This window comes from Talpa europaea (genome assembly GCF_964194135.1).
Source record: "Talpa europaea genome assembly, chromosome: 8".
Lineage (NCBI taxonomy): Eukaryota > Metazoa > Chordata > Mammalia > Eulipotyphla > Talpidae > Talpa > Talpa europaea.
This window is the reverse complement of record NC_140075.1, coordinates 99,355,349-99,427,286: the sequence shown is the minus strand read 5'-3', so window position 1 is coordinate 99,427,286 and position 71,938 is coordinate 99,355,349. Positions and strand designations below refer to the sequence as shown.

At 42.5% G+C, this 71,938-nt stretch overlaps 4 protein-coding genes and 1 pseudogene across 5 annotated transcripts in view; 1 reads left to right on the top strand and 4 right to left on the bottom strand.

Moving 5' to 3' along the window:
* The window catches only part of ACOT4 (acyl-CoA thioesterase 4), a gene marked incomplete at both ends in the record, with an annotated part of 2,636 nt that extends 1,588 nt beyond the window's left edge, over positions 1–1,048 (bottom strand). Inside the window, one exon of the mRNA XM_084240814.1 lies at positions 592–1,048. Within this exon, the coding sequence (XP_084096940.1) occupies positions 592–1,048 (457 nt within the window). The remainder of the gene's footprint in view (positions 1–591) is intronic.
* Positions 1,049–10,174: 9,126 nt separating this feature from the next.
* LOC311175427 (acyl-coenzyme A thioesterase 1-like) lies at positions 10,175–16,799 on the bottom strand (the record flags this gene model as incomplete). Its single annotated transcript, XM_084240299.1, is given in 4 exon segments — positions 10,175–10,203; positions 10,206–10,779; positions 13,426–13,628; positions 16,223–16,799. Coding segments are annotated over 4 exon segments (1,383 nt in total).
* A 2,833-nt stretch (positions 16,800–19,632) lies between these two features.
* Positions 19,633–20,230, bottom strand: LOC311175735 (nascent polypeptide-associated complex subunit alpha-like; annotated as a pseudogene). The gene has a single exon. The product of its transcript is annotated as a nascent polypeptide-associated complex subunit alpha-like (transcript).
* Positions 20,231–29,793: 9,563 nt separating this feature from the next.
* On the top strand, positions 29,794–62,612 carry HEATR4 (HEAT repeat containing 4; the record flags this gene model as incomplete). The annotated part of the gene is made up of 16 exons (XM_084240298.1): positions 29,794–30,674; positions 31,873–32,063; positions 33,209–33,349; positions 36,542–36,739; positions 38,693–38,836; positions 42,747–42,908; positions 44,197–44,357; positions 45,116–45,220; positions 47,518–47,636; positions 48,594–48,774; positions 49,295–49,364; positions 50,015–50,204; positions 51,575–51,653; positions 52,465–52,624; positions 53,994–54,049; positions 62,454–62,612. 16 exons carry the CDS (start codon positions 29,794–29,796, stop codon positions 62,610–62,612), a joined length of 2,997 nt encoding a protein of 998 aa, XP_084096424.1.
* RIOX1 (ribosomal oxygenase 1) lies at positions 54,167–56,095 on the bottom strand (the record flags this gene model as incomplete). Its single annotated transcript, XM_084241434.1, has 1 exon — positions 54,167–56,095. One exon carries the CDS (start codon positions 56,093–56,095, stop codon positions 54,167–54,169), a length of 1,929 nt encoding a protein of 642 aa, XP_084097560.1.
* Positions 62,613–71,938: the final 9,326 nt, after the last annotated feature.

Sequence of the window (71,938 nt, the reverse complement as noted above, 5' to 3'; positions counted from 1 at the left end):
AAAGGAAGATATAATACAACCTAAAGAATTTGTTTTCCTTTCAGAGATTCTTCTAAGTTATTTAATGGGTTTCTATGATTAAAAGAAAGAAAACAGCTCCTTGAGTCACTACTGAAAAGGGATACAAGTTCCTTGAGGACAGAAAGTCTCCAAGGTACTCCTGAACTGATTAGTTTACTCTCTATATGATTCTAGGAAAATTGCAGGATTCTAAGAATCTTTAGCTGTGAGGAAGAGTAATAAAGTCATTAATAACTACATCTTGAACGGAGAAAGTGCATGTGTTCCTTTAGAGACACAGAATTAAGGATCTTGAAACAAAGCTTTATATAGTGTTGCATTAACCCCTGGCTTTTTTTGTGCACTGATGGCTTAGATGTCTAGATATTAGAGATTAAGCGAGCTAATGCAAACAAAACGCATAGCACAGAACCGAACATACCAAAATCCTCTAGTTCAGTAATGTGGCCGCTGATTCAGTCCGTGTCAGCTTCTCTAGACCGTACTCCCGAGGCAAACCCCGCTTAAAGCAGTTCTGAAAGCACCGGTGGCCCAGAGCGCAAGCTCGGAAGCCCCAAGACCCCGGCTCACCTGGCGGCAGGAAGAGCGTGCCGCGCACCCGGCCCGCGCGCACGGGCTCCCGCCGCACCCCAGGCGCCAAGAAGTGGCGCTCGTGCACCGTCCGGCCCAGGAGCCGCTCAGTCCCTGGGTCGTGGCCGTCCAGCACCTCCAGCTCCACGGCGAAGGGCGTCTCCACGTCCCGCTTCAGAAACCGCCAAAAAGGCTTCTCGGGCTCCAGGGCCCAGAGGAGCCCCATGGGCTCGAGCCCCGCGAAGCTGCCCCCCAGCGCGGGCGCGCGCGCCAGGTCCAGCAGGCCGCGGGCGTCGGCGCAGTAGCGCGCGTGGGCCCGGAAGCGCGCGCCCTTCTCGTCGCGCAGGGACGCGCGCAGCGTGACGGGCTGCCCCGGGGCCAGGCCGCTCACGGCGATGCGCACCGGCTGGTCCCAGCAGCAGCGGCCCGCGGGCTCCACCGTCACCGTCGCCGCCATCCTGGCCTTGCACTGCCGCTGTGCGGACTCTGAGCTGGAGGCTGCAGGCCAGGCCACAGTCGCGTCCCAGGTCGTGAGAGGTCGGGCACTGAGCCGCCTGAGGAGGCGTGTGAGCGCTTCAGACCCGCGGACCCCGCGCTCTGAACTTGTCTGAAGTAAAAACACCAGGTTGTCCTCTAGAGAGGCTCTCAGAGGCCGCCTGAAATCTGGGTGTGGCCCTGAGCTCTGCCCGCTGGAAGCTTCTTTGCCTCAAACCACTCTCACTCGTTGGAGTGCAAGTTATTGAGTAATCGGACCGGAGGTAAACCAGAGATGAAGGAGTTAATGCAGAATTCCAAAAATTCCAGCCTCTTCATGGTAAGGGCAACTTAAAAAACTATTAACTAAAATATACGTCGAAAAAGTGCACAAGTTTCAAGTGCACAACAGAGTGAATTTTCACAACGCGTACAACCCAGCTCAGGGATCCAGAAGCGTCATTACTAGTGCTCATTTCCACTCTGGGCATGTTCCCCTTCCCAAAAGCAACTCTATCCTGATTCGAACAAAATGGGCTGGGTTTTCCTGACTGCATTTAATGGCAATGAATCCTTCAAGGGGCCCTCTTCAGTGTCTTTTTGCTTTCCCTCAAAATGCTTGTGTTTGTGAGGCTTATTAATATTTTGGGGTATAGTTATAGATTGTTCATTATCACTGCTAAATAGTATTCCTTTCTGTGATGATAAAATGATTTGTCAATTTGGCTGCCAATGGGCATTTGGTGGTTCCCAGTTTGGGATTATTATGAACATCCAAGAAGCTCTCTTTTGATAGAGATATATGTGTCTTTCAGTGGGGTATATACCTGAGAGTGGAATTGCTGTATCATAAGGAACAAGAATGTTCAGCCTTAGAGGATACTAAAAGTCAGCCTTTTGAATGTGACCCTAGAAGCAATATAAATAGAGTGTTCAGGGATTTTATATTTGTCATTATAATAGCTACACTGTCAATGTCTGTCTGTTTGACATAAAAAATTTAACATGTTCACAAAACACTGGGACTGTTTTCCAAATGTTGCAGAAGAGGAACCTGAGGCTTGGAGAATGTTAAGCTACTAAGGATTGCCCTCTAGTGTCAGAGCCTTGACTAACTTCAAAAATGAAACTCAAAGTTAAGCAGTAGTGTGGTGGTGAAATGTAATCAGCACTGACTAGTTCTGTAGCCTTAAGCAAATTTATTGTCTCTCTGGGTCTCAAGAATTCTGTGCAAGGCGATAAATGCCTCCCATGTGAGAATCAAAGGTGATAGTGGTAGGATGGCCATTTTGATAATGCTAATTCTTCCAATCTGTGAGCAGGTAATGTCTTTTTTTGCATGTCTTGTTTTGTAATTTTCTTTGTATAGGTTTTTCACCTCCTTTGTTAGGTTTATTCCCAGGTATTTAATTTTTGGGGGTACAACTGTAAATGGGATGGATTTCTTAATTTCTTATTCACAGTGATTGTTTGCATATAGGAAGGCTACTAATTTTTGTGTGTTGATTTTGTAACCTGCTACCTTACTAAAATGGTTTATTGCTTTAATTAGTTTTCTGTGGAGTTTTTACATTTCTCTCTATATATTATCATATCACCTACAATAGTGATGGTTTTACTTCTTTCCCTATTTGGATTCCTGTATGTCTTTCTCTTGCCTAATTGCTCTAGCTAGTACTTCTAGTATTATATTGAAAAGCGGTGGTGAGAGTGGACATCCTTGTCTTGTTTCAGATCTTAAAGGGAGGGCTTTCAGTATTTTACCACTAAGAATGACGTTAGCTGTGGGTTTGTTGTGTACGGCATTTATTATGTTGTTATGCTCCTTTTGTCCCAAGATTTTTGAGGATCTTCATCGTAAATAGATTTATTAAATATTTTCTCAGCATCTGTTGATATGATCATACAGTTTTTGCTTTTCTTTCTTTTTGTTGATGTATTGAATTACATTAATTGATTTTGGATGTTGAACTGTCCTTGTGACGCTGGAATAAATTCTACTTGTTCATTATTATCTTTTTGATGCATTGTTGTTGTATATTATCTTTTTGATGCATTGTTGGATGATTTGGTTTGCTAGGAATTTATTGAAGACTTTTGCTTCTGTGTTCATTAGGGAATTGGCCTGTAATTTTCCTTTTTTATGTTGTCTTTGTTTGGTTTTGATATCAGTGTAATGTTGGCTTTGTAAAATGTGTTTAAGTAGTATTCCTTCTTTCTCAATTTTTGGAGAGTTTTTGTAGGATAGGCACCTTTGTGCCAGTTCATCTTTGAACGTTTGGTAGAGCTCTGTGAAACCATCTGGTCCTGGGCTTTTGTTTCTGGAGAGGGTTTTGATTATGGTTTCAATTTTTTTTGCTTGTAATTAGTTTGTTTAGGTTTTCTATTTCTTCTTTATTCAGCTTTGGATGACTGTATAGTCCTAAGAATTTGTCCCTCTCATCTAAATTGTTGAACTTGTTTGCATATAAATGTTCATAGTAATCTCTGATTATCTTCTGGATTTCTGCTGTGTCTGTTGTAATTTCTTCTTTTCCATTTATGATCTTATTTGAGTTTTCTCCCTTTTTTTCTTTGTAAGTTTGGCTAGAAGTTTGTCTATTTTGTTGTGTTTTTTTTTTTTCCCCAAAGATCCAGCTCTTGGTTTTATTGATATTTTGGATTGTCTTTTTTAATTTCCATTTCATTTATTTCTGCTTGAATTTTTATTATTTCCATTCTTCTACTGGCTTGTTGTTCTTTTTTCAAGTTCCTCAAGATGGGAGAATAGGTTGTTTCTTTGAGTTCTTTCTTATTTCTTGATGTGGGTCTGTATTGCTATACACTCTTATTACTGCTTTTGCTGTGTCCCATACATTCTGGAAAATTCCTTACTGTCATTCATCTCAGGGTACTTTTTAATTTCTTCTTTGATTTCCTCATTAACCCAATGGTCTTTCAGTACTGTGTTGTTCAATCTCCACATAATGGGGAGGGGGTGCTTGCTTTCTTTTCATAGTTGATTTCTAGTTTGATGCTTTTATGTTAATAGTTGGTATGATTTCAGTTTTCATGTATTTGTTGATATTTGTCTTGTGGCCCAGTATATGTTTGATCCTGGAGAATGATCCACATATGCTTGAGAAAAATGTATATTTAGTTATTTTTGGATGCAGTGTCCTATCTGTTAGTCCCATGTGGGCTATGTTGTTTTTTTTTTTTTTTTTTGGACTCATTGATCAGGGTCTGCTTTTGAGGAAACCTAAGCAGACACTCTCAAATTAGCATAGTAATTCACCATATTTTCTTCAACTACTTCTATCATTTATATTTTGAAGTGATCTTATTTAGTGCAACAATTTTTGTGTTGCTATATCTTGGTAAGATGAACTTTTTTAAAAAAACAATTTTCTTTTTCTATAGTAATGTGCTTTCCCCCACTTGAACTCATTGTTGATATTAGTAAAGTTATACCACTTTTCTTTTTGTTAGTATTTGCTAGGTATATTTCTCTTTCTCTTTTTTTACTTTCTTATATATTTTTTTTAAGTATTTGGTATATCTGCTAGAGATGGCTTTAATTAATGTTTAAAAAAACTCCATCTGATCAAGTCTGTTAACAGGCAAGTTTGATCCATCAGTGATTATTGTGTTTACTGATATGTTCAGATATTTCTACCACTTTATTGTGTACTTTCTCTGTGCTTCTTCTATGCTTATTTCTTGCCCTACTTTGTTATCTTTTGTTATCTTCTGTTCATATGGAAATTAATGTTATTAAATTTTCTGAAAGAGAAATTAATGTCTGTTTTGTTTAAGAGAAGTTTGGGGGATTTGCTATCACTAACAAGCATCCCTAGCCCTAATGTTCTTTCTAACTTCTGTTATGATAGGTTGGCTCTGTATCCCAACAAGTTTCATAAGGCTATTACTAAATTCTGCTCATTTAAAAAGGAGGTTCAGATGCTAGACAGCCAAAGAAATGATAAATTATCCTCTACATTATTTTTGATGCAAAGAGTTTGGGGCAAACAACAAAGTTAGAAGGAATAGTTTTTAGAGACTTTAATCCTGACCCCAAATGCAAGTTTAGGGTGGTCCCCAAATTACTTTGATAGTTTCAATACTTTGCTAGAAGGACTCATTGAACTCACTGGAAGCTATTATATTTGTGGTTATGGTGAGTTACAGGATAAGATAAGGATTAAAATCATGCAAGGGAAGAGGTGCATAAGGTAGAGTCCAGGGAAGTTCCTAATATGAAGCATGTGTTACTCTCTTCATGGGGTCAAGATGTGATAATCTCCTAGCACAGATTTCTGATAATAACACAACCAGGAAAGGTCACCCAAGCCTTGTTTTTCAGAATTTTATTGGGGCTTCATTATGTAGGCATAATTGATTGATTGTCCACATGGTTGATCTTAGTCTGCAGGTGGACTGATGATACCCAAAGGCTTCACCCTAAATCACATTGTTGATCTTTCTGGTGTGACCAGTCCTTATCCTAAAGTGTGGACAGTCCACACCCTAAATAACATTGTTCATTTTTCTGGTCTGGCTAGTCCTTATCCTAAGTGTGTGACCCACCCAAATCATTCAGTGTGCCCCAAGGCCCCTCAGTAAAGAGACTGCTTCTGGCATCACATCCCAAGGACATAGGGATCACCTTCCAGTAACCAAAAGTAAAGGCCAAACCTCTCTTGCTAGAGTTAATTTTTTAATACACATTGGGGAACTTTTTCTGACTTCCTGTTCACCTCTCTGTGGAGCCTTTTAAATTGAAACCCAAAGTATCCCCAGGTTCTCAGACTTCTCTCTCTTGACCACAAACCACCTGAGTGTGGAAGGACTTGGTATCTGTTGTTGGGTGACCTCATTGATACTGCAGCTATGCTTTCTCTTGTCCTGATTTCTTTTGTTATATTTGTGGGTTTTTTCTTATTTTTGTTTTATTTTTTTATTGTTGTATTCTGAATTCTTAAAGCTAAGTAAACTTGGTGCTGAGCCTGTTCTATTTCACAAATTTGTTGGTCACTATCAAAGACTATTGCTGCTAGTAAAACAGTATGTATTGCTATGTTCCATGCCTTAATTTTTTTTCATAAATTTCCTGCCCCTGGGGTCTCTCTAGATCCATCCCAATGTCCACACAGAATGGGCTCCCACTTACTACTCAGAAGGAAAGGCAACAGTCCTTCCTTCCTCCCTCCATCTTTTGGGTCTAACTAGAAAGTACCAAGAAATTATGAGATCCTATAAAATGTGTAAGATACAAACGGTCCATACTTCCTATAAGCCATTACACTAGAGCTCTTTAATATTACAGTGGTATCCATGTGGGTACTTGCTGCAGGAGGTCTTGTTGCCCCAGCCAGATAGGATACTGACAAGCAGCTAAGAGAAAGGGCCTCACACCGTGGGGCTGAAGATCTGACATCCCTTTGCTTTTTGTTCATGGACATAGAGAAAAATTTATCAGAAAGTATATTAGGCAATAAATTATATGTATCAGCATACTGTAAGTAAATAGCACGGAAAATTGTTTGTTTAGAAATTAGTTGTTGGGCTGTTTGGCTCACTTGACAATGGGAGACAAGTTATTGAACATGCCTGACAAGCATTACAATACAATAATCATAGTAGGTCCTTCTATTTTGTTTTCTCTTGAAGTTTCTTGGGAAAGTTTTTAATATGAAGCTATTTGAGTTAAGGAATTTCTAGGTAGAAAAAGTTCTGATAGCTGAGCAGCAGCTGGTCTCCGGCTGAAGGTCATGTGAATAGAATAGTCCTTTGATGCTTAGGCTTTAGCTGATAGGGATGCACTGGCGGCTATTCACTGTTTTAAATAATTGTCTAAATGAAAAAATAAGTAGCTTTAATGTTAGGTTTGGTTTATTATCTGTTAACCTTGAAAGCTGCCGTCTAGCTGAGACCTGTAGGGGCCAGTAGTCTATGGAAACATAATATACTAATTGTTTTTGCTTTACACATGATAATGTATTTCCTTATTATTATTACTAATAATGAATAAATAAAGACCTGCTGAGTCTCTCGGCAGAAGATACTAACACCTCACCAAGTGTCGGTGTCTCCTCATTTCCCTCCCTTTCAGCCCTTAAGTTTCAGTTCTTTCGTTTTCGCCGACGCCGTCTCATCCTTTCAGGAACTCCTGACACGACATTTTGCCGGAGGCTGGTCCCCGGCAGGTACTCAACACCATATTATTTTTCTGAAGTGTATTGTCAGTTATATCCTCCTCTTCTTACAAATCTTTAAGGTCTCCCTTTGCCTGTTTAATTATATACATTTGAGGCTACTGACCCCATAGCATTCTCTTAGCTCTGTAGTTTTACCACACTCCTGTTTTATATGTTCCTTATACTCTAGCACTGAGTCTCTTATTTTCTTTTTTTTAATAAATTCTTTTTTAAAAAAAGATTTATTTATTTATTTATTTATACAAGCACTGGGTACAGTCAGAAGCGCAGAAGGGTGAGAGAATTCACCAAAGCCAGAGCGGGGAGCAGAGCAGGCAGAAGGACCGAAGTACACTGCTGAGGGGAGCAGCGGGCGGCAGGAGAGGTCTGCGCGCCACGTGGGACCCTCCTCTGGTGGCCGGGGAGCAGCTGGGGAGCAGCCGGGGATCAAACCAGCACTGCAGAGGCTGCGGGCAGTTTTGCAACCCAGCGCTCAACCTCTGCGCCACCAGGGAGGCCCTGAGTCTCTTATTTTCATTTCTTAAAATGATTTCTATCAACTCCATCTTGCAGAACCTAACACTCATATATTCACACATGTACATACCATTTAATTGGCAAGTAACAAGGTGGTGTAACTGGCAAGTAACAAGTGGTGGTGTAATTGGCAAGTAACAAGTAATGTGGCAAATGTATGTAGAATTACTAGCATGCAGACTGAGGGGCAAACTCTTAGTGTGATAGAACTTTAATAGAAAAGAACTTTAGGGTCTCCCCTGGTGGCGCAGGCTGGTGAGCGCTGCCCTATTAAGCTGTCACAGCCTCTGCAGCACCCATTTGATCCTGGCTGGCCGGCCGGCGGGCAAGGGTCACACATGGTGCAGCAGACCCCTCCTGCCTCCCCTGCTGCTCCTCTCAGCAGTGTATTTCGTTGGTGTGCCTGTTCTCTTCCCCATTCTGTCTCTGGTGAATCCTCTCACCCTCCCGCGCATCTGGCCTGTACCCCGGTTCTTATATAAATAAATATCTTTAAAAAAAAAAAAGAACTTTAATAGTATTAATGTGTGTAGAGAGAGAAGAGAATAGTTTCCCAATGAAACACCCAAAGTTACCCATCTCCTTGTGGGTAAATGCCCACACAAATAGGCTTGGCCCACAGCTAGGCCGCTGAGAACTGAAAACTTGCCACAAGTCTAAGGCACCTTCTAGCAGGGGACCATAGGAAAGACACAGAAGGGCCAAGCAAGTCCAAGATGAAAGGATCAAAATCAGAGTCCTTGGACTGTCTTGGACAATCCTGTAAACAGGCAGTAGTGGGAAGAGAAAAATTTAAAAAGAGGAAAAAGGTAGGAACAAAAGGCAAATCACTTACACATTGTTAACAATCAAGGGCTCATAGTTGACTGTCAGCTACTCTAGATCTATTTTTAATGTATTTTTAACATCCAGTACTCTGAAACAATCCCCTGCCTCATCTGCACTGCAAATCTAGGAATTCATTGAAATTTTATGTTAGAGAAAGGAGAACTACTTCCTTTCCCCTGACTGGAGCTGTTACCCTGCAGAGAATATGGACAGGTATAACAAAGAAAGAAGAAACTGGACTGAGAGATACTAAGTCCAGCTCTACATTTACTATGATTTGAATTTCTCTGAGACTGAATTTCCTCATCTGCAAAATGAGGTGACACCTGCCTCACAGATTGGTGGCATTAAATGATGAGCACACAGCAGTATAGAAGGAAAAGCTGACAAAAAGAGCACTGTACTGTTTTTGAATTTCAAAGGAAAAAAATGGACAGGAATTGCTTTATAATATGAAATTTGAGGAAACAATACCATAATCATAAGTTAAGGTATTTTTTACTTTAAATACATTAAGCTTTAAGAAAAGGTTAGTAAGTTTATTGGGCTTCGCTGGTGGTGCAGTGGTTGAGCACTGGGTTGCGAAGCTGCCTGCAGCCTCTGCAGCGCCAGTTCGATCCCCGGCCACCGGGCAAGGGTCCCACATGGTGCACAGGCCTCTCCTGCCACCCACTTCTCCCCTCAGCAGTGTACTTCGTCAGTCTGCCTGCTTTGCTCTCCCCTTTGGCTCTGGTGAATTCTCTCACCCTCCCGCTCTTCTGACTGTACCCAGTGCTTGTATAAATAAATAAATAAATAAATAAATAAATCTTAAAAAAAAGAAAAGGTTAGTGAGTTTATTGTGGGATTACTTATGTGATTCAAATATTAAATCAACATTTATCTTCACATTAATCATTATTACAGTCATTTTGTAATTAATCTAAATGTTTTATTATATTTCAAAGAAACATACTCATAAAGGCCCACATGTGTAAATAAGGTCAGAACTTAAAATTATTTGCACTAGGAAACTTGTATTTACCCAAGTAGAAGATAACAAACTAAGAATGTATTTGCATTGAAAATTTTTAGTAGTTTTACATCTCTCACAGTTTATAGCTAAGATGTTATTAATTTCCGTTCTTAAAGGAGAAATGCAAAACTAATACAATTTTTAACATTACATGTTTTTCTTCCACAGTAATTATTTATTAATCAAATTAAATGTAAACAAATGCAACACACAATAGTAACAATGAATTATTACTGAGCACCAGTTGTATATATTCAATACAAGACACTGTTAATCGGTTTTAATCTTCGTTTCAGAGCTAGAGCCTTGTCAGTTGTGTTGTGATACAGGTTTTCCCTCTCTCGTGTTTTCTGCAGAATCACTCCCACCAAACGACTAAAAAGGTATGTAGTTTCTAAAAATCTTGAGGAGTTCAAATCTTGGTAAGTTCATTTTAACAAGGGGAGGGACTCTAAGGAGTTATTTAAAAGAATAAAACCACATGCACACTAATTGTGGCAGCTGTTCTCAGGAAAGATCAGCATCAGTGATACCACACTGGAATAAAAGATTACAGTTTTACTGGAATTGTCTCCTTTTCCCACCCAAGTGTTTGTGAAAGAAAGTCTGGAGCTTCTTCCAAGCATCCTCCTGGGCCATGGCATGAGCCCTGGGCTCTCCTCCCCAGATGACAGGACGGTCCACTAAGGTGTGCAGGGAAGCTGGGCACAGGGGAAAGTAAGGGGGCTCAATATAGTGTCCTGTCCCTGGGTAAAGGATGACCTGGGGCTTCTCTTTACCAGAGACCTGTAAGCACTTAGAAGCTTCACTGGCATAGTATTCACTGTGCCAGTTGTGGTCATCCTGCCCTACGAGGAACAGGAAGGCACTTTCAGCCCTTTCCACAGGAATCAAACTCTTCTGGTCAGCTTCTTCCAAAGGTTTATTAAAGATATCCAAGATGTCTGAAAAGCCATCTTTAGTCATCTTGATTCGATTTCGGTTGACAGGTGCAGGTGTCAGGATTTCACCCTTGTAGTGTAAGGCTCCTGCAACATTGATCACAGAGCCATTGATAATGACACAAGCAGTGATGCCCTTCAGGAATGAGGCCATGGAGAGGCAGAGTTCGCCCCCTTTGGAAATTCCAAGCAGCCCGACTCCTGGACCCTTTACCTGCGAAAAATAGAGGAAAAAGGAGAATAAGCCCATGAACATGCAGTGTGGTGGATGGTGCCAGAACTTGGTACTCAGGTGGAACTGAGGCTGAATCCAGGTTCTTGCATTTATCAAGGTTTGCATCCTTGGGATTTTTACTTCTTGTTCCTTTCTTCATCTTATTTCCTTAATTCTTGGTGACTTCAACAACCATGTGGATGAACCATCGAATACTTTGGCCTCTCTGTCCCTCACTGATACCTCCAACAATCTTTTACTCTATCTGTCCTCAACAACCCACTTCCATTGTCAGAACCTAAACCTAACCCTCTCTTTTTTTCTTTTTTTTTTAAGATTTATTTATTTATTCATACAAGCACTGGGTACAGTCAGAAGCGTGGGAGGGCGAGAGAATTCACCAGAGCCAGAGCGGAGAGTAGAACAGGCAGAGTGAGGAAGTACACTGCTGAGGGGAGCAGCGGGCGGCAGGAGAGGTCTGCATGCCGCCATGTGGGACCCTCACCCGGTGAGCGGGGATCCAACCGGTGCTGCAGAGGCTGCGGGCAGCTTCGCAACCCAGCGCTCAACCGCTGCGCCACCAGGGAGGCCCTAAGCCTAACCTTCTTAAGTACATCATCTCTAAAACCTCAGTTTCAAACACTACTCTCTGATCATCGTCTTTATTTTTTTTATTTTTTTTAATAGAGGCATGTTTTTTATTTATTTGTTTGTTTGTTTTGTTTATACATGCACTGGGTACAGTCAGAAGCGCGGGAGGGTGAGAGAATTCACCAGAGCCAGAGCGGGGAGCAGAGCAGGCAGAAGGACCGAAGTACACTGCTGAGGGGCGCAGCGGGCGGCAGGAGAGGTCTGCGCACCATGCGGGACCCTCCTCCAGTGGCCGGGGAGCAGCCGGGGATCGAACCGGCGCCGCAGAGGCCGCGGGCAGCTTCGCAACCCAGCGCTCAACCGCTGCGCCACCGGGGAGGCCCTGATCATCGTCTTTAAATACTTATAGTTTAGCCATCTAGTACCGCACATTTCTATTTCATTGAGACCTTGACTACTACCATATCTTTCACTATTACTACCTATCTCATGATCTCACTTCCCATCTATCCAGCTTCACTTTCAGCTCTTCATACTTCATGAAGAAAATTGAAGTTATAAGACAGGCACTCTTCTCATTTCTCATTAAGTTTTGTCAAATCTGCTTAAAATTCAAGCTTTCTGCCTTCCCTCCTGTTTCCAAAGAAGTATTAAAGGTCACCCCTCTGTGCTAGCATTCTCTTTCTTTCTCTCTCTCTCAACTTTATCCTCTACTGGCTTATTCCCATCAATGTAGTTAAAGCTTTCATAACTCCCAAATTTTAATAACAATCTCTCAAAGTCACATCCATCTTGCCCTAGTTTTCTACTCTTTCATAGCACAATCTGTGAAAAGTTGTCTGTAGTTGTTTTATTTCTTTTTTCTATTCTCTATTTTATCCTTTCAGGCAATTTGGATTTGTATTCTTTTTTTTTTAAAGATTTATTTATTTTTATACAAGATCTAGGGTACAGGCTAGAGGCACGGGAGGGTGAGAGGAGTCACCAGAGACAGAGTGGGGAGCAGAACAGAAAGAGGGACCAAAGTACACGGCTGAGGGGAGCAGCTGGCGAGACAGCAGAGGTCTGCCCCCCCCAATCTCCCTAGCCAGCCTGTAATCAAACAGGCATTGCAGAGGCTGCAGACAGCTTCACAGCGCTGTGCTCAACCCGCTGTGCCACCAGGGAGGGCCTGGATTTGTATTCTTTATAAGGACTGCTTTTGTCAGTTACTAAAATCTTGTATTACAAAATCTTGTATTATAAATGGCCATTTGATTGACTTCTCAACAGCAGTCTTTTCTTTTTTTTTCCTCTCCTGGCTTCTGCAATAATACCTTTGACTTGTTTCAACAGTTTATTCCTCATACAAGTACAAGGAATTAGATGATAATGTTATTATCTCAATTTTTCAAAGGAGGACACAGAGGTTCCAATATCATGGAACTAAAATTTGGCAAAATCAAAACTTAAATTTAACTTTTCTCTATCTCCATCTTATGCTGGTCCCACTACACCCCTTTCCAAAAGCCCCAAAGCTTAAATCCACTGTGAGCACTGATTAAATTGTAAAATAGATTTAAAGAAACTAAAATGAGCAAGGTTTATCTTCTGATACCCTGTCTAAAACTGTCAAAATATTTCCAAGGGGGTGGGGAGGTTCTCTAGTACCTAGTTCTCTGGCTTCCAGATTCTCCTTTAAAATTTAATGCTGTGTTCTCAGAGGGAGTATGAGGAAGAAGGGGCTGTTAAACAGAAACATTAAATTGGGGCCTTCTGTAGATAGTGATCCTGTCACCTTCCTCTTTCCTTACTGGTCAAATTCAGGGTTCTCAAATGTGTTTGGGTTCACTATTAAATACTATAACATACTAGAATTTTAAATTCCATAATATCAACTAAGAACATCTTTACTAGCAGGAAACATAGTAATATATAACTACATAGAAACTGTCTATGAGAAGATAGTGTGTTGGTGGCTGTCCTGAATTTGTCAAGTTCTGTGAAAACCAGGAGCATTTATGAAGACCATAGTAGACCTGATATGTAGACCACAAAAATTAGAGAAGTTCCAACCTGAGGGTGATTAAGCAGGTAGTTCACAGCTTCGTCAAAGTACTCCAGGTGAAGGTTGTTTAAGTCTTTGGGGAGGTCTTCATACTTATAATAAGCCAAAGCCATTACAGCAAAACCCTTCCCAGCCAGCAGACTAGCTCGATATTCTGGAAGGCCACCTCCAGCTCCAAAAATATCCACAATTCCAGGGAAGGGTCCGGGTTCTTTGGAAGAAACAAAACACAAAACTGAAACTCTGTAGTGCTGTTAAAAGCCATTTGTTGCCCACCCGTGATGTCAACATCCTCTGTGACAATAAGAAATGCTACAAGACCTCTGGTCTTCAAAAACCCAGACAGTGATAAGATAAATAAAATAAATCCACATTCCCCTCTACATCGAGAGCCTCCACAGGTTTTTACAAATAGTTGTATTACTTTTGTGATTAAAAATAATTTACAAGCAATGAAAATAGCAACATCACTGCACAATCTTCCCCCACCCCTTCAACTGACAATCCCAAATACTAATGTAGCAGAGTGACTGGAACCCTCATACATTCCTGGTGGAAATGCAAAAATGATACAGCCACTTTGGAAAACAGTTGGGCAATTTCTTATATACTTACCATATGACCCAGCAAACTCACTCCTACATATTTACCTAAGAAAAGTGAAAACTGAGTTCATATAAATACTAGTATGTGTTTACAGTGACTTTATTCATAATCTCCAAATACTTAAAACCAAATTCAACTGGTAAATAAGTAAACTGTACTATAGCAATATATTGGGGTACCATTAAGAAACAAGCAGGAACTAGTGATATATGGAGCAACATGAATGTATCTCGAAAGCATTATGCTAGATAAGGCAATTATTTTATATCCAATACTTAAATAACTTAGAGTATACTAACCATCAAAGCTCCATGAGTACCTGTCCCCCTTCCCTCCCTTTCTACTATCCTGGAATTTTATCATTCTCTTGAATTCATTACAGACTTACTATTTAAATGTGTACCTTAACTAGTATTTTGTTTATTTTGCTTTAAATAAAATGATGTTGAGATGTTCTGGTACTTGACTGTTTCACTCAACATTATTTTTCAGATTCTTCTGTTAATTCTTGTAGCTGCAGTTCAGTCACTTTTGCTGTTGTACATATACCTGTTCACTCATCAGTTCTATTGCTGATGGATATCTGACCTGTTTCCAGTTGCTTTTGACCCTACAATACATATAATGGTGCACATGTACCAGGAGAATGACACTGTCAACTTTCTAAGTAAAAACAAATTGGAATAACTAAACAAAGGAATAACTATATTCCTTTTAGCAGTGTATGCATTCCTCTTCTCTGTATACTTGTCAATTATTGGTAATGTTAAACTTGAATTTTGGCAAATTTTGAGGGTGTGAAATGATTGTGTAGCTTCATTTTGTGTGTGTTTTCCTGATTCCCAGTGAGGATAAGCACCTTTCTTCCCCCTCCCCACCCCCAGGCTAGTTGCTTTTTATATGCTCGTAAAATTACCAAAAAATGTCAAATTTCGGGTTGGTAGCCAGAGGCCATCTACCTTCATGTTAATTTTCTTAAACCATAATATATTGTGGGTGTTGAATACAAAGTTGCAAAATTAAGGAACTTAAAAAAAATAAAAATTGAAACTACTTATAAAGCTACTTATGGGCCTCCTCGGTGGCGCAGCGGTTGAGCGCTGGGTTGCGAATTTGCCCGCGGCCTCTGCGGCACCAGTTCAATCGCCGGCTGCTCCCAGGCCACCGGAGGAGGGTCCCACATGGCGCGCAGACCTCTCCTGCCGCCCGCTGCTCCCCTCAGCAGTGTACTTCGCTCCTTCTGCCTGCTCTGCTCCCCGCTCTGGCTCTGGTGAATTCTCTCACCCTCCCGTACTTCTGACTGTACCCAGTGCTTGTATAAACCAACCAACCAAATAAATAAATAAATAAAACATGCCTCTATAAAAAAAAAAATAAATGTAGTTTGACTTTAAAAAAAAAAAAAAAAGCTACTTATAAAAAGGTATCTTTAAAAAAAAAAAAAAAACTACAACAGTCAATAAAGGATGATGGTGGGAAACAAGTCACTGTTCTACTTGTCTGCCAGACCAAATTGGAGGAAAGGGTGTTTCAAAGTTGCAGAAGGGTAGGAGGAATGTAGAGAATCCAAATAAGGGATCAGGGAGGAAAAATAATTATAATAAAGTGAAAATCAAAATCAACAAGCAACTATAAACCAGAGACATTCTGCAGGGGCGCAGAAGGGAGCAGGATCAAAACAGGGGTGGGAAGAGCACAAGAGACTATTGTGATGGAAGAGGGGTGGATTGGTGGTGGGAATTTCACGGGGACTATAACCAAGATGAGAAGGCATACATTGTACAAAAATGAAGAACGATATAAAAAATATAATAAAAAAGTTGCAGAAGAGAATTAAAACCAACGAATAAACACAACTAATGATGACCCTGACTCAGAAGAGAAGAGAATTACTAACAAGGAGATTGACATGTGCGCCCCTGGATTTTCAAAAAAAAAGTGGGGAAATTACAAGGTCAATTTCCTTTCCTTGTTATTGATGGCCACTTGATTTTTATTGAGGTAATACTGGTTTACAACACTGGATATGATTCAGCGGTACAGGTTCATACCTCTTCCGATGTATGTTACCCTATGTGTTGTCTTTTAACTGGCCTTTCCGTTTTGGAGCGGCAGAGCCACCTCCCCTGCCAGGCTGACATTCCGCAGAAGGCTAAGGACTTGAACTTGGACTGACCTTCAGCAAAGCGGGTTGCTCACCTGGCGGCAGGAAGAGCGTGCCGCGCACCCGGCCCGCGCGCACCGGCTCCCGCCGCACCCCAGACGGCAAGAAGTGGCGCTCGTGCACCGTCCGGCCCAGCAGCCGCTCAGTCTCTGGGTCGTGGCCGTCCAGCACCTCCAGCTCCACGGCGAAGGGCGTCTCCACGTCCCGCTTCACCAGCCGCAAGGGCTTCTCGGGCTCCAGGGCCCAGAGGAGCCCCATGGGCTCGAGCCCCGCGAAGCTGCCCCCCAGCGCGGGCGCGCGCGCCAGGTCCAGCAGGCCGCGGGCGTCGGCGCAGTAGCGCGCGTGGGCCCGGAAGCGCGCGCCCTTCTCGTCGCGCAGGGACGCGCGCAGCGTGACGGGCTGCCCCGGGGCCAGGCCGCTCACGGCGATGCGCACCGGCTGGTCCCAGCAGCAGCGGCCCGCGGGCTCCACCGTCACCGTCGCCACCGTCCGGGCAAAGTTTGCGGAGACTGGGTCGCCCCGCGTCAACTTTGAGGCCCCTGGCAACTCCACCCACTTCTTTGGACCGCGTCGGTAGAGCACGGAAGCTCTCAGGACAGCGGGGCATGACATCTTTTTGTACTTCACACTCTAGTCCACTAACAGGCGCTGGCTAGCGCGCCTCTGGCGGCAGGCTGCCCCTCTGCGGACTAAGCGCCCAGATATGACGGAGCAGCATGCTAAGTTGAGTTGGGAGGGCTACAGTCCCGCCTTTAAAAGCAAGAGCAAAAACCGACGCGTATGAACTGGCTTAAAGCCTCCTGTTTGACAGACCTTCACTTCACCTCAGGAAAGAATTTCCAAGCTCTTTGGCTTGTGCAGTCCCCACTTGCTGGTTATCTCCTGTACCTTTCACCCAGTGCTGGCTCTGGAAGAATCTGGCGTCTTGGCAAAATTCTAGTAGCCGAACTCTTAAAGGCAAACAGGAGGGCAGGACTGGGATTAAGTTTTATCACTTTGTTGGGTAGTTCACACCTTCATTAATTATAGGCCTGAAACAGAGCAAACCCAAGGGACCCGAGTTACCCCAATTGGTGGGTCCTTACCTGCATACTTAAGAACACAGGACACAACCCAAAAGCAGACACAGGGGGAAAAACAATAATAGGATTTATTTACACATGGAGTGAGAAAAGAGAGAGAATGGACAAGCTGACACTGACCAGATAGATGCTGTCTGTCCTACCACAGATACCTCTGCTGAACAGAAACCAAAGACAAAGCCCGAAGTGGCTAGATGGTGGCTTCTCCACAGACACCACACCACATCAGCAGTTTAACTGCCAAAAGCCCCAGCTCCAGCCCTATTTCCCATCAGCCCCTATTGGAGTGGAGTGTGGACCGTTCTACATTCTACCATCCAGTTGGGTGTGCGCCCCACCCACTGACTTAGAGGTTGGTCTTTATTCCTTTTACACATCTTTTCTTTAAAAATGTGTACTATTTTGTGTACCTGCTTTTACCCATTGTAAGTCTGCTAAACTTAGGCGGCCTGTTCGGCCACCATTATTGTTATCTGCAGTTCTGCATTCCTGTACAAGATCAGAACTGCCCTTCAGAACCGGTCAACCAGTCATAGGAACCAAACCTTACAAAGTGCCTTTCAAATAAATCATGAGCAGGGCCTCCCCGGTGGCGCAGCGGTTGAGCGCTGGGTTGTGAAGCTGCCCGCGGCCTCTGCGGCGCCGGTTCGATCCCCGGCTGCTCCCCGGCCACCGGAGGAGGGTCCCACATGGCGCGCAGACCTCTCCTGCCGCCCGCTGCTCCCCTCAGCAGTGTACTTCGGGCCTTCTGCCTGCTCTGCTCCCCGCTCTGGCTCTGGTGAATTCTCTCACCCTCCCGCGCTTCTGACTGTACCCAGTGCATGTATAAACAAACAAACAAATAAATAAATAAAAACATGCCTCTATAAAACAAAACAAAACAAATAAATCATGAGCAGAAAGCTTGATCAGCCAGGGTAGGGTAGGCATCAAAAGGTATGACCAGGAACACCTGGGGGCTGATGATGGATACATAAATTTCTGGGTCATACATCATGAGGTATGACGGGGAATACCTGAGGGGCAGAGGACCCATGTGTAACAAGGGACCTCAGAAGCTGATCAGTGGAATGCCTTGTTGATAAGATAAGGACCATGGCCGGGGTCTGGGGTATGGTTTCAATTACAACACTTGATCATCAAGCAGATAAAAATTATCTAGTCAGCAGACTTATATCTCCCTGAAGCCCTGGATGACATTCTTTAGTTTCACCCATCCTTTTCTCCTTGTCCTCCTAACCCAGGTAACTGATGCTGTATGATTACTCTATCAATACAAACGGCCAGGATCTTGCTCTTCAGCAGCATCCTGCATTATGTAGCCTGCTCCACGACACCCATTTCTTTATCAGGTGGTGTTGCCCGATGCAACAACACACACAGCCCATGTCTATGGGCCCTGGTGTTGTACCTCAGCTTCATTCCTTACAGGTGTGAAAATGGCCAAATGAATACTCGTTTGTTATACTAGACTCACTTTGCTCCATTTAGGTAAAGCTTACTTTACTCCCATTCTGCATTTCTCACCTTTTCCAGTTTTTCATAAGCTATGAGTTCTGCCCAGTGGTGGATTTTTCATCAAATTTAACTTTGGGTCCCTTCCAAGGACTTGAACTAAATTTTTGAATTTATGGTTTATATCCTTTTCACTAGAAAACCTTTTTATTTTTGTTGTTTAAGCTTCAAGTCCACAAAAACCCTTGTTTGCCTCTGCTCCCAATAAGGCTGCCTTCAAGAGTTTTCCTAGTCAGCACTTTTTACCAAATTTCTAATGCCCTCATGCCCTGCAGCTCATTAATTATGCAACTCCCTATAGCTCTACTTACAGTAATCCCCCCATTAACCACTTTCCAAGATTCCTGTTACCTGTGACCTGAAAATATTATGTACAATATTTTGAGAGTGAGAGACCACATTCACGTAACTTTTATTAGTTTGTCATAATTGCTGTATTTTATTATTATTGTTAATCTCTTACTGTGCCTAATTTATAAATTAAACTTTATTGGAGATATGTATGTATAGAAAAGAACATAGTATATATAAGGCTTTGGTACTCGCTGCAATTTCAGTACTTATTCAATACAATTTCAATACTTATTCAATACTTCGGGTGTTGGAACATATTCCCTGGGGATAAGGGAGGGCTACTGTGTGCTTTTGGACTGGTTCTGTGGGATATTTTACAGTATGTTTTGTGTACAAGAGTTTCAGAACCAAAGGTAAATAGTAAGAGTTAACTCTTTTACCCAACAAGAAGTCATAACTTTCTTAATGATAGAAACAGAACAAATTTCAAACCAAGCTGCAGTCATTCTTTTGAAACACCAAAATTTTTTTTCAAAGTCCTCTTTTTCCCATGGTTACATTGTTAATTCCATAATAGCATTTACAATATCATTACTGTTGTTCTTCAGGACCCATATTGCCTTTGCTCTCCACGCATTTGCTTGTCACATGACAAATTCTATGTCCTTAACTTCCAAACCTGTTTTACCAACCTCTTCCTCTTCACCTTCCTCTTGTGCAGCTGGAGTCTGTGTTTTGTTGAATGTTTGAGACAGCTTCACCTAGAACTTTGAATTTCTTCGTAGCTGCCAGCAGGGCTTATTGAGATAATTATGTCGCTATCTGAAGCTGGGTGCTTATAGACATCTGGTATTGTAAGGACAAAGAGGATATTCTTAGATTTCCAGATAATGACTCTAGTAACCCCTACAACTTGTTTTGTAGGGGTATGGACATAGCCTTCCATGCCTTCTTTTCACTTGCAGCTCTGTTTTGCTTTACTGACTTTGTCAATTTCAGCTGCTGCTGCCAGCTGGACTGGTTATCTGAAAACCTGTTCCTCAAGCTCTGGTACTGATTCATTCCTGTCAAATTTTGTTCCAGATCCTGTCTCAGCCTGGGGCTGTGGCAACCATCTGTAGCAAAGACGGTTTCTGTGACTTCACTGGGCATTTGTCAAGGGAACATGGGATCATGGTGGTGGTAGAAAGAATTATTAACTCTTAATCCTTACAATAACCTTATGAGAAAATGAAGGCCCATAGAGGTGAAATGATTTGAAGATCACATGGCTAGAAAGTGGAAATGGTGAGATTTATACCTTAGCAATCCTATTCCAGCACTTTGTGCTCTGATTATGCTTAGTCTTTTACATAATGATGTGCTATATTGAAGATTTGGAGAACAGACATTCATATATCATTGGTGAATGCGTAAACTAGTATGACCTTTTCAGAATAATCTAGTTAAAAATATTTAAAAGATGGGGCCTCCCAGGTGGCGCAGCAGTTGAGTGCTGGGTTGCAAAGCTGCCCACAGCTTCTGCAGCGCCGGTTTGATCCCCGGCTGCTCCCCTGCCACTGGAGGAGGGTCCCGCATGGAGGGTCCCGCATGGAGGGTCCCGCATGGCGCGCAGACCTCTCCTGCCGCCCGCTGCTCCCCTCAGCAGTGTACTTGGGTCCTTCTGCCTGCTCTGCTCCCTGCTCTGGCTCTGGTGAATTCTCTCACCCTCCCGCGCTTCTGACTGTACCCAGTGCTTGTATAAATAAATAAATAAATCTTTTTTTAAAAAAAATATGTAAAAGATGTATTCCCTTTGACTCACAATTCCATTTCTAGGAGTTTCTCCTAAGTAAATAAACATGAATGTAAATATTTAGATACAAAGATGCTTCTATCATAGTTTTAATAGAGGAAAAGTTAGAAACAAGCTAATAATACGAATTTCATTTAATCAGCTTAATTGTGATGCGCTCATAGAAAAGATGTAGCCATTAAAAATGATATAGAAGAATATAAAGGGAAAATTTTCACAACATTGAAAGCAAGTAGAGAATACTATGTATAACTTTAAAAAATATTAGTACATTTTTTAAAAAGACTAGTAAAAAACTACCCCAAACTGTTGTTTTTAGGTCTTGGTTTATTTAAGATAGCTTTAATTTTCTTCTATGTAATTAAACAGGGTTTTTTAAAAATTGTGGTAATATACATAAAATTTAATATTTTAACCATTTTTTTGGCCAGGTTTATTATTTTTTAAAATTTATTTTCATTTATTTACACATTTGAGAGCTGGGGTGTAGGCCAGAGGTGTGGGGGGGTGAGAGGATTCACCAGAGACAGAACAGAGAGAGCAGAACTGGCAAATTGATTGAAATACACTGCTGAGGGGAGCAGGGGGCAAGACAGGAGAGGTCTGCTGCGCCATGTGGGTTAATTCTCCAGCCAGCAATCAAACTCTGCTGCAGTGGCTGCGGATAGCTTCACAGTGCTGAGCCTTAACTTCTTGGGCCACCAGGAAGGCCCCTAATATATTAACCATTTTTAAGGGAGAGTAAATTATGCATATTCACATTGTTGTGTAACCAGCACCCACTACATCTCCATAATTTTCTCATTATCCAAACTCTGTACCCATGGAATAACTCTTCACTCATTCTTCTCCCCTAGTCCCTAGATATCACTTTTGGCATTTCCTGTCTCAATTAATTTGACTAATCTAGGGATTAGTGAAACCATATGGGATTTGTCCTTTGTATCTGGCCCATTTCACTTAGCATAATGTCTTCCAGTTTCTTCGACATAAGTAGAATTTATCAGAACTTTAATTTTTAAGGTTGAATAATATTTTTTGTATGCATATACCATTTTATTTATCCATTCACCCATTTGGGTTGTTTCTACCTTGACTATTTTATTTTTAAAGATTTATTTTAGGGCCTCCCCTGGTGGCGCAGGCGGTTGAGCGCAGCACTGCGAAGCTGTCCGCAGCCTCTGCAGCCCCAGTTCAATCCCAGCCGGCTGGGGAGGGTCCCACATGGCGTGGCAGACCTCTCCTGTCATGCCCGCTGCTCCCCTCAGCAGTGTATTTTGTCAGTCTGCCTGCTCTGTTCCCTGCTCTGACTCTGGTGAGTCCTCTCACCCTCCCGCACATCTGGTCTATACCCCGATTCCTGTATGAATAAATAAATCTTTTAAAAATAAATAAATAAATAATGATTTACTTTATTTATTTGTGCATATGAGAACTGTGGTCTAGGCCAGAGGTGTGGAGGGAGATTCAGTAGAGACAGAGTGGAGAGCTGAACAGGTGAATCTACTGAAATACACTGCTGAGGGGAGCAGCGGGTGAGACAGGTGAGGTCTGCTGTGACATGTGGGTCAGCTACCTGACCGGAGACAGAACTCATGCCTATAGCTTGATAACATTGAGACTTTAACCCCTGGGCCACCAGGGAGGCCCCTCTACCTCCACTGTTTTAAATATGTTGCTATTGACAAGGGTTCACAAATATCTGTATGAGCCCCTGTTTTCAATTCTTTTGACCATTTACTAGAAGTGAAATTGCTGGATAATTGTTTAATTTCTTGAGGAAATTTAACCAGGTTTTTAATTAATGCTTAATCTCTTCAGTTTAGAGAGTATGCCCCTTTATGAGGGCCCCAGGATCTGAGCAGAGCTTGAGTTTAGGAACAAAAGTTAGTGCTTAGGTTGGATAGCAAGAGATGGTGATAACCGGACTAGCATGATCCTAGGTCAACTAGATGGACATAAGCTTATGCCCAGAAATCTTTCCTGCTGTCAAGTTCTTTCCACAAGGGGAATCCTAAATACCAATATTCTGGAATTTATCATTAGAAATATAGAAAATGAAGAGTTCCCTTATAGAGTTATTTACTTGTAATCATGCCAGAATTTGGGGAACAGGGGAAATGGAATTGAACAGTTTGAAAATTAAGTAGGGGAGGTGATAAAAGAGGAATGAAAAAGGCCCCAGACTCAGTCCACTTTGCCATTAGTTCTATCAGTGTAGTAATCTGAAGCACACCAAGGTGTAAGAGGAAAAGTGAAGAGTAACCCCCAGCCAGTGAGTGGTACTAATAGCCAACTGGATGGTAGGTGGCTTTGCAGACTCCGGTCCCTGAGTGGGGGCTGATGGGAAGTAGGGTTGGAGCTGGGGCTTTGGTAGTTTAAAAAGCTGCTGGACTTTGGTAGTTAAATTGCTGGTAAGAAAGTTTGTCTATGGTAAAGTCACCAATTGGACCTCTGTCTGTTCAGTAGATGCTATCTGGTGTAGGCCAGACAACATCTGGACACATGCCAGCCTATAAATACTTTCTCAGCTCTCCCTTTGTAGGGAGTAACCCTGTGTAAATAAATCCTTTTATTGTTCCTCCCCAAGTGTCTGCTTTTGGGTATGTCCTATGTCCTTAAGGACCCAGTAACGAGGTCAACCCCTTTCTCCCAGTTTTGGTGTTTTTTTTTTTTTTTTTAATGCTTTATTTTTTTTTTTAATAGAGGCATGGGTTTTTTTTATTTTTTATTTATTTGTTTGTTTGTTTGTTTTGTTTATACATGCACTGGGTACAGTCAGAAGTGCGGGAGGGTGAGAGAATTCACCAGAGCCAGAGCGGGGAGCAGAGCAGGCAGAAGGACCGAAGTACACTGCTGAGGGGAGCAGCGGGCGGCAGGAGAGGTCTGCGCGCCATGTGGGACCCTCCTCCGGTGGCCAGGGAGCAGCCGGGGGTCGAACCGGCGCCGCAGAGGCTGCGGGCAGCTTCGCAACCCAGCGCTCAACCGCTGCGCCACCGGGGAGGCCCTGTTTTTTTTTTAAGATTTATTTATTTTTATACAAGAACCGGGATACAGGTCAGATGTGCGGGAGGGTGAGAGGATTCACCAGAGACAGAGCGGGGAACAGAACAGGCAGACTGACGAAATACACTGCTGAGGGGAGCAGCGGACGGGCGCAATGAGAGGTCTGCTGCGCCATGTGGGATTCTCGCCTGTCAGCCTGGATGGAACTGGCGCTGAAGAGGCTGCAGACAGCTTCACAGTGCTGCGCTCAACCATCTGCGGCACTGGGGAGGCCCAGTTTTGGTGTTTTAAGAGCTGAATGTTCATGTGTTCCCTGCTTTTCCCCTTTCTTTGTGGGTGAAAAATACTGAGCTGCATAGACCTATAGATTTATTTTTCAAAGAATGACAATACTCCATAAAGCCATTAATCAACAAGTACAATGCAATTTCCCAAAGCTCAGTTTACAAATGAAAATTTAATAGCTAGGGCCTCCCCGGTGGCGCGGTGGTTGAGCGCTGGGTTGCAAAGCTGCCCGCAGCCTCTGCAGCGCCAGTTCGATCCCTGGCCGCCAGGCGAGGGCCCCACATGGTGCGCAGACCTCTCCTGCCACCCACTGCTCCCCTCTGCGGTGTACTTCGGTCCTTCTGCCTGTTCTGCTCTCCGCTCTGGCTCTGGTGGATTCTCTCACCCTCCTGCGCTTCTGACTGTACCCAGTGCTTGTATAAAGAATAAATCTTTAAAAAAAAAAAAAAAGCTAAAAAAAAGAAAAAGAAAAAAAAAGAAGGAAAAAAAAGAAAAAAAGAAAAGAATTTAATAGTTAGAGATGCCCCTGATTGAACCTGTAGGTTTTGTGAGTAGACTCACTGAATTCTTAAGAGGTGGTTGCTTGGTAACCAATGTAAACAGCTTTGGCGCCTAAGCAACTAAGGAAAGTTAAGATGCAGAACCTCGCTTCTCCTTGCACTATTTTGTGGGAGGCCATTTGGAAGGCAGTTTCAAAACACTTCTGCTTTACCAGTATCTGAAAGAAGTTTATTAGCATTAGCTGAATGATGACAGGTACCCTGAAGTAGTGGAAAAAATTGGATTGTCAAAACGGTCAGTATTGCCTCAGGTACTAACCAGTACTGTAACCTTTAACATGTTTCTTCTCTCTGGGCCACAGTTGTGAAATATGTAATGTAAAAAAGTGTTGGAACCAATCATCTTTATAGCAGTTTCCAGAATAATTGCAGGAGACAGCACTGTATCTTTGTGAGTGCATGGCAAGGAATGGGAATTATAAAGCAGATGGGAAAATGAAACAAACTTTCTGATGAGAAACTGGCAGCAGAGAAGGGATTTGAAACAAGCCAGTGTAAAAAGCTGTGTTTCCTGATCCCGTTCTCTCTACTGACCAAGCTTCTTCTTTTTTTTTTTTTTTAAATCTATTTATTTATTATTTATACATGCACTGGGTACAGTCAGAAGCGCGGGAGGGTGAGAGAATTCACCAGAGCCAGAGCGGGGAGCAGAGCAGGCAGAAGGACCGAAGTACACTGCTGAGGGGAGCAGGGGGCGGCAGGAGAGGTCTGCACACCATGTGGGACCCTCCTCCCGTGGCCGCGGAGCAGCCTGGGATCGAACCAGCGCTGCAGAGGCTGCGGGCATTCTCGCAACCCAGCGCTCAACCGCTGCGCCACCGGGGAGGCCCTGACCAAGCTTCTTTTAAACAGTCTACAGATGCCTCTTAGGACTATGGCTTCTCTAAATTTAATTTATATAAAAACCTCTGCAAACTTTTTAAAGTACAAATTTCTAGGTCTTACTTGCAGTCTACTCTATCAATATTCTGGGGTGCGGGACACAACAATCTACATTTTATTGTATTATTTTAGTTTTCCTTTTTTTTTTTTTAGTTTTTCTTTGCTTTTATTATTTTTTTTTCCTTTAGGTGAATTTTTGTTTTTACTGGGATATAGGAGATGGGTTGGGATATTTCACCATGGGGTATGTTCCATGAGTGAAATTCTACCCTAATCTTTCTGGAATAGCTTTTCTCCTTGGAATTGCTGCTCTTGCTATCAGCAGCCTCTTCCAGTCTACTGCTGAGTGGCTTTTCTTTTTATTGGAGACAACCTTGTTTCCTGCCTCTTCCTAGTTACTGACTGGTCACTTTGGGGGAAGATTTCATCCTCTTGTGAAGAAGTTTTCTTTCCCCTTGGGTTTGGAGGGGACATTCTCTTGAGGTTTTGTCTTTTCTTTCTTGGGAGTCCTTTACTTGTCTCATCTACTTCTGGAGTACTACTGCTAATTTCTGAAGATGCACGGGCAACTGGGTGAGCCACTTCTTTCCTCCTTGAGTGTTTCTTCTGTTTCTCCAGCTTCCTAGTAATCTCAGTAGATACTTCCTCTGCCTGAATCATTGCCTCCTTTGTGACATACAGATTCCATGGAAGAATTCCAGATTCTTCCATGGAATCTGTCCAGTCTCATAGAAGAACGGCTACTGCTCAACTTGTTTTCAAAGCTGCTCCCCAAATACTCTTGTTGGCAGAAACAATTTGTAAGGCAATACTGCTTTTATTGGTCAGGTATTGGGAGATACAGCCTTTGTTCTTGGCAGTTGCTTGACTAATGAAGGTGGCATGGAAATTGAGTCTGTATTTTTGGATTGCTGCCCCCTAGCTTTAATGCACTGGAAACTTGGTCCCTTTGCTCTGCCCTGGGAATCACTCAGATACCAGGACTGGGTAAAGGAATCTACATTTCAGCAAGCTCCTCCAGTGATCTTAATCTTGACCATATCTAATCAACATTGTTCCAGAAGTTGACTCTCCCCTCTTGGACCCTACCTCAGAATTCAGAATCCCGGGTGGAGATGAGACTGCTTTTAGTTTTGAAAAGCTCTTATAGATTCTCTGCTGAGGTTTTTATTACTTCTTAACCTTTTCTTCTGCGTTGGTTACTACTGTTTTTTTTTTTAAGATTTATTTATTTATGCATATAAGAGCCGGGGTACAGGCCAGAGATATGGGGGTGAGAGGATTCACCAGAGACAGAGTAGGGAACGTAACAGGCAGACTGACTGAAATACACTGCTGAGGGGAGCAGTGTGACAGACAGGAGAGGTCTGCTGTGCCATATGGATTGCTCCCTGGCTGGCTGGGGATTGAACCTGTGCTGCAGAGGCTTCAGATTGCTTCATAGTGTGGTGCTTAACCCCTGGCGCCACCAGGGAGGCCCCAGTTAGTACTGTTTTAATAACAGAAGGAAAAAAGCAAGTTATCACCCCTTTTAGCATATACATTCAACTCAAATATTTCTGCAGAATGGAAGTTCCAGGCTAGGGGGTGAAGGTAGAGGAATGGGAATGTGAATAGAAGAGTGGAACTATATTTGGAATCTTTGAGATATCACCCATTTTGTGTCTTGATTCTTATGTCAGGGTTTAACTGCAGGCATGTGGCCTAACCTTTCCAACTCCATTCCTGCCTGTCCAGCCAAGTTCTAGATGTACAGAGATAGCGCTTGTGGTGTTGCTTCCCAGATTGAAGAGCCTGGCCTCCAGTGATGTTAGGTTTGAATAATTGTAGGATGCCACTTATGCAATTCCTTTTGCTGTCAGAGCACAAAAGCACCTAACACCTACTACTCTGCTTTCGGTTCTTAAGGGCTGTTTGTTGGGAGAGGACCCTGCCTCAGTGTTGGTAACATTTAAAATCAAATAATGTGGAGCCTCTAAACTCCATTCATGAGTCTTTTCTTCCTTTCTATGGACCCTTTTTTTATAAATTGCCTAGAGCCCCAATATTCCTAAATAATTCCATACATGCCCAGGGAATGTCCCAGTGCTTGGGACTCCAGATACCTGCCTTCAAGGGACTGTTGTCCATGCACTAAATCAACAATAAGAATTCCTCCCAGTTATATAATACTTACTTTGTAAGCTTTCAAAAATTTTTCATGCATGTTCCCTAATTTTGAGTTTCATATCAATAATACATTAGAATAGGTATTTTTTAAAAGATTTATTTTATGCATATAAGAACTGGAGTACAGGCCAGAGGTGTGGAGGGTAAGAGGATTCACCAGAGACAGAGTGGGGAACAGAACAGGCAGACTAACTGAGGGGAACAGCAGGAGAGTGAGGAGTGGTCTGCTTTGCTATGTGGGTAGCTTCCTGGGCGGGGATAGAACTCCCACTGCAGTGGCTGCAGATAGCTTCATAGGTTGCGTCTTAACCCCTTGCGCCAGCAGGGTGGCCCCAAATTAGAATAGTATTAGACTTTATTTTGGATTGGCAAACTGAGACAAACTAGGGCTATTAAATCATATGCCCAAGGTAACATGGTTGGAAGTACAGAATCTGGCCTTACATTTGTCTTCTGACTCTAAGTTCATCTATGACAAACCTCTTCGGATTAAACCTCACTACCTTTTGTCCTGTCCCCTATTTCTTTTCAAAAGATCTATTTGGGCTTAGTGAATTTTATATAAAAGCTAGCCCTTAATACACCAAGAGGTCAGATTTAATACATGGAAAGATAGTGGAATAAATTAAGCTCAAAGGAGAGAAGTTACTGTGCTGTGAGTTATGAAGGAAAGAGAAACAAGCCAGGTAGGAAAGGCAGGTGTGAGCACTAAGTGCAGCAGGACACAGAACAATGATCTTGCCTTCATGCTTGCACATGAAGAGGCCCAATCTGTCCCTGGGAATGGCAAGGCCAACATAGCGATCGGTAGGGGTGAAACTTGAGCTAAAACTGATGTGGCACAGAGGTTAAGTGCTCCCAAGACAGAATCTGGTAGTTCGATTTGAAGCCTGACTCCTCTACTTAAGGCCTATGTGATCTGAAGCAATTTACTAACCTCTAGGAGCCTCAGCTTCTCCCACAGGCAATAAAGACCAAAATATCTTCCCTATGTAAATACCTTAGCAAAGTGCTCCATAGCTGCCATTTATTATTACTAGGCAAAGGAAGTGCTTCAAAAGGAATTTTTTTCTTAAATCACTAAATCTAGGCATTTGTTCTCTACAGTGTTTTCTATACTAGCTGAAACCTAGAAATAGCTTGCCCAGTAATTAAGGAAGAACCAACTGATTTCCCTACTTGATAAAATATTTTGTATCTATTAACAATGAAGGCCATGTAGCAATATGGAACAATGAACGCCCTGTAGCAATATGGAAAAGTATTGCAGATTCTGAAAGACAGCAGAGCCAGAAAGATATGGTCTTTGGGCAATGCAGCTAAAGCCAAATATTTAGGATTCTCTGAGGTATCATAAGATCAAAAGGTAAGATAACTGGTATGGTAACAGATACTAAATAACTAGGAGTGATTTATAAATTCCTGTAAGAGATGGAGGCCTAGACAGGTCAAAAAAGAATTATGGTGCAAGAAGAAACTGAGGTAGGCCTGGGAGAATGGATAGAATTTATGTTAGAGGGGAAAAGGCTATTTCATATAAAGGGCACAGAAGTAGTTCCACTATGTAGAGGACGGAATACTCAGAGATGGGCCAGGAGGCCTGAGAGCTGACCTGTCAGGACAGTCGTAGCTGGGGTCACATTCATGGAGAACCCTACATGCCAGGCTAAGTTGTCTGAACTATATGCTAAAAGCTTGTTGAACACAGAAAAAGCAATGTTTGAGGAAAAATATGGAAGCATGGGATATTGTTGAAAAGCAGTACTCCCTCATGCAGGGCCAAGCTTTGGGGGCAAGTTTGTGAATTGTAAGGGTCTAATACAAGGAATATTTAGAATGCTGTGCCCTTCTTTCATCTTTCTAATTCACATGGTGTCCCCCACCCACTTCTGTCTCTTTCTTTACTGCCATAGGCTTCCAGTGTCTACTGACCACGGCTCTTCTCAGCTCCTCCCATTCCCTAGATAGGTCCAGCATCTGGACCAACCAGTGTAGAAGGAAGCATTCGCTAGGAAACAATGACCAGGAACAAACAGGGAAAGACCTTTTTATCCTACCCTTTCCATCAATCACACCCCCCAAGGCTGGGATGGGGCATGGTTTTCTCATCCTTCAAAACAAGAAACAAGGAGGAGTGTACCTCTGTCTCCAGTGTGCCTCCAGTCTTCCACTTCAGCCCACAGCACTGTGCACAGCTCAAGAACCAATATTTGAAAAAGGCTGCTACAAACCTTACCTTCTCTCAGGAGGTAGTATGGCAACGAGGACTGCCCAGCATTCCTTATAGCCAGTACAGCTTTGACCATCTCTACAATACAGACAACATTATCCAGCCTCCCCAGATCAGGAGGACCCAACCTAAGAAACTGGTCAGCTTCAAGCTCTTGGAGTTTGCAGGTACCTCAGCAAGGGTTACTTCCCAGGCTGTGAAGACAGAAACCACTGCCAAACTTACAGTGAAACTGAAGAAATCAAAGCCAGCAAGCCCAATCCAAGAAATGCCTTACCCTCTCACCCTTCATCCTTCCAGGGATCCAGACATGCTGGACACAGCTTCCCCAGATGTAAACCTGGAGGAAAGGGAAACCTGGCTTCCACCTTCTGAGAAGGCAGCCAGAGCTTGGGAGGCCCTTGTGCTGGAAAAGCTGAACAAGCGCACTGCCCGATGGATTCAAAACAAACGTCCCCCAAGGCCTGGGGTACCTTCCAACAAGTGGCAGAACTTCTTGCGCCAACAGTATGACTGGAGCCACATCCGGGATGAGCTCACTTCTGCTAGTGACTTGGAACTCCTGAAACAGCTGGAGGCCGAAGAGACAGCAGAATTTGAGGGAAAAAGTGTTATTCCACACATCCCGAAAAAAGAAAAGCCAGAGATGCTGCTTCCTGTTTATTACAGGTAGACTGGCTGGGGCCTTAGGCACCTTTAAAAATCCTCGTTTCCCTTCGAGGACTCCCAGGTGGGCCCATGTTCCTTATTTCTGAACTCTCCCGTCAACCTTTGTGTTCTCTATCACCAACCTGCTCTTTAAGATCTCCTTATAGTGAGGTTCCTCAACCTTGGCACTACTGACATCCTGAGATGGGTAATTCTTTGTTTGTGGGGTGTGGGGGGTCTGCCCTGTGTAGAGTAGAATGTGTAACAGCATCCCACTGGATGCCAGTAGCATTCTTCAGTTGTCACAACCAGAGATGTTTTAAAATTCACATATGTCCTCTGGAGGGACAAAATTGCTTCCATTTGAGAACCTTGAAAGGGACTGGTTCTCAGTCTTTCCCAGCAGATGGAGCTATTATCTAGCTGCTCCCAGAAATGTATCCATGGTGAGGGTGAGGAAGGCAGACACTTAAAAAAGGCGGTGAGGCTTCATCTTGTATCACTTTGATAAGGAGCTAGTGTGTTGCTGACTCAAAAGCTGACCTGCAGCAGGACACAGACCAACCTGAGAGAAGAGATTACTGCATTTCTCAGATTGCTTCCTTTTCATTTTTTGTTAGAGGGAAGACCAGAGTTATTACAATGTCCCTGATTCCCAAAAGTGAAGAAAAAGTGGAAAACCATTTGTGTATTCATTTATTGGACAAATATAAATTACATTTTCACTATTTTCCAGGCTCTCTACGAAGTGCTAGGAATACAACATAAATAAGACAGACGTGGACCTATCACTTAAGGAGCTTAAGTCCACTGGGGTGGACTTATATTAAATAAACATACACACACACACACACAAGTAAGGTAATTAATGGAGGTGGTGGGTTCCTTACCCCAAGTTCCTTCCCCCATGTACCTCTAAGGGCCCCAAATTAAACAGGTCAATGCTGGGAGTGTGACTGCTCTATTATGCTGTCCTGAGACTGCAGAAGGATTGGTTCCATTAGGGGAGGAGGTAAGTAGCTAAAGATGGGTCTTTTTGGTAGCTCCATATTCATTTGACATCTTGGAGCCAAGGCCAATAGTTAAAACATAGGTGTTCTTTAGATGTTCATGTGTGTAGGAGCTAAGCTTAAGGAGAGGAAAGGGAGCTGTGGATCTGATGGAAGAGGATAGTCCATCTCTTACCTTTCCTTTATCTGCCTCTTTCACTCCTGCTAAGGTTACCCAATTACTTGCCAGAAGTATATTCAGTGGAATCCACGCCTTGCAACAATGAGACAACTGAGGATGTCAATGGAAAGATGAGAAGCTTCTGGCCACCAAACCAGAGCTACTTCCGACAGGTGAATCCCCGAGCTGGAAAGTATGCTTACTCCACAGACAACACCTTTGAACAGGAGATATACTTTGGTAATAAGCTGGGGTGCTGTGGTGAGGGCTGAGGTGGATGTGGAACAGGGAGGGGGAAGGCAGCTAAGAGAGGGAATAGTCATAAGTGTGGATGACAGGTCTTAGATGTCTCAGGTGTTCATGCAACATCTCCTAGCATTGTTTTTAGGGGAATAGGGAGTAGAGGACAGGTATCTGGTAGGGAGGAAATGGTTCTCCTCTTCCCCCTTTCTCTATTCCTCTATCTTACTAAGGGTTCAGTGGAAGTGGGGTTGTAAAGAAGGCAACCTACCTTTTTATATAACCTACTTCTCTGCCCACCTTTCTCACTTTGAGATATTCTCCCAATGCAGTGCCATGATGCAAAAAAAATCAAAGGTATTGGAGTCTGTACCTTTATACTTTATTTGTAAAATGATAGTAACAAAAATACAACCTTCCTCTTCCATTTTGCCATTCCTTAGATGCCTAGACTCCAGGATGCATGATTTAGATCTGCATGTTCCAACTTGTTTATTCTTCCCTACTCCCATCTTGTTTCTAAATTGCTACCAACTGAAACTTTTTTTTTTTATTTATTTTATTTATACATAGAAGAGGAGTGTAGACCAGAGGTGCGGGGGGGCCAGGAGAGTGTATGAGAGGATTCACCAGGGACAGAATTGGGAGCAAAACAGGCAGATCCACAGAAATACATGCTGAGGGAAGAAGCTGGCAAGACAGGAGAGGTCTGCTGTGCCTTGTGGGTCACCTCCCTGGCCGGGGATTGAACTCGTGCTGCAGTGGCTGTGGACAGCTTCAAAGTGCTGACACTTAAATCCTTGTGCCAGCAGGGAGGCCCCCAACTGAAAGTCTTTTAAAAGTGTCTAACAAAATTATTCATATGACTGATAAGCAATGAATTAGATAGCCCTTTATTAGAATCTAGCTTTTTAAAGGGGACAATGCCTCTAAGTTAGACAGGTTCTGCTTTGGCTTCCAGGTCTCTAAGCTACCAGTTCATATTTCCAAGCACCAGTCACCTGCAAGAGATGCCCCACACCCTGGTAGTCACAATGCCTGGGGGCTTAGAGTAGGTCAAAAGAATCCGAGTCTGATCTGGGTGATCAAAAACCCAGGAAGAGAAGGAGAGAGATGCTGGGGACTCATTATTTATCTGTTCACAGACAAAGTCCAGATCATTCACCAGTTAGGCAGAAAGAGAGACGAAATATTACTGGCAAACCTTAATCGGTACAAGAAGCATCTCTCTAAGATCTTCCCTGAAGTTCCAGAAAGGTGGACCTCCCAGCCGGTTCCTGAAGCAGGTAAGCAGACATTACCTGATGATAGAAATTAGCTATTTATTTAAGGTCCCTGTTTTATAGATTGGGGCACCATCAGTATCTATGGGAGTCTTTTCTTACCAACTAAAATTCATCTTAAAATTTATAAAATTATAAAACACCACCTGTAACTAAGAAAAGTCTAAACATCCATTCAGTTGAAATTAGATAAAACTTAGATGTAAACAAGTGATTTGGGGCCAGTAATTGCCATTAAGGTTGATCCTGTCCCAATGCTTCCAGAGGAAGTAATGTAAACCCTTGCTCTTTTCCCTTGGGCTGGTTCTACCCTCCCCCTCCATTTTTAGGCCCATATCTGCTTCCAGGTTGAGGGTTGTAGGTTTCTCTTTCACAAGTACACCATTCTTCACTCTGCAAGACAGGCAGTGAAATGGAGATGGTCAAAAATGAGCTTATGAAACAAAAAGTGACCACCCTCTGAGAGACTACATTGTGATACTGATTTTTGTGATATTTATTGATAGGTGATTTTGTGACTATGATTTTTAAACCATTAAGCGCTATGTAAACTCAAGGCATTATTATTATAATACTACCTTCCCCATAAGCCAACTCTATTCTCCATATCCTCTCCTCTGAGAACAGGCAAGTTCAAAAATAAAAAGTTAATCAGTGGTTCCTGGGGTGGGTGGGGGTAGAAATAAGAATAGGATGATAAAAGTATTCTAAAATTGGACAGTGTCAAGGTAGTTGCACAACTATATAACGATACTAAAAATGAGTCATATGCACTTTTTTTTAAAAAGATTTATTTATTTATTTATACAAGTACTGGGTACAGTCAGAATTGTGGGAGGGTGAGAGAATTCACCAGAGCCAGAGCGGGGAGCAGAACAGGCAGACTGACGAAATACACTGCTGAGGGGAGCAGTGGGCACAGCAGGAGAGGTCTGCGCGCCATGGGGGACCCTTGCCGGCTGGCCGGGGATCGAACAGGCACTGCAAAGGCTGCAGGCAGCTTTGCAGCCCAGTGCTCAACCGCTGCGCCACCGGGGAGGCCCTAATATGCACTTTAAAAAGATTAATTTTACAGCATGTGAATTCTACCTTGATAAGGCTATTTAAGAAAAAAAAAGTCCTCTGAGCATCCTACTACATGCATGGCAACTTCACCACCTATCTCATTTGCTTCATAGGCACTTCTTCCCCCGTGGCACTGGAATCCTGCCCTCTTTTCCCCCAGAAAAAAGAACATTTAATGAATTGATGCTGTGGGATTTTTCATATCCAACTTCTTTTTAAAATAGTATTTGAAATTGATCTGGGGGAAGTCAAGTCAGAATAGTAATACATACACTCTTTCTCGTAACCACTTTGCTCATCATCTCATCTCAGGAAATATTAGATATGAAAGAACCTGGGGGAAAAAAGGGAAAATTCCTGGGGTGAGTGTGGTAGATTTTTTCCCCCCTTTCTACTTGATTGTATTGAAAAATGTAGATGATAACTTAAATAATGAAAATTCTCATGAGATAAAGTATATTTATTACTAAATAATCTCCAGTTTCCCCTGAAACATGATATAAAACTCTTTAGTGTGCCCAGATCACTAAAGTTCCAAGCACAGGTTTTATGCTACAAGTCACAAAGGCACTTTTTCTTCCTGATAACAAAGTGTACTGTGCCTTTGTCCCACACCCAAAAAAAAAAAATCAAAAGGTTTTATGCTTCCTTTAAAAGATGACTTTTGATGCACAATGGCAAGTAGATGTGTTTCTTTCTGCCTGTCAACTCAAAATACTGCAAGTAAAATTAGTACTGACAGTTGTGTTTTTTCCCCACAGAGGTCATGTGAGAGATTTTAAAAATCCATTTTAACTCCCTGAGCAGAGGGGTTAATTTACCAATTTTTCACTTCCTTGGGAGGGATTTCAAGCATTCTGAGGAGTGTGGGAGTTTCATGTGGCAAAGTATCTACTCACTGAGAGCTGACCTGCTGGAGGTGGTTCTATAGCTTCTGGCTGCACACATCCCATACTAGAAAGGAATGAAGCCCTCAGGAGAGCAACTGAGTTTCCCTGGCATGACCAAACTGAGTGAGGGACATTTAGAAGGTATTTTCTGTGTGGGCATCTGAGCTAAACTTCCCTGGAGTCTCAAAAGACTTTCTTTGTACATTAGAAGAAAGAGATGGAACTGCCCTCCTAACTCAAAGGAAAGAACTGATACAGAGAATTCTAAAATTGTAGGACGTTAGAATTAAATCTTAGAAGAAATAGATGGTTGACAGTGATAGATTACAACAAAAGCCTGACAAGCAAGGTGGCATATAGTAAATTCAGTAACCTGGAAATGTTCTTTTTTATATCTGTCTGGCCTTCTCCACACAACTACTGAGGCTCTCTGAATCTGTCTGACCCCAGGGAGAATAATAAGTATTTTTATATAACAGTTTATATAACTTTTTTCCTATTATCAAATTTCCAAGTGCTACTTGTCATAATTAGGAAAAACTCAGAAATACTAAAATCTTTAAAATTTAGCAACTTTGCTTTTTTTAAAGATTTATTTATTTATACAAGAACTGGGGTACAGTCAGAGGCACAGAAGGGTGAGAGAATTCACCAGAGACAGAGTGGGGAGCAGAACAGGCAGATGGACCAAGGACACTGCTGAGGGGAACAGTGGAGGAGGCAGGAGAGGTCTGCCATGCCATATGGGAATCTCCCTGGCCGGCCAGGAATCAAACCCGTAATGTGGAGGCTGTGGACAACTTCACAAAGTGGTGCTCAACCAGCTGCACCACTGGGGAGGCCCAAAATTTAGCAACTTTGTAGCACCATTTCTCCTTCCCAATTAAAAACAGAAAGAAAACTTAATAAATTAGGAATGGCCAATTACATTCTACTTTAAATTGCAGTATATAAAATGTTGAGTTTTATGAGCAAGCACTATTAACATATAAACATGTTTATGTGCCTACATCTTTATTAAACTTATGACAGCTTTTTCATGTATCAGTTTTTCTCCTCCCTCATCATGGATACGTGTAGTCACACATGGGACTTACATTCAGTTTCCTATGTAATCAGAGGAAAGTTCACTCTTGTGAGTTTTGTTTAGCTTTAGTGTTAGGCAGGAATGAGAATGTGACACTAGCTGGCAATGCAGGCCCAGGGCAGTGCGCTGAGACCTCATGCTGCCATGCTATAGTTTATAGGCCTGTGAAAGGAGCCCAGCGCTGGACTGCTTTGCCCACTCCGGTCAAGGATCTGCTGCTGCAAGTGGGTGAGAAGGATGTGCCCAGTAAGACCAGGAGGAAGCAGGGAGATTCTCTAAAGGAGAATGTGACTTGGGAACTGGTGGTTCTGCGGAAGATGCTGCAGGAATGGAAGACTGGCTGGGCGCTAAGTGAGTGATGGGGTGGAGTGGTGAGTATGATCTCTGTGGGTATTTGTGTTGGGGGAGGCTCTCATCTTGGACTAGTGTTTCTCCATCTTTAAGTATCCATCCCTCCTTCGTGAAACATAAAAATCCGGTTGCCTCACAAAAGAGGGGAGCAGCGGGGTAGGCAGGAGAGTCTTTCACAAAATGTTAGATGAATGTTAGTTGAAATGTGTCTGGCTGCTTTTTGCTCAGGTGGATTTTACTTAAATTAGTGGAAACTCACTACACTGAGACTCTTCATAGAAAGGAGCCCTCATCTTACCAGCTGCTGAAACCTTATGCTAATTAAATGAAATGACAAAATACACTGCCCAAGCAATGGAAATTGTATTTGGCTGAACAGCTACATTTGTAGTGGCATAAATAACCCCTTCCCAAAATTCCCTGATCAGGCTGGGATTGTCATGTAGCTGTGCTATCATACAGCTATATTTTTTAAAAAGATTTATTTATTTATACAAGAGCTGGGGTACAGGCCAGAGGCGCGGGAGAGTGAGAGGATTCACCAGAAACAGAGCAGGGAACAGAACAGGCAGACGGACCGAAATACACTGCCGAGGGGAGCAGCGGGCGAGACAGGAGAGGTCTGCTGCGCCATGTGGGCATCTCCCCAGCTGGCTGGGAATCGAACCAGTGCTGCAGAGGCTGCGGACAGCTTCACGGCGCTGCGCTCAACCCTCTGCGCCACTGGGGAGTCCCCATATAGCTATATTTTTGCCTTCAGATATATGGGAGTAGATCACTGAGTGTCTGGGGCAGAGTAAAAGTATATCCAGGACTGTCGAAAGCTCCAATATTTGAGGACTCTAGGGTTGCTGGCTTTTAGAACAAGAGAGATTAATTTAGTACAGAAATAGAGGTGATCCATTTTACATAAACCAGATAATATAAAGGAAAAAAGACTGAAAAAGATACTCTGAGTAAAAGCTACTACAAGGGAGCACTTACAGATGGTAGAAATAAATACTGAAATAAAAACTTGATACCTGCAAAGCGAAAAGTTGGCAATGAAATGAAGATGGAAAACAAAGAGCCATCAAAGGTACAGAAACCTAGTGATAATTACAATCATTTAATATTTAAACCGTTATCTTGCTAGACATTCTGCTAAAAAGTGTGTCTTGTTAACTCATTACTCAAAGGAACTCAAAATGATAGGTTCTAGTATTTTTCCCATCTTACAAAATAGAAATCTAAAACTCAGAGATTAGGTAACTTATCCAAGGTCACAGAGCTAACAACTATGATTCCAAACCAGGTATGCCTGACAACAAAGTACCTTTAACCACTATGTTTTATTGCTCTTTTCATTTTCCAGAGTAACAATGAAAAGTTATTTAAGCAAGGAAAGACTAATAGGAATGAGGGCCTCCCCGGTGGCGCAACGGTTGAGCGCTGGGTTGCGAAGCTGCCCGCGGCCTCTGCGGCGCCGGTTCGATCCCCGGCTGCTCCCCGGCCACCAGAGGAGGGTCCCACATGGCGTGCAGACCTCTCCTGCCGCCCGCTGCTCCCCTCAGCAGTGTACTTCGGTCCTTCTGCCTGCTCTGCTCCCCGCTCTGGCTCTGGTGAATTCTCTCATCCTCCCGCGCTTCTGACTGTACCCAGTGCATGTATAAACAAAAACAAACAAACAAACCAGCAAACAAATAAATAAAGCATGCCTCTATAAAAAAAAAAAAAAAAAAAAGACTAATAGGAATGGACTTGGAGAATTTTTGTTTGAGAACTGCTCAAGAGGGTACATGGGTCATCAGAGAAATAACTTCCCAAAAGACCCCACCTCGGGGCCCTTTAATGTTGTGAGCCAAAGTTTTGCTTGAATTGCCAGAGGGAAGTAGGAAGAAGGGGACTTCTTGTTCTCTGCCTACACACGATATTTAAGGTAGTTCTCTTCTCATTTATCTCCCTGTGGCACAGTTACTGAGTGGCACCATAGGACAATAGAGGGCCTGCTGCAGAACTTGAGGGACATGCATGATGACATTCGGATCCAAGCCATCATCACGTGTGCCACAGCTGCTTTAGAACGGCCCCGGATTGCCATCAGTCAGAGTGACTCAGGTGAGAGTCAGAAGAAGACTGCTTGAGAATGTAAACAATATAAGCAAATAGAACATTTGTAGTGCTGGGGACCCTGGATCTTATCTGAGGTCATTTTACAAATCCAGAAACCAAGACCCAGAGACCGGCCTAAATATACAGTTTAATGCTGAGATTAAAATTCTTGATTTCTAGATCAGTTCTTTTTGAACTACATTTCATCTTTCTTTGTTCAGTAGATTTCAGGGAAGTTCATATTATCCCACATTGAGAGATTTCCTTCACTATAGCCAAAAATTATACACCCCCCCCCACATATTTTAATATTTACTTATTTTTGCGTGGAAGGACTGGGGTATAAGCCAGAGGTGTGGGGGGTGAGAGGATTCATCAGAGACAGTGGAGAGCAGAAGAGGCAGATGGACTGAAATACACTGCTAAGAGGAGCAGCAGGCAAGACAGGAGAGGTCTGCTGTGCCATATGTAGGTTAACTTCCTGGCTGAGGATCAAACAGGCCATCGCAGTGATAGTGCTGAGACTTAACCTCTAGGCCACCAGAGAGGCCCCCCAAATTATATTTAAACAAACACACACACACTCTTCTCCCAACTCTACTTTACCCTTTCTTTGATAGCATATCTCAAATTCAACAAGTTCAAAACTGAACTCCTCATCCTTACCACAGACTCCACCCCACATTCCAAATGTCAGTCAGCAGCCCCACAATCTATCATTCTGATTCAGTCATTCTGGACAAATCATTTTTCTCCTTACAACCAATTAAATTCTACTAATTCTGGATCTCCCTGGTGCCCTATTGCCTAAGTTCAGCCTGAGGCCTGAGTTCAGTCCTGGCCAGGGAACTAACCCACCTATGGCACAGCAGACCTCTCCTCTCTTTCCAGCTGCTCCCCTCAGCAGTGTATTTCAGCAAATCTGCCTGTTCTGCTCTCCTTCTATTTCTGGTGAATCCTCTAACCCCCTGCACCTCTGACCTACACCCCAATTCTGTGCAAAAATAAAAATTTTTTAAAATATTTAAATAAAAATAAACTCTACTAAATCTGCCTCATAAATATCTCACCTTTTTTAAATTACAAAAGAAAAACAAAATGTCATTATTAGTCAACACAAAAGAATACATAGAGGTAACTACCTCTACCCACCTCATTTCCCAGGTCCAACCCCACCCGTTGCTACCTTCCTTGGGTAATCAATGTTTACAATTTGGCATTTCACATCTCTCTCTGAGTTTACAAACAAGTGCCAACATATAGGTGGGTTTTCTATTTATTACAAAGATGAGTGTTGAATTAAATCATACTTTCTAGTTTTTCCTGTGATTTGTGTATATGATGAATTTTGTTGTTAAATTCTTACAGTAAATCTTAATGGATTGCCAGATATTATCCTTTTGTTACTCTGAATGTGTTACCTGTTAATATTTTGTTTTATGCATTCATAAGTGAAATCAGAAGTTTTGTTTTTATTGACACTAATTTTGTTCAGTTTTAGTTTTCCCTAGCTTTGTGAATGTGAAGAGTTGGCCATTTTTTCCAATAGTCTGCAATCTTTTGAAAAAGAAATGTCAATAATCTTTTTCTTCCCTAGAAAGCAGTTCCCAATACAAGAGCCAGAACTGTAATCTATTAAAGAATTGGTTTAATAAGACAACAGAACCCAGATAATGAAAACTATAAAATGCTATTGAAAGGACATAAAACCAACTGATTCTATTTATCCCTCAAGCAGCTCCTCGGACATCGCCTTTAATGTGAAGCCTAGGCTGGCACATGTTCCTTCTCTGCTGCTGATAGCATCCTAAATATTCTGTCCTAGCATTTATTATTCTATGATAATTGTCTATTTACTTTTGTTATCTCTATCAGGCAAGGAACTCCTAAGAGCACTCATTTTACCTCTACAAAGCTGTCATGTTCTTAAAATTTTCCTTTACTTACTTCCTGTTTATTGAGTTCCAGATACATGTGTGTTTCTCCTCCAGGTTTTCAAATTGCTGCTCCCTCTGCTGGAAGATTCTTTCTCTCTCTTCACGAGATTAACTGCTGCACTCGCCCTTCAATTTTCAGCTCAGGTGTCCCTTCCTCTGAGGCATTTTCCCTACCCCACCACTCTGACTTGGTTCAGTGTCCCTGCTATACACTCCCACTCATAGTTTTATTATAACAATTACCTTGGGTTTTAAATGGGATGATGTATTTTTAATGCCTGACATATAGAGAAAAACTTCAACAGGCAGGAAAAGATATTATAATGTTATCTTCAAATTTCCTCATACATTTGAAGACTTTTGTCTTCCCTCAGAAGGATTGTACCTTGCATATGATCCCTTTCATATGTTCTGGGTGTCTAGATTTTGATTTGTCTTTTTTTTTTTTTTTTTTTTATATAGAGGCATGTTTTCTTTCCTTCCTTTCTCTCTCTCTCTCTTTCTTTCTTTCTTTTTGTTTATACATGCACTGGGTACAGTCAGAAGCGCGGGAGGGTGAGAGAATTCACCAGAGTCAGAGTGGGGAGCAGAGCAGGCAGAAGGACCGAAGTACACTGCTGAGGGGAGCAGCGGGCGGCAGGAGAGGTCTGCGCGCCATGTGGGACCCTCCTCCGGTGGCCGGGGAGCAGCCGGGTATCGAACCGGCGCCGCAGAGGCTGTGGGCAGCTTCGCAACCCAGCGCTCAACCGCTGCGCCACCGGGGAGGCCCATAGATTTTGATTTGTCTTGTTACTTCCACAGAGAAAATTGTTTTACTCATTTCTTGAAATATTCAGTTGACTTTTATTTACTCCTCTGAAATATACATATTCCTAACAAGCCCATTCTTAACAGATACCTTAGTAGTTCATGATGGTGACAAAAAGGACAGATCATTAGAAATCCTAAAATCTTAGTCAAAGGCACAGCTCTACTGCTTTTTGGGAAGTCAATCTCTCAGAGCAGCAAATACCTTATCTATAAAATAAGGAGAGCTGTGGACAAAGGGCAATCAATGCCTTTTCCCCTGCCACTTGAGAATTTTAGTTTCAGATAAATGCCTAACTATTCCTCTGATAACAATAAGGATAGGAACTATCTTTATAGGCAACATTATGATAAAAAATGAAGACTGAATAATGAATTATATTTGGGCTGGGAATAACTGAAATAAAAATAGCTGATAGAGATATCACACTTCGGTCTCCTTGAATGTTGTGATTTAGAATAGGTATGCCCTTTATTGACCTTGAAATTATTTCTATTGGCGGTGTTAAAACATGTTTCTATGAAATGTAAGACTTGTGCTTAGAGTGGATTCCATGCTCCTGAACTTTCCCCAGAAGGCTCCATGGATGCTGTACAAACTACGTCAAGAACTCTGGCCAAAAGTAACGCCTAATGTTGCCCTTTCGGCAAACTGTGCCCCATCCTGTGCTCTCTGAAAACTGGTGCCATGTGTGGCCTATGATAATCTTATGAGTCTGAAAATTGGTTAAACCTAAAGACACTCTGGTGAGCTCTGCAGTAATTCCTGTTTTGCCTACTTCAATAGTTAGAAAATTGAATGATAATGAATATGAAAACACTATATAAACGACAAAATAGTATCTAAATATAATTGTTAGTAATTAAAAATACAAAGATAAGTAGGTTGACTTTCATCACTAAAATTAATGTGAAGGTTGCTATGACCTAGCTGGAAACATTTGTCTTTGGTTTGACTATAGCTTTTTAAAGGCCAGATGATAAAGGGTAGGAACTTGCATACCCAGCACAGAAGTGAACCATAAAATCCCCATTACAGGGCTCAGTTAAATTCTATTTAGAGCCTGAGGTTGGACATCATGGGGAAGAAAGCTGCATTTCAGAGAAAAGCAAAGTGGCTAGTCCCCTCTTACCTAGCTCTCTCTTAATTATAGACAAGGAGATTGTGAAAGCCCCACCTATCCAGGACTTACCAGAGGCTCTACATCCTGCCCTGGAGGCTGCTCTTTGTGACAAGAATGCCAATGTACGGATGGCAGCAGCGCTATGCCAGTATGCCATACAGTCACATAATCCTCTTGCCCAGGAGATCATGCAGACTGCCCTTTTGAAGGGTGAGTAACTCCCTGATAATTCTAATCTGGAAATAGGGGGTAAAGAGAGGGCATCTCACCATCAGCTTTTCCTAATCCTTCCCTCTCATGCCCTGTGATAGCTCCTGTGCTGAGTTTTGGTTTATTAGAACAGCTTTCTTCTGAGGTACTGTTACAAATTAGGTACATGTCACCAAATGGTACCTGTGCATTTGACCCTCTTTCACACAACTTTCAATAAATTGAAAAGATAATGTAACAATATTAAAGAGTACTTTTTGAAATGAAAGAATCACCTCTGAACACACATTTTTGCACATTTACTTCTAGGCATTATTCACATGTATTGCTGGAATAATGCAATCAAAAATGTTCTGTCAGGTGATAAGCCCAATGTGCCTAACTGTTCCCCTCTAGGAGGGGAGAAACAACAAAAGCCTCTATTCCAGTCTTCCATGTATCTAGAGGGAAGAACAGCTTTATCTCTCAGCCAGACCAGAAGAGCCTTACTGCTCTAACACCCAGCATGAGTCTTTTAGGATTTGACTTCTCATGTTAAGATTTTTCAGTTTCTATTTTAAAGCCTTGATATAATCTGTTTAAATACAGGATTGGATTTCTAGACTGAGAGGGGTACAAGAAAGTGAGATATCAAGCAGGTAGCAGTCTTGTGTACTAACCCAAAGACTGTTTTCTGGGAACAACAGATTACCACTTTTTTTTTTAAGATTTATTTTTTTTTTATACAAGCACTGAGGTACAGGCCAGAGGCGTGGGAGGGTGAGAGAATTCACCAGAGACAGAGCAGGAAGCAAAACAGGCAGAAGGACAAAAGTACACTGCTGAGGGGAGCAGCAGGTGAGACAGGAGAGGTCTGCCTCGCCATGTGGGAATCTCCCTGCCTGGCTGGGAATTGAAGCAGCACTGCAGAGGCTGCGGACAGCTTCACAGCACTGTGCTCAACCCGCTGCGCCACCAGGGAGGCCCTGTTTTTGTTTTTTTTTTTTTAGATTTATTTATTTATACAAGAACCAGGGTACAGGCCAGAGGCGTGGGAGGGTGAGTGGATTCACCAGAGATTGAGCAGGGAACAGAACAGGCAGAAAGACTGAAATACACTGCTGAGGGGAGCAGCAGGCGAGACAGGAGAGGCCTGCCTCGCCATGTGGACATATCCACAGCCAGCGGGGATCAAACCAGCACTGTAGAGGCTGCTGACAGCTTCACAGCGCTGTGCTCAACCACCTGCGCCACTAGGGAGGCCCCAGATTACCACTTTGGACTTTTTTTTTTTCACCCATCATGGCAGGTAATAGTGTGGACAGCTGGGCTGCAGCTCAGTGCTTGGCTGTGGAAGGTGCTGCCACCTATCCTGTGATTAAGAGGATCCTCCATCAGCTGTTTAACAAGAAGAACGAGGCCACTGCACAGCAGTCTTGTATGCTCCTGCGCCACCTCAGTGAGAAGACAGTATGTGTTCATTACAGAGTCAGAGAAAAAAAACCCAGTTTGGAGAAACCAGTGGGCCACTGAAGTCAGTGCATGTAGGAATCAAAAATGCAAGTAGTTGGGTGGGATGGTGTCAAGCATAGATAAGTGGACTCAGTGTAAGTGAAATGGTATAGAGGTATATATAGGAAGAAAGTGACAACAGCTAGCTGAGAGAAAGGTGCACAGAATAGGTCACAATTTTTTTTTTTTTTTTGTGGGACCCTCGCCGGTGGCCGGGGAATGAACGGGCGCTGTAGAGGCTGTGGGCAGCCTCGCAGCCCAGCGCTCAACCGCTGCACCACCAGGGGAGGCCCGGTTACAAAAGTTTTTTAACTGTGTATGCAAGAAAAGTTATGACATGTAAAATTTACTTTTGCTAGATGTTTATTATTGAAAACTGCAGGGACCTACAATGGTGTTTATTTTCAGTAGAAACATGAAACTCACAGATCTGAGGCATATACAAATCTTTTGGGAGTAAAAATAAAGTCAAGAAGAGAAGGCCCCGAAAGTTTTGTTTTGATTACTAAATCTGTATTTTGGTCCTTGATTTATAATCCCAGAAGTCAGATGGAAGAGTAATCCATATCTGATAAACCGACTCTTTCCTAGGGTAAGCATCTCATGTATTTATGACATTAATTATGCTGGATGCCATGCTAGGATGTAATTTCTTCAATGTTCCAATATCTCTAAAAATGATCATGAATATCTAAACAAATCTTCTGTTTCCTCAGACTCTGGTAAACACCATGCTGGCGGTGGAGCTAAATAGCCATCAGTGGAAGGACCGGATTATCGCCTGCCAGGCTCTCTCCTGGATTAATGGAAATGTCAGTTTGGTAAGCCTTCTCTTTGTGTTTCCAGAATACAAAATCTAATCATCACCGGGCTGGGAAACACTTTCACTGTCTGCTGCAATCTAGAATCCCATTCTAACCAAAAAGACCTCTGTCCCCACATTGTTACCTCTTACCCCTAACCCAGAATTATTTTCAAATGCCAACATGTGTTTCTAACTTAAGGTGCTGTTTCTCAATGTGGTAGCAGTCCACAAACTGTTTACAACCCACCCACAATGAAATAAGCAAAAAAAAGCATTTAGACACTATTATAGTGATTTGACATGGCCTCAGCATCAATGTACTTCAGTTAGTCCTGAACTCAGGAAAACTCCAGGCAAACTGGGATGAATTGGTCACCCTATTAATCTACCACCTTGCAGTTTTATAAAAGTATCAGTAACACTCCCCCCGGCCACCTTCAAATTGGTCTTTCATCACAGATAGTTTGAGAAGCCCTAACAACCAACAACCCAACTTCACTGGAGTCTATGCTGGCTCTCCCTAAGTGTTCAGCACACACGGGGAGAAAGCATAAAACACAGACCCTACTTTCAAAAAACCTTCACAGAGTAACAAGACCAACATACACAAATAATTCAAAAACAAGCAATAATTTAAGGTAATCTCTCAAAACTTTTCAGAGATTAGAGTAAACCGTAAACCAAATTTATCAGTTAAAATTTTGCAAAGGAGTATGAACTGCGCAAGACTTGGATAGTACTGAAGGGCTTCCAAGCAAGAGGAACCTGACCATTATTTAGACTTTTGTCTGACTTCTTTTTTGCCATTATTTTTATATCACCTTCAGCTATCCAAATGGGATTTTCCCTTTTTATGTGCCACCATATCCTTTCCTTATAACACTTCCTCCAGGATGGTTTAGAACACTGCCAGTAGTGAACACCCCCCATTTTTGAGCCTTACATTCAAATGTGGGAAGCACATAATCTAGCTATTAAGTATCCTCATCTGCAGGTTTTTTGAGTTGGCTTAATTTGGCAACTGCAATAGGAAGTTCCCCGCTGCTGAAGTCTGGGATCAGCAGCACAAGCATCACTGGGGAGCTTGTAAAGTACAAAATCTCACCTCAAGTCACCTCAACCAGAATCTGCATTTTAACCATATCCAATTCATTCGCACATTTATCTTCTTAGTACTTGTCACTCAAGACTGTCAGTTGAAAGTAAAATGATATTTAGAGGAAGGAGATAGGGTGAAGATGAGAACTTCACGTCAGACTGCTGGAATTAGGAAAGGCAGTGTATCTTCCACTTATAAGATGAATTAAGTGCCAGGGTAATATACAACACAGTGATTATAATTAACACTACTACATGATAAATATGAAAATTGGTAAGAGAATAGTTCCTAAGAGTTCTTATCATGGAGAAAACCATTGTTTTCTTTTTTTTTTTTAATAATATCTATGACATGATGGATGTTAAACTTACTGCAGTAACCATTTCATGATATATGTAGGTTAAATCCTGCTGTATCCCTTATCTATTGATCTTCGTCAGTTACATCACAATGTAACTGGGGGTGGGGGATGAAAGGCAGTATGTCTATCAGTTCTTTCATTTAGTAAGCAAGCAGTTTCTCACCACGTCCTAGATGCTAGGCACTGTGCTACCATTGCCTTCTCATTGTAAATGGTATAAATAGCTATATCAGAAGCAGCAGTGAGGTTTTATGGGGATTTCCTATGTTTACAGATGGCAGAGGAGAGTTCACTGAGGAGATGCTTTTTGAGCCAAAGTCTAAAAAATAAGTCGGAAAACATCAGGTACTCAAGTAGGGAAAGAAGGAGATTTTTCTGGTAGGGAGAATAGCTTGGCCATAATTATACAATCATCAACTACAGTGATAATAATCTTTGTTCCTTCCCCTCTGACAGAAGTACTAATATATAGAGGGGTGAACTGTCCTATTTGCCCAGGACATGGACAAACTGTTAACTCAGGAAAATTCCAGGCAAACTGGGATGAATTGGTCATTCTATTAATCTATACCTTAAAATTTTAAGTCTCTCAAGTACAGATTACATTAGCCCCAACATAGTATCATACTTTAAAGTATGAGCTTAGAAAGCAGGTCTGCCTCTGAGTCCTGGCTCCAACTCAACAAGAGAACATTGTTCTTAAGCCTTCATTTTGTCATTTGTAAAAGGTAATACTGACCAGTGCCTCACTGGATTATTTGGGAGGATTAAGTGATGAGTAAAAACATTTAGCACAGTGCCAAGTACAAAACTGATATTCAATAAATTATAGATAATTATTACACACTTACAGGATATGAAACATAAGTTGATCCAGCTGATGTGGAGTGACTGGAATAAGAAAGTGAGAAAAGCAGCTGCCCAAACTCTGGGACAAATGAGTCTTGGGAAAGAGGTGCATGACACAATAAGGTAAGACCTAATTAACAAAGGGAAACTTTTCTGTCGTTAAATATGTTCAGGGGGCCTGGGATCCAGCCAGCCAGTGAGTTTTTGTTAACTTGTGTTGTATGCTCAGTATTGTACTAAATCCCACTGCAGGATTTTTAAAAAAAATAAAAGCTAACAGTCACTATAGACATTAACAGTATGGTTAAGGAAAGAATTGTTTATTTAGTTCCACTATTTTGGACATTTGAGGGAGTTCAAAAGTATGACATCATTTTGACTGTACAAATAAGTAACACAGGGCCTCCCCAGTGGCGCAGCGGTTGAGCGCTGGGTTGCGAAGCTGCCCACAGCCTCTGCAGCACCAGTTCGATCCCTGGCTGCTCCCCGGCCACTGGAGGAGGGTCCCACATGGCGCGCAGACCTCTCCTGCCGCCCACTGCTCCCCTCAGCAGTGTACTTCGGTCCTTCTGCCTGCTCTGCTCCCGGCTGTGGCTCTGGTGAATTCTCTCACCTTCCCACGCTTCTGACTGTACCCAGTGCTTGTATAAATAAATAAATAAATCTTTAAAAAAAAAAAAGTAACACAAACACCTATTGAGGTCAAGTTTCATGAGGATGTAAGACCATACAGGGACAGAGAAGAAGAGATTCCAGGCTGGGAGCCAAATGCACAAATAAGCATGGTACAAGTGAGGACAGTGGAGAACTTGACTATGGCACGAGGAACATGTTGAAAGTTCCGTTTATTTAGTCATTCAACTTAGTGCCTAACATATACTAGGTAATAGGGATTCAAGTAAGTAAGATATCTGAGGACTCTACCCAGTGAAACCTAATCTAATGAGCATAAGACTAACTAGGAAAGGATGGGAACAGATGGAAAGCCTGTAGAGCCTGGATTTTATCCTGAGGGCATTAGTGGGGAGCAAGGACACCAAAAGTTAAAGAAGGGAAAATAAAAATACCTGTGCCTTACAGAGTCAAGCTGGGTCAAGGAAATTCCCAAGAGCGTGTGGAAGCCCTCACCCTGATTGGTGGACTCAAACTCATGACCGCCAAGCTCCTCCCAAATTTCCTGAACTGCTTCTCTGATGACTTTATGGCAGTTCGGCGGGCAGCCTGTCAGGCAGCCGGTGCCCTGCAGATCCGGGATAAGATGGTGAGTCTAGGAATCACATTCCCATCTTACATGATTAAGGTATAGAGGGCAATATTATTGTGTATCATACTCTCACTATCCTAAGGGGACACAGAGCTATCAGGACCAGGAAGGAGAGGGATATAAGCCAGACATATCAGTTAGGACCACATTAAATTCCCAGCCAGCTCAGGCTTCACTGTAGACTACACTTCTGAATCCTTTCTCACCTCAGCCAACTAGCTGAGTGGAACTCCATAAATTGAGTTATAACCCCCAGTTATTAGAAGAAAACTTGATGGAGGTATTCAAAATAAGCCTGTAAGGCAGAGATCTGTGAGTTGAGAATGTCAATCTACAGATATAATTCAGCTAATATACTACATGTGCATGCTAGTATTCCAGGTTCCAGCTCACTTGTTACTAGAATTGATAGGTTATTTTTCAGTTAGAGCACATTTTAGAGACAGGAGGGGTCACTATCTCTAGTTCATTCTTGCTCTGGTTCTCTCCCGTCAACACTGCCTTTTATCCATCCCAGGTCCTTGAATGCCTTCAGAATCTGATACAGACAGATCCTTACTGGAAAATCAAGGCTGTTGCCATTCGAGGTATTACAGAAGTAGTTCCAGCCCTTCAACCTAAAATCCCTTCCCACATATCAGTATAGATGATCTCCTGAATCTCTCTAGGAATGGGTTAGAGTGTAGGCAAGGGGATGATCACAGCTTCTCAGAAGTTCCTTGCCTGGGAAATTAAAGATTATTTTCCTCTTTTTAATTTTTAGTTAAGGATCGCCAGGCTAGGTCTCTTCAAACTTAAGGCAAAGAGCTAAGACTGTCCCTGCCAACAAAATTAGGTGTAAGTTCTAAGAAGGTATCCACATGTTGAATACATTTACTTTTTTTTGAGGTTTCAACTATAGGACCCTGTAAAAGTCAGACCAGATTCAAGACTGACATGAACTAAAGCCCTGCCCTAAAATTTTCCTTGAGTTTATTTTTAGGGATCTTTACCTCTGTTTTTCCCTGACAGTCTTTGGCATGTCTCTGGGAAAATCAGTTCTAGAAATCCTTTGGAGATCATGTCCTATTCTAACCCATCCCTAAAATTTTAATGGTAATTGTCATCCAAAAAGAAACAGGCAAAATATTTAGCGTACCATTTACAATACTTAACTGAGCAGCTGGCTGTTACACATTATTATTGATAAGGCCATTTCTGGATGCGAGATGGCCAACTTGCCTTCTAATTTCTGCAGCTTTGGGACAGATTGGCCAAGTAAGTCCCCAGCTAACAGAACTTCTGCTTTGGGCTATTCACTATGAAGAGTCACCAGGTGTACGACTAGAAGCTTGCCGCAGCATTACAGCCCTCAAACTTCAAGGAGATCGGGTCAGGGATACCTTCCTAGATGTGCTGCTCCTAGAGAATCATGATGCTGTTCTAAAGTAAGCACTAAACCTCTAGTTCCTGCCCTGACCCCTTGCACTGCCGACTCTACCATCCTTGTTTTCTTTATTATTTGAAGTAGCATTGCATTATAACATTAGTAAGTTTCAGGTATGCATCATTAAAAATTATATACAGGGCCTCCCCTCGTGGTGCAGCGGTTGAGCGCTGGGCTGTGAAGTTGCCTGCAGCCTCTGCAGCACTGGTTCAATCCCCGGCCACCGGCGAGGGTCCCACATGGCACGACAGACCTCTCCTGCCACGTCCACTGCTCCCCTCAGCAGTGTATTTTGTCGGTCTGCCTGTTCTGTTCCCCGCTCTGGCTCTGGTGAATTCTCTCACCCTCCCGCGCTTCTGACTGTACCCAGTGCTTGTATAAATAAATCAATCAATCTTAAAAAAAAAATTATATATATACACTACAATAAGCCCACCATTGAAAGTCCAGTTCTATTCTTCAACATACAATTGTCCCCTTTTACACACTCCTCTTTCATCTTTGTTGTTTTTATTTTTTTTAAGATTTATTTATGCATACAAGAACAACTGGGATACAGGCCAGAGGTACAGGGGTGAGAGGATTCACCAGAGACAGAGTGGGGAGCAGAACAGGTGGATCCACTGAAATACAATGCTGAGGGGAGCAGTGAGCGAGACAGGAAAGGTCTGCTGTACCATGTGGGTTAGCTTCCTGGTTGGGGATCGAACTCGTGCTGCAGTGGCTGCAGATAGTTTCATAGTGATGAGACTTAACCCCCTGAGCTACCAGGGAGGTCTCTCCTCTCCCATCTTTGTTAACAGAATATACCCTGCCTTTTCCCAGGCTGCCTAATAGCTCAAAAGCACAGGCTTACCATTTATATACTTAACCCAAGTGAGTAAAAGAAAAACTTGCCCAAATTAGATTGAAAACCAAGTTCATGCACCTCTACTCCAGGAGGTTTTAAGTTATTTATTTATTCAACTTACATTTACCAAGTGCCTGTTTAGTACACATAGGTTTTAAATCCCAGCTGAGACATGCATTAACTCTGTGAGCTTAGGTTAATGACTTAAATTCTCAGCCCTTTTTTCATGTATCAAATGCAGATGGTAGTCTAGCTTATGGGTTTGTGGTAGTGACTAATGAAATGACACGCTAATTACCTGTCATAAAGGTGATCAATAAACATGCCTTCAAATCCATCATCTCAAAAACTGCACAACATCCCTACAAGTATCATATAGTGATATTTTTGCAAATAAGGCACAGCACAACAACACAGAATTGGAATTTAGAATTGTCTGATTCCAAATCCTGTATTTTCAACCTCCATGCTTTTTTTTAAGGATACTAAGAATAATCTAAGAAGTCCTTGTTATCTTTCAGAGAAATTCACCAGGCAATGAAGATACTCAACTTAGAAAAAGAAGGAAACCAAGAATTGCTTCAAGAGATCAAGAGCAAGGTAGATAAGTGCAAGCTTATCAAGAGTAATTTCAGGGTTCTCAAAAGTTCTTTAGAACTTCCCTACCCCAAGCAGGTACAAATCCTTTTCCCCATTACAGAAATACTTTCTATAACCCCATCTGTTCGGTTGTTGGAAAAGTCATGACGTATTTTTTCTCTTAAAAAACATAGAAAAAATACATCATGACAAGCCAGTATATCATTTGAAGATGCAACACACCTGTACAAGACAGGACTGCAAAATCCTATCAGTAAAAAGGGGGGGGGGGAACTGATCCAATGTTAGTCTTATCAAGTAGTCCTCAAAGTCAGGGTTTGTTATTGTTGCTTCTGAAATAGTGCTCCCTTCCCTTCCCACTTTCTCCCCCCCACCACCCCCTAAATCCAAGTTCTTTCTATTTTGCAGATAGACATAAAGAAGGAATGAGGGACTGGAGCTGGCACTCTAGATTTTTAGCTACTAATCTGGGCTCTTTCCCCAAAGGAAAGCTCTAGCTAAACAGGTGGCTCAAAGTTTTCAAAGTTGCTAGAGGAGATGAAGGAATATAGGTAAAAAGATAGGCACAAAGGTAAAAGATTCTTGCCTAATGTAAGCCAACTTCCCAAGCAAGTATTTCTTAGCAAGTTCCTTTCATCATGCCCAAAAGCTAAAGTAAAAATTTCATTAACAGGCATAAAAACATCCAGCTAATATCACAAAAGAAGAATGCTCCCAGACATTTATGTGCCACCCACGGTCATTCTTTTATTGATTTTTGATGTTTTGCAGCCTAGTGTGGTTTTTTTCAACTTTATTTGTACTGATTTAGATTCAAGCACTGAGCCAAAAGGACTTGCTGACGCAGAAAATATTAAAGATTGAGAAGGCCATAGGAAAAGTAAAGGAAGAAGCAAAACGTGTTTACCTGCAACCCAAAGAGGGGCAAAGCCCATTGAAACTACATACTTTACTTCAGAAAACTTTTCAGGGTAAGTTTCCTAGAGATGAGGCCTCTGCATTGACGCCTTAACAAGCTTTTCTAGATCTAGGGTATTTAGCCAAATAGTAGAGCTGTGTAGGGTGAACGGCAAGAAAACCTACTTCCTTTCCTTCTAGATCACCATCCTCTCAGTTCTTTGGCTATTATTTTCCGCCTTTTATTTGCTATTTTGTCCCTTACAAAAATGAGGCAGCTGTTTGAAGTGATAGAAAAGTTAGGTCAAAAAAGGAAAAACTACTGTGTGAATCTGATTAAGCACCCCTCCCCTCAAAAAAGTCTTGCAAGCTTAACCTTTAATAATGGTTACTGCTAGGAAGTGAGGTTGGAAGGAGAGCTGTCCTTTTGCTTTTTCTGTATATCTCTGCTTTTGCAACTTAAGAAAAAGACTTTATAATAAAGTTCTCAATCTTATGTAACTGAACCTAGCAGTTGTGGTGATAAAGATGAGGTGCGGACATCAAGCTATACCAAAATATACTTACAAAATTTGTGTGCCCACGCGTAGCAGCAGCCTCAGGTCACTCAGCCAGCTGCCTACCAGCCACCACCCCAAACCCAGGTCTTCTGGTTCCAAGTCCAGTGCTCTCTCTGGTTCACCAGGCTCTTTTTCACCAACCATGAGAATATTCACTTGCAGATTTGGGGAAGTTTCTTCCAACTGCCAGAAAAAAATGAGAGTGGAAAGTAACTTGGACACCAGCCTTCCCTCTTGGCCAGCTTGCTACAAGTTGATCAGCTGAGGCCTATGACAATAGCACAACTAGATGACATGCTGACCCTTTGGGAGAGGCTTCTGCCATTGATGCAAGCAAGCACTGAGCTTAACATAAAAACAGAAACAAAACATATGCTTAAAAACAGACTCATAGGTTTTCTTAGATTGTGGTGTTTGGGGCTCAAGTAGCATGACTAAAATGAGTAAACTGCCCCCAAAGTTACAGAATTGGCCCCAGTCCTACAGCCACCCTATTAGTTTTTATCTCTATTACATCACCTCCCTCCCCTGCATACACATTTCTTCAAACCATGCCAAATAATAATCTAGCCTTAGAAAAGGAAAACATTCTTTGGCACTTTAATAACTTTTCTAACATTCATACAAACTCACGATAACAAACAGAATACTGACCCCAACCCTCCCCCCACTGCGGATCTCAAATGAAACTCAAATGAAGGATGCAAATTCCAAATACAAATTTCTAAAGTCTCAAGCAGAATGACACAGCAAGTGCTGTACAGTACACTGAAGCCTGAGAATAATGATGAAGTTGGTACTCGACGACCAGCCGTCAAGGTTACTTCTGCAGAAATAACTCCGTTTTTCCAACTCTAACTTCTGCTTTTACTTTTGTGCCTAGATGAGATATTTCCTAGAAGACCATCTGAGTTTTATGACATTGAAACACTCATAAAGGTAAGTGTGAGCACATTGATGGTTATCAAGGTAAGAACATGAGTTTGGAAAAAAAAAAGTGGTGGCAGAAGAGAGGATCACTACTGTCTTGTTTCCAGCCATCAACAAGAAACCAAATCAGCTGAGAGGCATCTTGGTGAGCAGCAGCCCCTTATCATATAACATAGTTGCCAAGGACAGCTGGTCCTCCACACTGTCACAGGGTAGGTCCCCTACTCTCACAAACTCTGGGTAGGAGCGAAGCAAGAGTTCCATAGCATCAGCTTGCTGGGGGTATATCTCTAAGCACTTGGGTTCTTCCAGATGATAAACACGGGAGTTTTCCACTGTGTAATAGAGAAACAAATGGCCTCCTTCACCCACCAGACGAGCTATTCCATCCTGAAGCATGTGCACTTCTGTTTCTGTTGTCAACTGGGCCCCCACGTTCACAGGTTCTCCAGCCTCCCAGCGAATTGGGAGCCCATAAACACTTAGTGCTCTCTCCCTATCACTCAACACAGGGGGCAGAGAATCGTGGATGAAGTCTTTAGCTCGCTGGTCAGCCACAGCATCGACAGGGGCAAAGTGTCCCAAGCGGGCAACCAGGACCCGCACCTTCTCCATGAATGCGGTTCTTCGCGGATCCTTAGAATCCGAATGCTGGGCCCCCATGTAATCCATGAAGTCTCGGGGCAGACCCCGACGAAACTCCACATTTTCCTCCATTGCAGCCTGCACTGCCAGAGGCAGTACAGCCTCCAGGAAGTCACCCCAAGTATTACGCTGGTATGTGGACAAGGTGAGGTGCAGAGAGTGGACTCCATCCTGGCATTCGGCTTGGTGAATGAAGCCCCGAGGAAAATAGAGCAGATCTCCAGGTTCCAGCACTGTCTGCAACACAGGTTCACCCAGATCGTCCTGGCTGAAGTTGGGACTGGATGTCAGGGCTAGTTCCTCAGTCGGAACCCGGGGTCGGTAGACACGCCAGAGTTTCCTGCCTTCCAACTGCAGCACAAAAGCTTCGATGTCGTCGTAGTGTGGAGCAAAGCCCTGCGAGTTGGGGGGCGTGAGATAAATGTTGGACCCTGCCATGCTTCCAAATTGCTCCTGGAGCACAGCCAAAAATTGCCACACGGTGGTCGAGAAAGCCTGCGGGCAGAGGAGGCGCAGGGAGCAGCCGGCTTGGTACAAGGACCACGCCGCGGCGGGCAGAGCGCGGCCGGGAGGGTTCAAGGTCTCTCGCCGCCCGCTGATGTAGCGTGCTGCGTCCAGGTGCTGTCCAAATTGCACCTCCTCGTTGCGCAGCATGGAGTCCAGGTCGGCGGTAGAGAAGAGACCCTGGTAGTAGGTGTGGTCCTGGCGCCGCACCAGCACCGCCTCCCGCTCCCACAGGCGCCGGTAGAAATGGTCGGGCGGCATGGGCGCGATGAGCCACTCAAAGAGGCGCGCAGCCCGCCGCCGGCTGCTGGGGATGCGGTTCAGCTCCGCCAGGATGCGCTGCAGCGGAGAGTCCCAGGGCACCTCCCCGCCCGTGCAGTCCCCCGGGGGTCCCGACAACGTCGCGGCAGCCGCGGATGGCGGGGCGGAGCACAGAAGGGCCGAGGTCTCCACCGCGCGGGCGGGCGCGGCGGGCACCTCCCCCAGGCGCGCGGGTGGCGCGGGGGCCGGCACCAAGCGCGCCGGCGGAGTCTGCGCCTCCCCCAGGCGCGCGGGCGGGGTCTGCAGGGAGCGGGTCGCCGGCGAGGCTTCCAGCAGCTCCGCAGGCCCGATGTGGCCGTAGGGCTCTCGCCGGACGGCGTCCGGGATGGCCGCCGCCCCGCCGGAGAGCGGGTCCCCGGGGTCGTCGACCGTCGACTCCACCCGCGAGTCTTCCGAGTCCTCGCTCGGCAGCGTCTGGGCCCTCAGCGCGGCCATGCGGGACGCGACGCTTCTCCTCAGCTGCCTCCGGATCTTCCTGGGCCTCAGCGGGAGGGCCAGGACCGACCCGCCGTGCGGCTGCGGCTGGCGCCGGCGCCGCAGCCGCCCGCGCCTCAGCAGCCCTGCGCTGGCCCTGAGCCCGTCCATGATCCGACGCTCTTCGGAGTCCGGCGGGATGTGCCGAGAAACCGGTTCGAGCCAAACCGTCTAGCTCAGGCCGCGGCTGCGGTGTACTCTGGGAGTGGGCGTGGTCTCCAGCCGCCTCCGGAGGCCACGCCCACTACTCTCTCCTCCTGGCGCTCCCGCTCATTCTAAGCCAGTGCTGCTTTACTTTAAGCGCCTGGATTCACAGTTGAGCGAAGTCCCTATCATTACGATTACTGTTGCACAGGGGGTGGTGAGGAGACAGTAGGCTCAAAACAAGGAGGGGTGGGAATTGTATGGGGACTATAACCAAGATGATAATGCATACATTGTGCAAAAATGAAAAATGATGTAAAAAATATATGGAATTTAAAAAAAAAGATTACTATTGCAGAAAGCAATTTAAAAATCAATCCTGACAAAGAAAGTTGGCTACTTAACTCTTGCTTTTCTGCATATTTTTGTATTCTCCAAAACGTCCTCATTTCTGAATAGCTTGTTCCCAGGCAACTTTGCACAGGCAAGTGCACAATTCTGTTTTCAAGGAATACCCCCTGCAAAGTTTGAGATTCCGGTCAAACCTGGGGACCACCCAGCCATTTTTACTCTGCAGATGATGACATTGATTGAAATCCCATCTAAGTTCCTCTTCCTAATTTCCCTGCATTCTTACTTAGCCACTGCCCTCTCTGAAAAAGAAGCTATGAACTTTTCAACTGCATTCTTGACATCTGCCCCTTCCCATCATCCTCTTTGGGATTTTGTTTTGTTAGCTACAATTTCTCTCTTCTATCTCACCTCCTCTGAATCTTGACTCTACCTCTTAAATTGGGGTCTCTCATTTAACAGGTACCACATAGACATGAAGATGAAATTGTTGAAAATAGCAAGTCCTTGTTATTGCTTTATGCATAAAGATTACTTGTCTTATAATTTAAAATAAATTCTCAGGAATAGAATTGCTGGGTCAAAGGACAGATAATTATGTTATTATTAATAGGTTTTACCAAACTCACTCCAAAAGAGTTTACAGTACTGCAAGCAATTCTGAGTATACTAGACTATGTGGCATCTGGAGCCTTTAGATGGTTCTGTCTGATTCTTCAGTCCTCTTCTCAGTCACACTCCGACCAAACACTTGCCAGATATTTTAAATGTTACCTCTACCTAGGTAGCATGTTTACCCTTTTTTTTTTTTATTACAAGGTGTATTATCGTTTTCAACTCCCCTACCACAAATAAGTATCTAATCCAAAATGTCAATAGCTGAGGTCTATTACAACTAGTCTTTTTAAATTTAATCTCTCTCCTGTGCCAATTTATAGCACAGGTAGTCACAAAAATTTAAGTGTGTTGGTGGGGACCATAACAAACAAGGCCATTTTGTGAACTACCCCCTTGCACAAAGTTAACTGGCAAGGGCCAGAGTAGGGGCTGAAACCAACCCATATTCTCCTCCTCCCAAATCCTGTGCCCTCGTCTAAGGTCGCCATGCTTGGAGGAAGGGACAGTGGAGGGAGCGCTTGCTTCCCTAATTGACATATAGGCTGCATGTGCTGGCAAACTCCCAATATAAGATCCCCTAGGGAAAGCTGAAGGAGAGGGTAGGTCAAGTATGTCATGGAGAGCTTTAATTGCCTTTTCAAAGAGAGTGGTTTTTAACAGAAAACAGATTCATCCTGCAGTGAACTAGGTGAATGACCTGAGCTTTGTTGCTCACAAAACTGAGGACACTGTGTTCAGGTAGAGAAAAGCTGTAAATTTGTCTTTTCCACATTCTCTACCTTTCTTCCCACTTTTCCCTATGACCTCATCTTTTTCTTTTCACAACATTTTGTGATTTCCTCAAAGAATGCTCTTGTTATGCTTTTTATTTACCTTGTGACAGGCAACTTTTGGAATCTGACTCATCTTTAATATCATTTTTCCTGTGGCTTTACTTAGTTCTCACTACAAAACAGGAATATGGTTTGTGGACAAGGAATAATGTCCTTATGTGTGATTAAGAAAAAAGGTAGACAAAATAAGTTATAGTGGGATGCATTTGGGGGGATATATATGTATGTGTCAATGTGTATGTGTTTATCCTTACATTATCCATATATTCCTACTACTGAAAAAAGTTTGGGAGTCTTTATGCCACAGTATTTAGCAGTGATCACCACTGGGTGGTGCGAGTCTGGGTAGATTTTCATTTGTTGCTCTGGGTCTTCTATATCATACATCTATAACTTATGCAATTTAAAATATAGTGTTTTTTAAACAACATAACTTCGCTTTTCCTATTCATCTCACTTTTCCTGATCTCTAGTCATTTCTTGCTCTTTTGTTATTTTGAATAAGTATAATCCCTTTTAAAAAAATCAAAGGATCTTGACATTAAGATAATAGTAGTTAATACTTGTTCACTAGAGAAGCTGCTGTAGGAAAAGATGTTGACTAAAGACAGATCCGTGCTTAAATCTACACAGAAAGATTTGAAGCCTCTCAGGAAATTGCCCCAAATTATCTCCCTCACCTAAATCCACTGTTAGTTATTCCTTTGGATTAGTCATTGCATTTCTCACTCATTCTTTATTTAAAATTCAAACACTGGGAGAGCATATTAGTTTGCTGCCGTAATAAAGTATCACAGACTAGGTAGTTAAAGAATAGAAATTTATTTTCTTCCAGTTCTGGAGGCTGGAAATCTGATAATGGGTGTTGGCAGGACTAGTTTCCGAGACCCTTCTCCTTTGTTACATATGGCTCTCTTTTCCCTGTTTTCATGTGGTCTTTCCTCTGTACAAGTTCGTATCCAAATTTCCTCTTCTTGTAAGGACATAAGTCATGTTAAATTAGAAGTCATTCTGGGGGGCCTCCCTGGTGGCACAGGTGGTTGAGTGCAGCACTCTGAAGCTGTCCACAGCCTCTGCAATACGAGTTAGTTAGATCCCAGCCAGCTGCGGAGATACCCACATGGCACGGAAGACCTCTGCTGTCTCACCCGCTGCTCCCCTCAGCAGTGTATTTCAGTTGATCTGCCTGTTCTGTTCCCCACTCCGTCTCTGGTGAATCCTCTCACCCTCCCGCACATCTGGCCTGTACCCCAGTTCTTGTATGCATAAATAAATAAATCTTTAAAAACAAAAAATAAAAAATGTGGTCCATATAGTTTACATATAGTTACTTTATATATAGTTACTTTAAAACCTTGTGTGTGTGTGTGTGTGTGTGTGTGTGTCTTCACAGTTGAATATCTAGAAAAATATATATCAAAAAAGACAAGGGTGCCTCTGGGAAAGGGGATTAATGGCAACAGAAGAACTTTCATGTTTTACTTTATACATTCTGAATTTCTTTGCTTGAGGCTTTAAGAATATAGACCACTACTGTAAATTTACATTTTAATTTTGAGACTACTAATTCTTACTAATTTGTAAGATTGTTTTACCAAATTACTACAAATCAGAGATCAACAAATTATAGACCTCAGGCCAAATTCAGCCCAGTTCCCGTTTTTATCTATCCCATAGACTAAGAGGGATTTTTATTTTCTTAATGGTTGAAAAAAAATCAAAAGAAGAATCATATTCTATGAGATGAGATTTATATGAAATTCAAAATTCAGTGCCCACACTTTCTTGGAACTTAGCCACACTCATTCATTATAAAACTGTCTGTGGCTGCTTCTATGCTACAACAGTAGCTTTAGACAGACTGTCTGAATTGCAAAGCCTAGATAATTACTGTTTGGCCCTTCACAGAAAAAGTCTGCCAAGTCCTGCAATACATCGTGTAGATGCTGTCTAGGATGTTACACTTCCAATTCTTGCTAACCTACTTTCTAAAAGAATTATGGATAGCTATGGCACAAAGAATTGTGAAAAGCTTTTAACTGACATCAAAAATGTTTTCAAGTTTCAATAGAAAATGAAAAATGTTTTCATCTACATAGTCCAGTATTTATGTATTGACATTTTAAATTAAAATTATTTTTTTAAAGATTTATTTTATTTATTTATGCATACAAGGCCAGAGGGGTAGGGAGTGAGAGGATTCACCAGAGACAGAGTGGGGAGCAGAACAGATGAACTGACTGAAATACACTGCTGAGGGGACCAGTTGGCAAGACAGGAGAGGTTTGCTATACCATGTGAGTTAGCTCCCAGGCCGGGCATCTAACTCGTGCTGATGTGGCTGCCAATAGTTTCATAGTGCTGAGACTTAACCCCTTGCACCACCAGGGAGGCCCTAAAATTAAAATTGATATCACTTTTAAATGTATCCAATGAATTTGAATACCACAATTCAATACCTACATCATCCATTTTTAATTTAATTTAATTTTTTTAAGGGAAGCCAGAGTCTTTATAGATTAATCTTGAAAGTGACAGCCCATTGCTTTTACCATACTTTTTTTTTAAAAAAGATTTATTTAGGGCAGAAGAGCTAAAAAGAAATTTCTCTTAAGAGGAAATGCAAATGGCCAACAGGCATATGAAAAAATGTTCAACATCAGTTGTAATCAGGGAAATGCAAATCAAAACTACAATGAGATACCATCTCACACCAGTGAGAATGGCACATATTAAAAAAACTAGCAACAACAAATGTTGGTGAGGATGTGGAGAAAAAGGAACTCTCCTGCACTGTTGGTGGGAGTGCAAACTGGTCCAACCACTATGGAGAGCTGTGTGGAGATTTCTGGACCTACTAAACATAGAGCTTCCATATGATCCAGCAATTCCACTCCTAGGTATTTACCCAGAGGACACAATTCCAAAGAGCACCTGCACCCCTATGTTTATAGCAGCACTATTTGCAATAGCTAAGATTTGGAAACAACTCAAATGCCCAAAAATAGATGACTGGATCAAGAAGATGTGGTACATATACATCATGGATTATTACTCAGCATTCAAAAAAGATAAACATGCAATTTGCAACAACATGGATGGTGCTGGAAGGGATCATGCTCAGCGAAATAAGGCAGAAAGAAAAAGAAAAATACAGGATGGTCTCACTCATAACAGGAATCTAGAAAACTTAAATAAGGGACCAGGAAAAAGAATAACTATAAGAAAGAAAATATCAAAATCAACAAATAACTATGAACAAGAGACACTCTATGGGGGGTGGGGGGTGGGGAGAGGAGGGATTGGGGTCAAAATAAGGGGGTTACAATTGTATGGGGAATATAAAAATAAAATTTAAATTAAAAAAATAAAAAAGATTTATTTATTTATGCATACAAGAACTGGGGTACAGGCCAGAGATGTGGGGAGTGAGAGGATTCACCAGAGACAGAGTGGGGAGCAGAACAGGCAGATCTACTGAAATACACTGCTGAGGGGAGCAGTGGGCGAGACAGGAGAGGTTTGTTGTCATGTGGGTTGCTCCCTGGCTGGCCAGGGATGGAACTCATGCTGCAGAGGCTGAGGATTACTTCATAGTGTGGTGCTTAACCCCTTGCACCACCAGGGAGGCCCACTTTATTTTTTTTTTAAGATTTATTTATTTATATAAGAACTGGGTACAAGTCAGAAGTGCGGGAGAGTGAGAGAATTCACAGAGACAGAGTGGGGAACAGAACAGGCAGACTGACTGAAATATACTGCTGAGGGGAGCAGCGGGGGAGACAGGAGAGGTCTGCTGTGCCATATGGGTTGCTCTCTGGCTGGCCAGGGATCGAACTCGTGCTGTAGAGGCTGTGGATTGATTCATAGTGTGATGCTTAACCCCTTGCACCACCAGGGAAGCCCTATAGAATGCATTTTACAGAACAATTGGTTAGCTTAATTTATAACATGTAAATATTTAGACATTTGGTATAGGGGCAACCATTTGTACTTTTGCCCTAAGCTGAGAATTCATGAGGATGGCAATCCCTCATATTATTCCATGAAATAATATTGGAACCTGGATTGAAATTAGAATTACCTAGACTCCTGGGGATGATTTAACCTAGGTACAAGCTCAAACCTGGCCCTCACTATATCAGTTTATTGAGTTAAAAAAATAGAGCTATATAGTCTTCACAGGGGCTGTTCACCCTGAGTGAATTCACCTCAGCAAATCCCATCAAAGGGTCTCTTTAATCATAGCTACAAGAGTGTCTAACAGTTTCTGCAACTCCAATGATCACCAGGCAGATGCCTAAGCTATGAGTGGGGAAATCAGGCATTATCCCCCCCAGCAGGCTCTGACTGGGGTTAGCGAGGCAAGGCTTGAAATCATGGATTCTGTTTTTTTATTTATTATATTATCTCACAGAGCAGTTGTAATAAATCATGGTTGAAGAGGCATTCTTTTTGGATCTGCCATTCACATGGGACCACAAGTTTAGCATCAGCACTCACATATTAATATTTCTCTGCAGCCTGTGAAACCCCGCACACCAAATCCCTGGTCACGGAGTTCAGTACTGGGCCTAAACACAAGAAGAAGAGGTTTCTCCTCACTTTTTAAACGTCCATGCAGTGCCTGGGATGAAAGGAATGAGATGGGGCCATTTGGATGTGATGACCAACATCTCTAGCTAAGTAAAAACACATGAAGAAGTTTTGTCCAGAGTCATTTCCTCTTCCCCGGAAGGAAAGGTGATTATTTTTCAGATGCACTCTTCTCTTGCTTCAAGACACAAACAGCAGCAGACCCAGTGACACCCTGTCTCTTCAATTGATATTGTATAATCTCTTTGTCATTACATTTATAAAGAAAAATCTATTTAACTGTACATCTGCTTTTTTAATGTGCATCATTTACACAGAGAGTTAAAGAAAATTGATATCACATTAGGTTCTACAGCATATTTTTCCATACCTATTCATCTGTTGTTTCTAATAACTTTTCACATAAATCTCTATGATGTTAAATGTTGGTACGGAAGTAAAAAATATAAAAAAATGCTGTAAGCTAACACTGTGCCAAACACACCTGACCCAAATTCTGCTTTTGGGCTAACAGTTTATTACTCCTGATAGACATCTCAGATGGTGATGTTCTAGAATATTGCCCACTTGCCTGAGCCTTGGCACTCTCAGCCTGTTCCCATATGCTGCCCAGGAAAAACCAAAGAAAAATTCCTCATAAAATTCAAAACATTCTCCTGTACCCCATTCATCTCTGTAAGACTCTGTAGCCTTCATCACTGACCCAATGAGGCCCAGACTGGATTTTGAAAGAGACTTGTACTTCTCATGCCTTTCAAGATCATCTGTCCTCTGAGAACCTCTGAGGGGTCAGATGTTAAATTTAAACCATTTCATTTCCCTTTACTTGCTGATAACTATCACCTCAGCTGTTTTTGGCCAAACATGTAAGTGTATAGAAGAAGTACAGTCAACTCTTTCCTGTAACTCAATAATGAATGATTAACGTGTTTTAGTTCTCTAACATATCCTTGATATCAGAAAAGAAAAATAGTTTCAGATTTATCTTATAGCTTTTCAATTCAGAAGCAAAAAACTTCACATTGATCATTTATCCATCAATAGCAATAGATTTTAAAGCTCTGGAAAGGAGTCTAGAGATAAGACTGAAGAAGTCAATGCCTTCATTGGAATACACTAGCCTCTCAACATCATACTGTTATCTGGAGTGTGTCACCCCCACAGGGTCATGAAGTTCCCTAAAGCCTCTAGATTTGAGATTCTCACAGGCAGTGAGTAGAACACATCAGACTTCTAGAAATATCTACAAAGACAAGGTGATGGAGAGAAACATGGTACACTAAAGTTCAAATTCCTTTCTGTTACTAATAACTACAGGACTCTGAAAATTCCGTTATCATTCTGGATTTTACTTTCATTTGTAAAATGGGAAAAGTAATAGCTATCTCAATGGCCTATTGCAGTGGTTCTCAACTTGGTTACATGTTAAAATTGCTTTTTAAAAATGTTGAAACCTGTGCCTCACCTCCCACAAATTGAGTCAGAATCTTCAAGGATGAGATCCATACATCAGTAGATTTTAAAAGCCTTTTAGGTCACTCTAATATGCTGTCAGGATTGAAGATCGTTAGTGAGGATTTAATGCAAAACAGTTCTTATTAGTTTCTAGTTATTCCCCAGTTTGTTTTGAATCAGCAATTGACTATACTTTTGACATGTTTTCTAAGACTGTGCCACTAGGTGTCAGTTTGACCATACAAGTTGGTTCCTGCAAGCTTCTGGTTTCCTGCTCAGAGTAACAACCACACTCCATCCCCACGACCATTTATTTGTTGAGTACCTGTCTCAGGCCAGCCACAGTGCTAATCGCTCTTAGAACATGTGATTTCTAAGTTTATAATAAGCAGGCAATCATGAGGATGCAGAGGTCAGAAAGATTCTGTGACTTGTATAGGGTGCACAAATGATAAAACTGATATTCCAGTTTCATTCATCCATTCACTTATTAAAAAATACTGAGCACTTACTATGCACAAGATACTGTGTTTGGTATTGGGGAACCATAGGAGAATATGATTTAGTCCTCATCTCTGGAGTTCATTTTTATCTTTCACTTGTAGATACATTTAAGAAGAAAAGATGGACATCTCCTTTTAAAGTTGCTTTTGGCCTCAGGTTTGTTATATCTTCTTTTTTAAAATATTTATTTATTTATGCATACAAGAGCTGGGGTACAAAGCCAGAGGTACGGGGGAATGGGGAAAGAGGATTCACCAGAGACAGAATGGGAAGCAGAACAGTCAGATCTACTGAAATACACTGCTGAGGGGAGCAGCGGGTAAGAGAGGAGAGGTCTGCGCTTGCCTTGTGGGTAGCTCCCTGGCCTGCCGGGAATTGAACTTGTCTTGCAGTGGCTGCTGACAACTTCATAATGCTGCAACTTAACCCCTTGTGCCACCAAGGAGGCCCTTAGTTATATTTTCTGAAGAACTGAAAAGTTATATTCTTAAAAGGGCAGACTGACTCTTAGGTAGAGTTTCCTAGAATAGCTGTTCCACTGGAATTGGCTGTATCCAATATAAAGAAAAAATTTTAGTTGAACCTACTTGATACCTAAGATGCTAGGAACCACATCTGGCCTGCTTTACTACTGCCTTATTTATTTGTGTATGTTCTCAGCAACCATTTATTAACATAGAGTGTATGTCTAATATTTAATCAACAAATGCTTACTAAATAAATGACTGCCTGGTACTCTATTAAATACTGTCCAAAAAGAGCCACAAGGGAAATGTTTAAAGACGTCTGCAACTCACTCTTGTCAGCATATCAGAATTTTCCTTCCAAAGGTGGTAGTTTGTTCTAAAATGCCCCACTGATTCATCTCTGAGGTGAGAAAATCTCACAGATCTTGGAGAAGGTTCTAAATGAGCCATAGAATTGCTATATTAACTAGATTTGATTGTGATTCCATAGTCTAATGGCTGTTCTGGAGTTTTTCCCAAATCACAAGGACAACAGATACACCTGTCTGAGTTGTCATTTACCAACCTGGACCAGAGGGGTTACCAGGTTTGGGTCAAACCTGTAGTCTATTTAATAGTCTTTTGTCTTGGAGGAAAGGTTTTTCAAGTAATGGTCCTTAAACTTGGTTATGAATCAGAATCACTTGGGAGAATCTTTTCAAAATAAAATATGGATCTCTGGGCCCTAATGAAATCCCTGAAACTAGGAGAGAACCTGGGATTCTGACACAGAACCAGGGTTGGAAAAATGGCTGGTTCACTCACGTATGGCTCTGTGATCCATAAACTTGCTCTTATCTTTTCTGTGTTCTGATATTCCGGATAATGTGTTCTGTATACTTATTACCTAGAGTTTGAAGTAGTATTCCTTTTTATCAGTCCTAATCTTAACTCTGCTGGAAGTTTGTAAATGACATTGAAATTCTAGGATTTGAGGATTTGAGCGATGAGTCCCTGTTGCTCGTATGCATGCTGTTTATGATACTGTAAGCTTAGCTCAGCTTTCCTCCAGAAGCATGTCTAACAGTCACATGCCTATTTCTTGAGATTTTTCTGGGTTTACAAGCAGCTCTGGTTTCATCAAGTGATCTCTTTTGCACCAAATAGACAACCTTTGTCCACTTTGTACAAATAGCAGAAAAATAATACCTCTTCCTGTGATGATTGTGACCTGGAATGGCTGTTGCTTAGGTCATTAGTACAGGTACTCACTTGTTGCAGGATTGGGTTAAAGTCCGGTTATGAGTCAGTCTGTTAGCTTTGGAGGTCACTGGGAGGGGAATATACTCTCACGTAAGACCTCAAAGGATAACAATATTCCTTTGAAGTAATAATCTAGATAGTTTGCAGAGCAGAGACCAGAGGAGGAAATGGGAAGGGGATGTGTATAGTAAAGAGTACAGGGAAATGAAATAGAGGAGAAAACCAGATTCATATACCAGTCAAATAAAAGAAAAAGAGTCTAGTTTAACCACGTCCTGAAAAAAATGGAGTAGGAACGCTACATTTTAGGGAGACCACATTGGGAAGATCATTTTAGAATCTCCAAATGACCCTTGATAAATTAGTGTAATCTTATACATGTGCAGAAGAGAGAAAAAGGAGAGAGAGATGGAGAAGTTATATTATCAGGTCATAGCCCAGAAATCTCTCTAGACAAAGTAGGCCTGGCCAGAATCTATACAGAAAACTTATTGGAACTTGATTGGAAATTCCTGATATGTCAGTGATGAGATTTTTGGTTGTAGTTGATACAGATCTCAACAATGACCCTGTTCTCAACTGGGATTATCAGAAGATAGATATCCAGGGACATCTATCTTGAGACCCACTCAAGATGAATATACTGTGACCTCTGACTCCAGCACATGAGCTCAAAGATGCTCTGGTTCCTATATGATCAACACTCAAAATAATAATAGCTTTTCCTGGCATTTCTTTTCATCAGGAGATTTCAAATATCTCACAAACCTCATCCCATGGGGAGCTGATTAAGCCACATCTCTGACATTCATCTTTTGCTTGCCTGTAAATTGATGACTGAGCTGGAAATAGAGTATGGGCCTCTGGATTCAAGGTCTCACACTCAACACCCACTCTCTCTTCACTACCCAGTCTTAAGCAGTTTGTGGTATTCCCACGGGCCATAGTTCTTTATAAGGGCCTATGTATCAGATCTGCCTGCCTCTTTGCTGTCATCACCTCCTACTGACTGCACTTCTGGTTTCCTGGTGTCATGGCAACTGGGCTGGGCCTTTGATGTCTGGGATGTGAGAATTATTGAAGAATCTCCAGGGATTCATCATGTCTTGTTATACTTCATCCCAATTTATACCTTCCCCCACAATCTCATGTCATCAAAGGGCTGTGTCCTCTGACTTAGTCTTCCTCCTTCTCAATGTCCATCCTCCCCTCAGCAGCAGAAGAGGAAGCCACAGACCAAGAGCTTGTGAGGTAGAAGGAAGGGGATGTAGGCCATGAACCTTGGCCCCAATAGAAAGAGGAGGAGAGGGACCTCCCTGGTGGCACAAGGTGTTAAGACGCAGCGGAGCAGTCCACATGGTGCAGCAGACCTCTCCTGTCTCACCCGCTGCTCCCCTCAGCAGTGTATTTCAGTCAATCTGCCTGTTCTGTTCCCCACTCTGTCTCTGGTGAATACACATACACACACACACACACACACACACCCCACACCTCTGGCCTATACTCCCATTCTTGTATGCATAAATAAATAAACCTTTAAAAAAAAAAAGAAAGAGGAGATTAGTAGGGTGAGCCTTTGCTTTCATCACTCATCTTGAGGGAGTTGACTTTTTTTAAATATAAAGATTTCTTTTTATTTATTTTGCATACAACAACTGGGGTGTAAGCCAGAGGGTGGGGGCAGTGAGAGGATTCACCAGAGATGGAGTGGGGAGCAGAACAGGAAGATCTACTTAAATACACTGCTGAGCGGAGCAGCAGGTAAGGCAGGAGAAGTCTGCTGCACCATGTGGGTTAGCTTCCTGGCCAGGGATCTAACTCATGCTGCAGTGACTGCCCAATAGCTTGATAGTACTGAGACTTCACCCCTTGCACCATCTGGGTGGCCCTGATTTTTTTTTAGATCGGGGGGAGAGGTGACTTAGTATAGACCCTTGACGGGGAAATTCACATCAGATTCTGAGGGGGGGAGTATGTGTGGGGCTACCACTAACCTAGTATTTTAATTTTCAGATCACGACGATTTCATTGAGTCAGAGAAAAATGAATGAGCTGCTCTTGTCCCCAATGTTAGCAACCCTAAATAGAATTTTTCCAAAGGAATGACCCTATGTTCAGAGTCTAACAGAGATAGAGACAGGCAGTGGGATTCCAAATTCATAGTGCAGGGATGGCCCTGCATGCACTGGTGGAGAGCTTTATTTAGTCATACTTTTCCACTGTGCTTTTACTTACTAATTACTATAACCACTACTGATTACTGTATGATAATTAGCACATGCCTTTTTTATAACTTTCGTAGCACCACCCCAACATAAATGATGGTGTAGGGTGGCAAGGCTGCTCCTGGAGACAACTCTGGACTCATTTTTTTATTTTTAAAGATTTATTTATTTATTTATTTATACAAGCACTGGGTACAGTCAGAAGCACGGGAGGGTGAGAGAATTCACCAGAGCCAGAGCAGGGAACAGAACAGGCAGACTGACGAAATACACTGCTGAGGGGAGCAGCGGGCGGCAGGAGAGGTCTGCGCTCCATGTGGGGCCCTCACCGGGCGGCCGGGGATCGAACCGGCACTGCAGAGGCTGCGGGCAGCTTTGCAACCCAGTGCTCAACCGCTGCACCACCGGGGAGGCCCTGGACTCATTTTTTCACTAAATATTTAGTGAACTACAGTGGGCCAGGACCTGTGCTAGGCAGCTGTAAGCAGGATGGATGTAGCCCTTGGCTTCACAATGCTGACATGCTGCAGGAAGGATAATCACTAAGTGCGCTTACACATGGGATGTTGTGTCCAAAGAGGAAGTGCATTGTATATAAGAGGGGAACCCAACCCAGTGGTGGCTGAAAGAGGGATATCAGGAGGTCCCACTATAATAAGTAACTTTGAAAGTTACTTTGAGATCTAGAGGACAAGTAGGACCTAACAAACAGAATCTAATTTAAGATAAACCTATACTATATTTATATGTTGTATACTGTATATTTATATACCATACATACACTATATACACTATATATATACACTATAGATTTATAATTTCCCCAGAACATAAAATTAACCCCAAAGCTGCCTCCTCATATTAACCCTCCAAGGTGACTCTCTGGGTATCCAGTGCCTTTGACTCTCTCATGTACAACGTGATGTTCCCTTGGGTAAGTGAAATTCTACACAAGTAGAAGATGTAATTATTGTATCCCACTAGATAGAGGATTCCAGGGAGGAAGATGGCACCAGGGAAATAGGCATGAAGATCAAGTTCTTCTCTTTCCACACTGAGATCCAATTCTCTATGCCCTTGGGATGGTATGGGTTTATGACAGGAAATACGTTTGTCTCCACTTGAACAACAACATCCAGTTCTTATCAGCGGCTGCACTGAGGAAGACACTGATGTCCTTTTGCAGGAAACTAACAGGAAAAGTAAAAAAAAGCCTACCACTAAATACACTTCCTGAGGGCAAAGTGAAATGGCAGCTACCCTGGCTGTGTCTAGGAAAGGGCTGAATAAATAAATACTCCATCCCTATTGTGCAGTCAGACTTCCTGGGGGCGAGTCCTCATCTCCTCACCCCTTCTTTCCTTCCTACCATCAGTCATCCAGCAGAGGAGCAGAGGTCTTCTCTGGCTACCCAAGGTATTGAAACTGTCGAGTCTTCTTTCTGTGAAACAGAGGAAGCAGACTTGGAAGGAGAGAAGACAAGAGTCACAGGAAGAGGAACTTGGTGTTGCCACACACCTCTTATTTGACCTCACAGAACTTTCCCAGCAACTTCTGCTTTGAACCTTTTTGTGCAGAGATCTGGTCATGTGGGAGAGGGTGGGGGAGGAACTTGTGGAAAGGGGGCCAGGCCTGGTGCACCTCAGAAAAACAGTGGGTCTGTTTAAATCACAGCTGCACAGGTGACTTGATGTGGAGGCAGAGGTGTAAACTGTCATTATCTGTGAGTTATTTCTTCAGCTCTTATCGTGTAGCACCTTAGCAGAAACTGCTAAAGAAGGTGACTCTGGATCAGGAAACTAACAGTTTCAGTGTCAGGGATCCTAAGACATTTTGCTTGTGAGGATGTTTTTTTCTTCTGTGTGAAGATAAAAGGAAAGAACATGGTAAAGAAAAGGAAGAATATGCGGTAGATGGGAGACATAAGGCAGGGGGAGGGGTGGAGAGAAAGAGAGAGAGAGGGGTGGGGAGAGAAGATTTGTGTAGATAGTCTCCTGGCCTGAAAAAAGCAGATGAAAGGAGATGCACACTTGGGCCTTGGGCCTTTCTCCCACCAAGTTTCAGATACTTATTAATCAGTGTAAACTCTAACACAATAAACCAATATGATTTCATGCATATAGAGGGGAAGTACTTCGTGGTTAAGTGGAAAATATGTGGGAATGGTTTCTGAAAGGCCATTTTAAGCAGCTTTCTAGTGAATTTCTCATTTACAGGTCTGAACCTTCTTTCTTCAATTTTCTGTCATCTACATTCACTGAGTAGAAATTATATTGGTCATTGAACAAACCCTGTTTGTTCCAGGGTTCTGGGTTATTCTTTCTGTCCCAACTGACATCTGCATTGAGCAGAGCCAGACGCATGACATTACAGGCTGCTCCAGTACCTCTGACTCCAATAAATACAGAGGGGGACCAAGCCAGGATGCTGCTTGGCCTGACCAAGGATCTGAGGGAGAATGGTTGCAGGGGAGGCCTTGGGCTGGGAAGGAGAGAATAAATCTGCAAGTTCCAGGACTAAGTCTCTGAACTTTTGTCTTTCTATAGTGCTTTTGATTTAAAGATCATCTATACTATAGGAATTTCCCCCTCCACAGGCTGCTCCCCCTCCCATATTTCTCATATAATAGCCATGGGTGAGCCCTGAGAAATGACTCACAGCCAAAATAATGGGATTTCCTTGATTACAGTTTCTCATTTTCTCTGGCTACAGGCCAGCGCTCCTCCCTTATAAGGAAGGCAGCTTCGACCCAGCCCTGCTGTGTCACTCCAACTTCTTAGTGATCTTTCTTTTGCATTGTAAACTGAACTCTCTTGCAACTTTCACATTGCAAAATTGCTCTTTCTTCAGTTGCTTGGGTCTTGGGTCTTAATATTCCCAATTTAGAAGTGGAAACCTCCTCTTGATGCCCTTATCCCATCCATAAAGTCTGAACAGGGTCTTCTCTTCTTTCGTCCCCAATGGGAGCCTGCAGTGTGACCAGCTTCTTTTGAAAGGAACAAAGGTATTCAGCCAAGTCCTTGCTCATTCCCCCTCTCTGAAACTTTCATGAAGCCAGGCTCATCATTTCTGCATATAGGAGGTGCTGTTATAATTAACCCACGTAGTTGGTTTGGGGCCTATCTTTCTTAGATGGGGCATATAGGAAATTTGACAGGATCATTGCTTTTTTGATCATATTTCATGAACACCAAATATGGAATTGTGGTCTGGCAAGTATAGGGTACATGTAGATAAATGAAACAAAATAATTGAAAATAAGACCATTCTGGAAAATTTATCATAATCATATATATCTGTGCAGTAGTTTGAAAAGGCAATGAAATATCATACACTCATATAATATCAATGATAACTAATGGTTACTGAGCACTTACTATGTGTCAGGTCCTAAATTATGTAAATTATCTCAATTATTCCTCATAAAAGGTTTCCTTCTAGGAGCTAGAAGGGAGAGAAAACCAGTCATTATATACATAATAATAATATTAATAGTAATAATAGTTATTATATGTAGCC